At 43.7% G+C, this 72,089-nt stretch overlaps 2 protein-coding genes across 4 annotated transcripts; both read right to left on the bottom strand.

The window, feature by feature from the left end:
- Window positions 1–17,085: 17,085 nt before the first annotated feature.
- On the bottom strand, window positions 17,086–51,741 carry LOC311010049 (scavenger receptor cysteine-rich type 1 protein M130-like; the record flags this gene model as incomplete). The annotated part of the gene is made up of 6 exons (XM_084004527.1): window positions 17,086–17,093; window positions 17,600–17,881; window positions 17,975–18,289; window positions 37,460–37,750; window positions 37,830–37,862; window positions 51,570–51,741. The coding sequence occupies 6 exons, from the start codon at window positions 51,739–51,741 to the stop codon at window positions 17,086–17,088; spliced, it is 1,101 nt and encodes a 366-aa protein (XP_083860653.1).
- A 604-nt stretch (window positions 51,742–52,345) lies between these two features.
- dzip1 (DAZ interacting zinc finger protein 1) lies at window positions 52,346–61,745 on the bottom strand. Of its 3 annotated transcripts, none has more exons than XM_084003978.1 (19): window positions 60,887–61,745; window positions 60,167–60,347; window positions 59,471–60,064; window positions 58,006–58,090; window positions 57,761–57,876; window positions 57,524–57,682; window positions 57,296–57,433; window positions 57,154–57,216; window positions 56,949–57,077; window positions 56,556–56,604; window positions 56,417–56,467; window positions 56,190–56,249; window positions 55,556–55,731; window positions 55,259–55,463; window positions 54,840–55,014; window positions 54,415–54,755; window positions 54,150–54,271; window positions 53,909–54,068; window positions 52,346–53,627 (listed from the first exon to the last, which is right to left on the bottom strand). In XM_084003978.1, exons 3-19 carry the CDS (start codon window positions 59,933–59,935, stop codon window positions 53,518–53,520), a joined length of 2,604 nt encoding a protein of 867 aa, XP_083860104.1. In that variant the 5' UTR covers window positions 59,936–60,064; window positions 60,167–60,347; window positions 60,887–61,745; the 3' UTR covers window positions 52,346–53,517. The 3 variants fall into 3 exon arrangements, with proteins under 3 accessions (XP_083860104.1, XP_083860102.1, XP_083860103.1); XM_084003976.1 differs by having other exon boundaries at window positions 60,209–60,347; XM_084003977.1 differs by lacking the exon at window positions 56,190–56,249 and having other exon boundaries at window positions 60,209–60,347; window positions 60,887–61,743.
- Window positions 61,746–72,089: the final 10,344 nt, after the last annotated feature.

The raw sequence follows: 72,089 nt of genomic DNA, 5'->3' as shown, positions 1-72,089 counted from the left end.
TTTGAAGTTTTGAAGTGACAGACGGGGGCGGGTTTACTGAAGGGACTGTTGTTGTTTGGACCACGTTCGCGGTACGGAGATACCTCAGTGCGCAGAGAGCGCTATTGCAAGAAGATTGTATTCCTCAAGTGTATTTTGTGGAGTACATTGAAGCGAGGATTTATGTTTTTATGAAGAACTGAAGACCTGTTTTTTATTTCTCTCAAGTAAAGCGGCCAATGAGGTACCGTTGCTATCTTGCTACTAAATGTTGATAGACGTTAAAGCTAACGTGACATCATGTAGCCTTAAGGATACTGTTTACGCTACGTATATGGTGTCGATAAGAAAGTAATTGTTTGTTTCTGTATTTCTGTTTTTGTATGTCTAGTTCTCACGGCACACCTTTGCACATTCGTGTGAATAAATGCCAGTAAATATAAAGGAACGACTTGGTTTCGTGATTTCAACTTGAGGGGAGTAACAAGTAGTGAGGACAAAGTCCTGGGAAAACTGTCGTCTCTTACTCGATAATCTCAACCTTATTTCACGGGAAGGCGTCCAAATAGCTGGACATTTTAAGGACACTCATGAAAACACATTTTAAGCTTTTAATGTGTCATTTTGCATCATGGTTGGTCTTCACTTGCAGCATGTAGACTAACTGGAAGGTGCTTCAGTCTGCAGTCTGCAGTAAATAACAACAATAATAATAATAATAGATTTTCTTTGTAGTGTACTTTTCATTCAATGAATAAAAATGAAGCATAGTACATCAGAATGAAGGTGCAATTTAGCAGTCAAAGGACTTTTTTAAAGTCCCAGTCGTAGTGTACTTTAAAAAACACTTTAAAAAAGTCTTGACTTTGAATGAATGAAAAGTACACGACAAAGAAATTCTATTATTATAATTGTTATTTTTTAAACTGCAGACTGAAGCACACACAGAGTCCCTCTTCCCACGGGTCATACCACTATCACAGGGGGGAGGCGGAGGGAAGTAGCAACAATCTTCCAATTCCTCGGTTAAAAACAGAAACGAGGAGGTCCAAAACAACCAAGGAAAAGAAAACACCGGTGGAAAAGGAGGAAAAAAAGAGAGTTTGCGACGGTGCCCGTGATAAAACCAGAGTCAACATCGGACCCGCGTTTCAACGGTGGCGTGATCTAAGGGATTTCAAAGGGCACTAGGCGAATTCGACTTGATGTAGCCGCCTGCAGCGCGCTACCTAACGTGATGTATTGTGGGTTGAAAGCGATGCATGATGGCTAGAATTGTGTCCGACTTAGCAGCCGACTGCAAAGACGTCACAGGGTCGCGACCATATCACGTGACCCAAAACATCGTGGGAACAAGTTTTTAAGAGCCGCTTCTTGCGGCGCTTGGCAGCGCGGTGAACGGTGGCTGCAACCGGCTTGTCCACACCTCCGCTACATCGGAATGGTTCTCATTGGTTAAAAGTTCAATGACGTGTGTTCAGGTCTGCACTCGGCGGCCACCTTGTGGTGAAATTATAGTTTTTATTTTGGTCGCAATGATCTCATGGCTTGATCTTAAGTTCCGTGCATTGTGTTGTGAGTCGGCCTATTATATGTGAGGTCTGGTTAATACAAACATAGAATGATAATACAAATATACTGGAAAAAAGAATGCCTTCCACATGTCGCCTTGCGTGTGTGTATGTATATATATATATAGGCTATATATATATATATATATATATATATATATATATATATATATATATATATATATATATATATATATAAAACATATCCTCTTTGGTTTGCTGCTGTGTTCTATCGCTTGAGCACCATAGTCACGTTGACTTAGTTGTCCGACTTGACGGCGTTTGGCTGCCGTCTCTTTTAGAGCCCGCCCCCTCAGACACCTGCAGCTCTCGTCGGCGTGATAAGTCAAGTCAAGCCAAGCCAAGACCATCCCGAACAAGCCTACTGAGTCGAGGGGGAGGGGCTCGGTGGTCGTGGGGGAGGAGCCTGAGAGTTGTAAACATTCAAATCTGACAGAGTGCCCTCGATCCGTCGGACTTGCCGACTGGGACTTTAATAAAAGACAAACTTCTGTGGTCTCTAACTTTATCTGTGATCACTCATTCCAAATGTTCATGTATTTTTAGGCTTTTAATGTGTCATTTTGCATCATGGTTGGTCTTCACTTGCAGCATGTTGACTAACTGATGCTGGTTCTTCCATTAGTCTCTCACACTGACGATCATATAGTAGATAGTAGATAGCAAACTAAGCCATGTGTTTGTTGTTGCAGGACGCCACACTGAGCCCATCACCAATGCAGTTAGAGAGGAGATTCTTGAAAGGGCCAGCAAGAGGAGCAGGACAAGTCCACGTCCCTCTGAGGGCTGCAGCCTCACATTTAGTGGGCCTTCATCAAGTGGCAGTTCTGGTTCATCGTACACCTGCTCATCTGACAGCTCAGGTGAGATGAGACGGATCATTCTAATTCTTCGCTCAGCTTGAATTTGATCTCCGTGATCTTGAACGTGGTTTCGGACTTCATTGAAATGAAGCCAGCATCGTCCATGCTGATCTTCAGATTGGGTTCGGCCATATTGCCCATTTGCCGGGTGGTGAAGCTCACACCGATTGCCTTCATGAAGTCATCGAAGTTCTCGCTGTCCCCATGTTGTCCCCCACTCTTTGAAACAGGAGACGTGAGACTGAGAGGTGGACAGCGTCAATGTTCATGCATGTTATTTTTATTTTATGTGGTGCTCCAAAAACAAATCATTGTATATTATAACAATACAAATCTATAATTATCTTCCTCCTGCTTCATTCCTTCATTAAAACTTGACAGTGTCAGAAGTCAGGATTCTGACCTGAGTTTGACTTCTGACTCTGCAGCTGAATTGCTGCATTAGTTTTTGCCATATTCTAAAGGAAAAGTCTAATTAGCATTTTGCTGAGGGGTTCTGTGTGACGCTAACTTCTGGGGTTCATCCCTGCAGCTGTTATCATGAAGCATTTGCAGCACAGCGCCACCTCCTGGAGTCTTGAGAGACGTAAATTCATGCTCATTTTTATTGTGCTTGTATTGGTCTATAAACAGGCAATATCATCTACAGTTTACTTTTCTTAAGAAATATCATTTTTATTTAGTTTCACGCTTTTTATTTTTCAGAACAAATTTAACAGAATGCATAAACATCCGAGCTGATTCCCAAATAGTGGACGACATTATTTTAACATTAGATATTTGGATCATATTAAGTATTCAATACATTTGCTACCTGTAAGCAAACTCTGAGGCATGGTACCGGTACCACATTCTGGAGACTGGAGGGGAATCAGCGACACAGATGGAGCTGTGGTGAACTGAAGTCAGATTGTAGGAAGTAAACGTGAGAAGAACTATTATCATTTTGATGACTCGCACACGTTTAATTACACTCCATATCATACGTTAGATCCGTGTTATCATGATGAACTCCAGCAGTGTTTTTGATGCTTTTACTGAGTGATATTTTTTTCATAAACACCTTCTTTTAAAATCCAACTCGTATTTTAAATCAAAATAATTTGAAATATTGAATCAGCGCTGTCACCGCAGGAGGAGGAGGAGGAGGAGACGGCCCGACTGCATGTAATATAGGATACAATAAATACCCTCCATTAGATCACTGCAGAACACAGCAGGAATAACTACATGTTCTCCTTATTTACTGTGCATATGTCATCAACACACATACATACAGCCATTAAGCCATCGTATACTTGTTACCAGTGGCGGTTCTACACGGGGGCCTACAGGGGCCAGTGCCCCTGTAAAAATGTCCCAGGCCCCCCCTGTGGCCCCCCCAGAGCTGACTGAATAAGCTGACTGAATGATAAAATGAAAATGAAATAAATTGATCAAGTTATTACGATTTTATACGCTAGCGCCAAAAGCGGAACTAATGTGACTCAGCGCTCTACACGGAATAATTAGAGCGACGCACCCAAACACTGCCTTGCCGGATGCGAGATGAGAGTGAGAACGGCACTTTCCATTTTTTAATGTGCCCCTCTGATCAAACATTGGCCCCACCTTGGCCCCCCCAGTAAAATTTGTCTAGAACCGCCACTGCTTGTTACACTTTATCCTCGTTTTTAAACCACCAGAGCGCAGAGGAAATGCGCTGTAATGAGTGCCACGCTCGTGCGCGCTCAGTCGTGTAGCGTGGAGAGCGCAACTTTACCAAACTTCATGAGGCAGACTCTACCACCCGGCAAAGGTGGTAGAGTCCCCAGCATGATGACCCCAAGCCACGGACTGCGGTCACGCCAGCCGCCGATTGAAAAAGCCCCGTCAAGCCAGCCGCCGCTGAGTAGGCTATCAGTTGCGCATCTATTACTGCACTTACGGTACGGGTGCCCGACGTGGCCAAAATGGATAGGAAAGCAGTTTTTATACCCGTTGCAACGGTTAAACATGAGAAAAATGATAGGTTTGCTAATATTTTCAATGTATTCTAGTTGTTAATGATACTGAATATTATTTTAGCAAATATCAAGCCATTTTACTGTATGATTTTATCATAAATTGACTTACAATTCTTCCTTAAGAGGTTTGCTAATATTTACAATGGATTCTTGTTCAGAGTGATCCTGACTATCATTATAAAAATATCAAGACATTTTACTGCATGGTTTTTATACTAAATTCAATTCATAATAATCCCAGTATCAAAGTGCATCATGGCGAATGGATAATTTCCTGATTTTCAGAAATGAATTAAACGTCATTATTTTTTATTTAAGATACGAGTTGGATTTTATTCCTTAAGAGGTTTGTTAATATTTTCAATGGATTCTTGTTGAGAGTAACCCTGAATGTTATTATAGAAAATATCAAGACATTCTACTGTATGGTTTTATAATAAATTCAACAAATTTAATTTGTGTCAAATCTCAGTGTCATATTTAAATTTGACACTGGGATTTTATGAATTGAATTTATTATAAAACCATACAGTAAAATTACTTGATATTTTCTATAATAATAGTCAGGGTTACTCTCAACAAGAATTAATTGAAAATATTAATTTTAGCATCACCACTTATTACTGCTTAATATTATATTTATAAATGATAGATACCACTCAAAGTGGTCCAAGACTGATCACATGATGACGTGAAACTACTTGAATTTAAAAACTGGCAAAGTGATTGAGAACAATGATTTGACACGTTGGAGTCAAACATTTCTTTACAACATTAAAGAGACCAATCGGAAACGGAGACAGACTTTGGACTTTCGATTGGAGGAACTGTTTGGTCCCAGAATGCTCTCTGCCAACTCGTCAGCTGTTTGCTCTCAGCTGGAACACAAAAACAAACAATATGACAAAGTTCACTAATATTGCTGTAAATATGGTAAAAAGTGACTTTAAAATACTCACCACTTTTTTAACCGTTAGGAGCTAAATGTGTCAACATGTAGCCGTTCATTTCAGAGTGTGTCACGTGAAAAAACAGACAGATACATCACATGATGTAATATATATGTATTTATTTTCATTGGCACAAAGATTCCAGAGGAGCAGTCGTTGGATGTGAGGATTCCTCCATGTTGGACTTCACCACTAAGAGCCCTGTTCCATGTTATTCTTGTACTATGGGGAGCTTTGTTCCGTTCTATTAACTGGAACACTGTTGATGATGTGAGCCTTACCGTTACACTGAGCCTGCTAGCACTGCTAGTTCACTGGACCATAGATTACCATCCGCATGAACACCTGGGTGATTCATGCATCTGGTTTTAAGTCCAAACACTGGGACTACTATCACTGCCATGCACCAGCATTTTCCAAACACAAACAGTCCTTGAGCTCTTGCTTTGACTTCATGATAGAATTGTGAATAAATAGTGAACGGCAAGTCGTAGTCTGTCTTCTCTTTAGTCTGTCTTCACAAATCTCAAACAAACCAACACGCTGAACAGATCTCAGGCTCCTCCAACAAAACTCCTTAAAAAATAAATCACAGCACTTCAAAACCACAACGTACCACATGAAATAGTCTAGAAATCAAATATAGGCAGAAAATGGAACATGGAAACATGAAATGAGAGCTTTGTGGTCGATTGTAATTCCTAAACAAATATACAAAGTCAAGATTTCAATGTTCTACTTCAACTGCATCGACCTGCTGCATATGTTTCTTATGTTTATTCAGATTGTTTGCTTAGTTTTGACCATATTTCTCATCAAAATCTGTTCAGTACAAAAATGGGCAAACTCCCTGAGACAAATGCTTCATCATTATTCTATATACAGACTTTTTTAAATTTACTTGGATTTACTGATCATCCCATGGCCTCATATTTGTTAGTTTTTTGGTATTTTTGTTTCATTTTGCTTTTTGGTTTCTCTTCTCATCATATAAAACATCGTCATGAATAAAAAGTCACGATAAACAACAACATTCCTTAAACTAAGTCAAATGAGCTCAAAACTTATGAAAAATAGCAAAATCAAGTACAATTGTTATAAAATGAGCAAAAATGATTAAGAGTAAAATCCTGAAATACAAAATCAAATTCTTGTTTATAAAGTACAACATTAAGTCAACACTTTATGTACAAAATGAAGCAAAATTCTTATGAAATATGAATTTTGGTTCATCACAAAAATAAGCTGTTCATTGGGATTCTCTTCAGTTAAATGTGTCCTGCTGCCCAAATCGACTTCACAACAACAATGAGCCATGTGAACCACAAGGGGGCACTGATGTGAAGTCATGATATGTGACTAACAGATGAAGTCAGTGTGAAAACAGTCTCTGGGACCTCCAACAGGACTCTGCAGTCCTGGTGCTGGGAGATTTCAACCACGTCTCCATGAAGAAACCTGTTACCATAGCAACAACAAGCCTCGCTTCAACAAGGAAGTAAGGCGCCTATGCAGTGAGACAAATGCTGCATTTCAATGTGGCGACAAAGACCAATACAAACTCCTTAAATAGCAACTTCAAAAGGCAGCTCAAACAGCTGAAGCCACTTCTAGAGTCACACCTGAAAACAAGCTCCAAGTCCATGACTTTAAGGGGGTTTGGCAGGGCCGGCACACAATCACTAACTACAAGACCAAGCATCATGTGAGCCCCCCTTCCTGAGAGGCTGAAGGATTTCTAATAATAATAATAACACATTCAATTTATATCATGCTTTTCTGAACCCAAAGACGCTTTACAGACAAGAGATAAACAGACCATCGGACAAAACAATGACAGAAAGAAGAGAGGTTGGATTTGTGGATGGAGAGGAGACCGGCTGATGTGGATCTGAGGGCCCGCGAGGGTTGGTAGGGGGGGATGAGGTCAGGGAGATGAGGGGGGGCCAGATGTTGGAGTGCCTTCTAGGTGAGGACCAGGATTTTGGAGGGGGGCCGAGTACAGATCCCTGGGGAACACCCTGTGTGACTGTGGCTGAGGAAGAGGTGTGGTTATGGAGGGAAATAAAGTGGGATCTGTTGGAGCCAGCTGAGTGCGGTACCTTCCATACCGAGGTCTTGGAGCCTGGAGAGCAGAATGTTATGGCTCACGGTATCGAAGGCTACGCTCAGATCGAGGAGGGTGAGGATATTGAGGGAACCTGTGTCAGTAGAGGTGAGGAGGTCATTGAGGACTTTGACGAGGGCTGTTACAGTGCTGTGGAGGGGGCGAACACCAGACTGGAGGGGCTCAAACAGGTTATTAATGTGGAGATGGGATTGTAATTGTGTCATTTCTACTGTAGATTGGAGTCCAGTGAAGCTCAGACCAGCTCTCTCAGTCTCCCCACCCTAGGTTGGCTGGTCCACCCTTTTCAATCTCAGAGCATGACTTCAGAAGGCTGCTCCACCATCAAAACATCAGGAAAGTGGCAGGGTGCTTACCAGGGTGAAGTAGAACAGCTGGTGAGGTGGTGCCAAGACAACAACCTCATCATCAATACATCTACAAGCAAAGAGCTGATGGTTGACCTCAGAAAGAAGGCAGCCCAACACCTCCCCCTCTCCATCTATGGCCATCTTGTTGAGAGGGTCTCCTCCTTCTGCTTCTTAGGTCCCACCATACACCAGCCCCTCTCATGAGACCTGAACATCAGTGTCATTGTCAGCAAAGTCCAGCAGAGACTCCACTTTCTCCATCAGCTGAGGATATTTGGGGTTAGCAACAGAGAGAAAGTAGTGCACAGAACCTCCGAGGTCATTGGCTGCAGTCTGCTTACCATCGCCTCACACTATGACACCAGAATCATCAGGAAGGCTAGAAACATCCCCACTGACCCCTCCCACCCAGCACATCACCTGTTCACTCTTTTACCATCAGGGAAGAGGTACAGAAGCATCACCAGCAGATCCTCACGCTTCAGAGATAGCACCTAGCTCCAACCCCCCCACTTCAACATGGACATCTTTTCATGTCCAGAGTAATAACAATATAGTAGAAATGTGATGAGTCATATTTCCAGAGGAACATGCGTATGAACATGAGCTGGTGTCGGTGTGTTAGAAACCCATGTGGATGTGAGAGGAGCTCCTTGGAGGTGCTACTCTGCTCCCCGAGCTCCTTCCTGTTCAGTCGGCCCGCCTTCAGCTGCACCAACGCCCAGGTTGTAGTAATCCGGCTCCACGTCCTCCCGTCTGCCCGGCTTCTGCCCCCTGCTGGCCTGGAGAGACGTGACAGCACACAGACATGTGACTTCCTGCATGGCTCCTCTCTCCAGGTCAATGAACACAGACTGAGTCAGTGCTCTCAACAACAGACATGTGTCAGTACCTTACAGTAGAAGTAAAGGCCGACCTGCGCCGACAGCAGAATCAGCGGCACGGTGACCAATCTGATGATGACAGGTCTCAGATCTGATGATCAAACACATGGACAGTCATCACATGACTCATCATGACTCCAACAGCTGCCATTCAACACAAACTAGGGACCTGGCATTCTGTCCTCCAGTCCATTGTTTGCTGTCACCATTTACAGACCTGATTTCACTTTGTTCACTAGATCAGGGCTGGATTCCAGAAAGCAGGTTTAGTTAAACTCTGAGTTTGTTAAGCCTGAGAAGAGGGACACTCTGGGTCCTCTGTTCCACAAAGACAGTGAACCTAAACTTCCACCTAATAGATATGGAAGCACATTGATTGGAGCAGCCTGACGTCGGGACACGATGTTCAGAATCAGAATCAGAAAGGAGTTTATTGCCGAGCATGGGCAGACTGGCAATCTGGCATCAGATTAAAACCATATGTCTTAGGCTGCCTGTTTGCACAATATTCTTCTGCTTCATTTTCAGCTGCAGCCACATTCTTTTTGTGTCTGTGGGATTAAACCTAAATCTAAAAGAATATTATTACATTTCACTTCTTTCAGTCATGCTAATCAGGAATTGAACAGTCATCTTACCTACGACAGTGACAGAGAGCAGACGGCTCTCATAGGAGAGGTTATGAGAAAGAACACGGACGTGATAAACACAGCTGTAGCGTCCCTGGTGGGCGGGTTCTGCAGCAGGAAACAGGAAGTGGGCAGTGTGATTGACAGCTGGCTGGGTGTAGTTGTGTGCTGAGTTGGAGGAGGTGAAGGTGAGCTGGAAGGAGCCTCCTGGGTAGTGTGGCTGGACGGAGCAGAAGACGATGAAGGTGGAGCGCCTGAACGCCTGAAACCCCTGCTGCTGGGCCTCGGAGACCCCGTCCATGGAGGAGGACACGGAGATGTTTGGCTGCAGCAGCAGGTCTGTAAAGACAGAGAGATGATGAACGGTCACATGAGGCTCGTTGGAGATGAACTGCTCCTCGCCTGGAAAGTAGACGAGATCAGGCGGCAGCAGCAGGAGGCGGAGCCTAAAAGCTGCCGTCCAGTCCAACACTTTCCAGCAGCCTTCATAGACGTCACAGGAAGTTATAGAAACAGTTACATCCTGTTAGATGCTACCTGTAGTTTGTGAACACGTTCAGATTGATATATTTTTTAAGAATTCATTTGGATTTATTCATATTTGTTCATAAATATCTGGAAATGTGTGTATGTTGCATTTTATTCTCTCCTTTCCTCTTTTGATGTCTGCCTCATAAAGCATGATGTAACTACTTGTTTTGATAAGTGCTATAAATAACCTTTATTATTGTCATTATAATTATGGTTATTATTATTATCAAACACAAAGATATGTTTGAAAACTTTTATTGCACAACATGAGACTTACAGCCCATAATCTAGCGTTAAACATTAGAATGAGATCAAGATACGCTGTGGAAACAGGAAGTGATGTCACAAGTCTGCCAGGTGAAGCTCAGCAGTCTATGGAGGGTCTGAAGCTTCCAGAAACCAGCCCACTTCTCTACATTCTAGGACGTCATTGTCCTGGAGAACTTTACAGTTCAGTCCAGTGGAAACCACTGACTGTCACTGGGACAGAGGAAGGAACATACTGGGAACACTGCTGTCATAGATGATGTCATAGATGATGTCACTGAGGGGCTTACCTGAGCAGGTGAGATCCAGGATGGAGTAAGAGGAATCTGATGTTGCACACTCCCTCAGAGTGGATCCAGAATGAACACAGTCAGACCTGATCCTCCACACAGGTCTGAATGAGGACTCCTCTCTCCGTCCTACAGAAACAGCAGAGCCACAGTCCAGCTCTCTACAGACAACAGCTGCTTCCTTCAGGGTCCAGTAATAGTCATACACTGGTCTCCAGTCTCCCTGTCTCACCTCCAGTGTTCCAGCACAGCGACTGGCTCCTCCCACCAACCTGACATCATCAGGCTCTGAACAGAAAGAAGAGAGTCGTCAGTCAAAGAGCAAAGTGAGTTTGATGAGAACAGAAATGAACCAGATCAAAGCTGCAGCTCCTCTTCTACCTGAGCAGGTGAGTCCAACAGCTTTGCCAGGTGAGCAGGTGTTTCTATCTGAGCCTGAGCTTCTACAGTCCAGGAGAGCAGACTCATGGCCTCCACACTGGAACTCTTTGGTCCACGTTGGAGCCCCCACGTCTCCATAGAGCGCCCCCTGGAGGACTGAAGGAGCCCCACAGCCAAGCTCCCTACAGACCACCTCTGCATCCTGCTGGTCAAAGTCAGCTTCACACACTGAGGACCACCACTGGTTGGACTGGTTGGACTTCACCTCCAGTCTGCCTGAGCACAGACTAGTCCCATTCAGCAGCCTGACAGAGTCTGGAGAGATGATAGAAGATCAAATAGAGAGAGAGAAAAGACACCAGACACCAGAGAAAAAGATGTCATGAAACTATTCAGTGATTCAAACTGGACTCAAAACAATTCCACCATCAGTTCATCATGAACACCAGAACACATGGTTACAACACCACAGCCTGCAGCCATGTTCCATCACATTCCCGTGTCCTCGTGGCTTAAGGGTGAAGCTGATGTGGTCTCTGTCCCACTGTGACACCGAGGTCCACAAGCAGACAACACAACACTTCACTAACTGTGGATGCTCCACGTAATAAGGCAGGGAGACACCAACTGTGCCACGTTAACACCATATCAGCCGTGTGACAAAGAAATGTGTTGCACTCTCTTCACACAGCACTGCTGTTGCAGAATAGTGGGGACGTCCATGTTCTCCCTCATGGTCCTCATGCAGCCGCTAACCTGTGATGATCACATTAGAGCTGCACAGTTTGATGTGTGCACGAGGGCGGAAGTTTGCATCGGGACGATAAGGACAAGTCACAACCAACGTTTGGGAAAGACAGACTTGTTCCAACCAATATTTTGATGTTTTAATATAACAGAATGTTATTTTACATAATGCATTGAATAGAATATTTTTGGGCAAAATTCACCGTTTTCAGTCCAAATATGTCATTCGTGTTGATCCAAAGGTGGGGGGGGGGGGGGTCGTTGGCATCATTTCACATAGACTGGAGTGAGACTATTGGCGTTTCAGAGTGTGATCTCCTTCACAATAAAATATCTTTGGTGGAACATCAAGATAACGGCATCGTCGTCTTCTTCACTTTTCAATGATACTGGCTTTGAGTCTCGTTATCTGCCAACGATATAATACGCTGTTTAATGTTAAATGCTGTTTTGGCTGATCGTTTTTCCCGGAGCGGGACGTTTCCATTCATTGTCTATGTAAGAAGCCCTGTAATGCCATCGCGGCGAGTTTCGAGAGACGGCGCCTCCTGCAAGCTTTTTTTTTTAAACTGAGCATTGTCGATCTAAAATAAAGACAGATTCAGCAACTGCATAGCTTATTTCTCGCCTAAAATGTTTTCAGAAACACGTTTCGGTGAACTATTTTCGTAAAATAAAGTAAGATTGGGAAGGTTGGGTGCATGGTGTGTTTGTGTGCGCATGCGTGGGACACACGTCTCGCAGCCATATATGAGCTGACTGAAGGAGAGCGTTACCTTTGAGAGAATGTTTATATACTTTGTTGAATATGTATCCATGTTAACGTTGTGCAGTTTAGAACAGAAACAGTCTGTTGTTTAATGTGCATCTGACATCAAGCTACTTTCCTCTGCTACTTAATGTTCTGAGGTTGCTGGCAGCTTTTTTTTTTTTTTTGCATTTTCGTTCAGACCTATTATTATTAGTGTGTTGTCTCTGCATACTAGGTGTTGCCTAGTAGCCGAAGACATGCTCATTTTATTTTGTGTAGAAAAAAAACATGGCAGTCTTAAATTACAAATAGAGCATTTTATTTTGATGGCTTTCAGGTTTATTGTTTTCGTAAATTATTAAAATGTGTTGACAAAAGTCATTTAGTGATCTGATTATATCTGTTTCATAATATGTCAGCAAGCAATGCATCAAGACTGTGTTGTAGATGTGGAAGCCTTTCCCCTTGTAAAGTTCACCATATCCACCTTTCATATGATGCAAACATAATGTGGGTGATATGAATGTAAGATGATTGCACAAGAGATTGACACTGATATGTGCTTTTGTTGATTCTTTTTAAAGAAATGGCAGAGACTCAGAAAACCAATCCAGTGTGGCAGCATTTCAGCGAGACGACTCCTGCAGCACTGGCTGACACTTTTTCAGCACTTTACTTGTTCTACCTCACCTGCTGTTAATATTTGTTCAATATTGTTCTACTTGTTCTTGTTCTACCTCACCTTTTTTAAGTTCAATACATATTCCATCTTAAATTGACACTTGTAATATTTGTAATCAGTGTCATTTTTAACATGTAAATTGAGGGAGCAAAAGTAATATTGGCTCCAAATATCGGCTCAAGAAAATTGGCAGGCCGTATCGGTCATCGGCCAAGACTGATGATCAGAAAATCGGTATCGGCATCGGCCCTAAAAAATCCATATCGGTCGATCCTTAATCTGGACAGTTCTTTTCCAGAATGAGAGCTCAAAGAGGAAGACGCTATCTATGTAGCACAGCTAGCGTCAGGGCTGAGGTGCAGATGGAGCTGGGCCTGGCTAAAGGTTCAGGTCAAGAAATTAATTAGAGCCATCCCATGTCTCATTATTACTGAGGATATTTTCTTTGAGCACAGGGTGTCTGTAGGTCCTTGCATAAAAGCACCAGATGTGTTAAATGATTCATGTGAATCAAATTCTTTACAAAGTAGGAGTAAAAATACATGAAAAGAAGCAACCAACTAGTTAGAATCTATAAGACAAGTCAATAAAAAGATAAAGGATAAAGAAAGAATAGTAAAAGCAACAGGTGACATGCAGGTTAAAACCAATAAAAAGAAAGAACACAATAAAAGTAATAATCCAGACCTTCAACCAGACTCCTGGGGCTCGTTCCAGAAAGCAGGTTTTCCTGAAACTCTGAGTTTGTTAACCCTGAGAAGAGGGAAACTCTGAGTTTTCCGTTCCAGAAAGAGAGTGAACTCAACCTTTAGGTCAGTTACCATAGTAACCAACTCTGTGAACCTAACCTGCTCGCTGGCAGGTTTGCTTCAACAAACCCTGAGTTTCTCCTACATGTCTGTCTTTTTCCGAAATCTGAACCAACTGAAAACAATGTCCGTCCTTTCCTCGTCAACCATCGATATGGAAATAAAAGTGATTCTAGCAGCTTTACGTCGGGAGAGGATTTTGATTACTTAGAAGGAAATTACCGTTTTTTCTACCGATCACATATCTAAACAATATTCTCCAACATTTTCAACATTTCATATCGTGGACATAATCCAGATTCTTTGCAGAGCTCTAGATTTTTTGCGAACGGGAGTTTTCTGAAAAAGGACATTTCTTTGTTGAAATAGCCACTTATATTTACTGTTTAATATGTGAAATATGATTAAAATCATATGCCTTAGTCTACATATTTGTGCAATATTCTTATGCTTAATTTTCAGCTGCAGCCACTTCCTTTTTGTGCCTGGGGGGATTACACCGATATGAAAATGATTGTTTGCTCATTGCGCTACTTTGTGAACCACGGGAGTTGAACCTCTGTCGCCTGAACCGTAGGCAGCATTGCTAACTGTTACACCAGTGTCACGCTGTGGGACTGTAAGTAAAGACTTATCACCTTTAGATCAATCGACTGTTTCATTCATTTATACACATTAGGGATCAACCGATATTATCGGCCGATTTTGACGTTTTTTGAACGTATCGGTATCGGCCGATTCGGACTGCTGTTTTGGCCGATCGTTTTTCCCGGCATTTACAATCAGGCGCCGCAGACAGCTGCGTGTTGCTTGGTAGCGCTGACACAAGCCTGGACATTCCCCTCCCTGCAGTTGTCATGTCTCACTCTATGTTGTAGTTTTTGTCTCTGTCTGTTATTTTGGAGTATTCACCTTTCCTCTCGTTTCAGATCCTCTCTCCCTGCCCTTGTGGTTTCTCCTCCCTCAGTGATTGACTTCCCCCGCCCTGATTACCTTCACCTGTTTCCCATTACCTCCCCTCTGTGCATATATAGTCCCTGTGTTTTCCCTGTCCGTTGCCAGTTCGTCTTTTGTCCCCATGCTAAGCGTTCCAGCCTTTTCCTCAGAGTTTCTAGTGTTTGACGGTTTTTAACTTCTGCCTGTTTTCCCTCGACCCTGTCTCTGCCTAACCCCTGCCGGATTTGTTTGCCTCCGCTGACTGACCTCCTGTGTACCGAACCTGTTTTAAGTAAAGACTTACTTCATCCGTGCTGTGTCTAGTCGTGCTTTTGAGTCCATACAACTGTCGTCACCCAGTCGTGATAGCAGTAGTGAGAGCATGGTCTTCAAAACAAAGGTGAGTTTTAAACTTTCTTTAACTGTTTAGCTGAGCTGAAATGTTGCCTTGTGCTTTGAAAGTGGAAACACTCAATGTCAAAAACATTGCTCCGTTTTGCTTGAAACTATGATAAAACCAGGGCTCTCAAGTGTTTTACTGAGTTCAGAGTGGGATTTTGGCTGAGGCTGCGGAGTCAGCGGGGAGGAGGGGAGGGGGGGGTTGGTGAGTGATCGGCGAGTAGTTTAGGATCGGGGACGTACTGCAGTCGGGGTGAGAGAGAAATCCGACCGGCACCTGCTGCATTTACACCGTGCCATCATTCATGGCCGTAATAAACACTATTACTGCTTTGTACATGTTGTGGAAGTCCCGGACACACCGGGAAACTAAACGCCGTCCTGTTTACTTTTACCGGAGCGGGACGTTCCCATTCATTGTCTATGTGAGAAGCCGTGTATGCCGTCGCGGCGAGCTCTCGATAATCTTTTAAACTGAGCGTTGTCGATCTAAAATAAAGACAGATTCAGCAACTGCATAGCTTATTTATTTATTATAAACACGTTTCGGTGACTATTTTCGTAAAATAAGAGGGAGGTGGGAGGCTGCGAGGGGAGAACGATACGAGCTCGGAGGAGCACAGAGGGGAGGGGTGTGTGTCCGTGTCCCACTCGATGACGCGCACGCACACGTCTCAGCCATATATGAGCTGACTGAAGGAGAGCTTTAACTCTGAGAGAATGTTTTTATACTTTGTTGATGGCAGACTTAACTTACAAATCAAGCATTTTATTTCGATGGCTATTTTCAGGTTTATTGTTTTCGTAAATTGTTAAAATGTGTTGACAAAAGTCATTTAGTGATCTGATTATATCTGTTTCATAATATGTCAGCAAGCAATGCATCAAGACTGTGTTGTAGATGTGGAAGCCTTTCCCCTTGTAAAGTTAACCATATCCACCTTTCATATGATGCAAACATAATGTGGGTGATATGAATGTAAGATGACTGCACCAGAGATTGACACTGATATGTGCTTTTGTTGATTCTTTTTAAAGAAATGGCAGAGACTCAGAAAACCAATCCAGTGTGGCAGCATTTCAGCGAGACGACTCCTGCAGCACTGGCTGACACTTTTTCAGCACTTTACTTGTTCTACCTCACCTGCTGTTGATATTTGTTAAATATTGTTATACTTGTTCTTGTTCTACCTCACCTTTTTTAAGTTCAATAAATATTCCTTTTTAAATTGAGATTCGTAATATTTGTTATCAGTGTAATTTTTAACATGTTAATTGAGGGAGCAAAAGTAATATTGGCTCCAAATAACGGCTCAAGAAAATTGGCAGGCCGTATCGGTCATCGGCCAAGACTGATGATCAGAAAATCGGTATCGGCATCGGCCCTAAAAAATCCATATCGGTCGATCCCTAATACACATTAAGTCAGGCAGTGATTATCTGCCACGCCAACTGTCTCCATTTTGATGCCGTTACGTTGCTCCGCTTTCCAAGGATGACCTCGTTTTCTACATAAAAATATCCCTAACTCTCTCCCGGTTGCCATGGTGATTCGTAGTATCGGAGCTCCATTGATGATGGCTTTGTAGAGTCGGCAGGCACGTGCGTAACTCAGAGTTTACATCCTCAGAGTTGACTGAACTAATTCAGAACAGCTGTTCTGGAAACGAAAACTCAGAGTTGGTCGACTCAGGGTTCGGTTCAGAGTTGGTTGAGCCTGCTTTCTGGAACGGGCCCCTGGACGGTGCCGCTAGAAAGGAATGTTTCCAGTTTAGTTTTAAAGGACAACAGCATCGGGGCTCACCCACCATGATGAAAAGCTAAAGGCACTTTCACCAGTTTTCCTGGAGAGCCGGGGAATAACCAGACGGCCTGTTCTAGACCACCTGAGAGGTCTGGCTGCTTGGTACCTCACAAGCCTGTCAGAGAGATACTGGGGTCCAAGACCATGTAGGGTCTTAAAAACACCATTAACATGAACAAATCATGTCTAAAATGGACTGGAAGCCAGTGAAATGACCTGAGCACAGCTGTTATATGGTCCTACTTCCTGTTTGTAGTTCTCTACTGAAAGGAGTTTGGTAAGACTTTAGATGGAAATGAGGGACGAGAGATGAAAGGTCACATTTACCCTCCGTTCAACAAGATGGACCCTCAAAACAGGAAGTGATGTCACAGGTCTGACTGACAGACAGACAGACAGACAGACAGGTGTGTCCTGCCAGGTGAAGCTCAGCAGTCTATGGAGGGTCTGAAGCTTCCAGAAACCAGCCCACTTCTCTACATTCTAGGACGTCATTGTCCTGGAGAACTTTACAGTTCAGTCCAGTGGAAACCACTGACTGTCACTGGGACAGAGGAAGGAACATACTGGGAACACTGCTGTCATAGATGATGTCATAGATGATGTCACTGAGGGGCTTACCTGAGCAGGTGAGATTCAGGATGGAGGAAGAGGAGACTGATCCTGCACACTCCCTCAGAGTGGATCCAGAATGAACACAGTCAGACCTGATCCCCCACACAGGTCTGTCTGAGGACTCCTCTCTCCGTCCTACAGAAACAGCAGAGCCACAGTCCAGCTCTCTACAGGCAACAGCTGCTTCCTTCAGGGTCCAGACATAGTCAAACACTGGTCTCCAGTCTCCCTGTCTCACCTCCAGTGTTCCAGCACAGCGACTGGCTCCTCCCACCAACCTGACAGGCTCTGAACAGAAAGAAGAGAGTCGTCAGTCAAAGAGCAAAGTGAGTTTGATGAGAACAGAAATGAACCAGATCAAAGCTGCAGCTCCTCTTCTACCTGAGCAGGTGAGTCCAACAGCTTTGCCAGGTGAGCAGGTGTTTCTATCTGAGCCTGAGCTTCTACAGTCCAGGAGAGCAGACTCATGGCCTCCACACTGGAACTCTTTGGTCCACGTTGGAGCCCCCACGTCTCCATAGAGCGCCCCCTGGAGGACTGAAGGAGCCCCACAGCCAAGCTCCCTACAGACCACCTCTGCATCCTGCTGGTCAAAGTCAGCTTCACACACTGAGGACCACCACTTGTTGGACTGGTTGGACTTCACCTCCAGTCTGCCTGAGCACAGACTAGTCCCATTCAGCAGCCTGACAGAGTCTGGAGAGATGATAGAAGATCAAATAGAGAGAGAGAAAAGACACCAGACACCAGAGAAAAAGATGTCATGAAACTATTCAGTGATTCAAACTGGACTCAAAACAATTCCACCATCAGTTCATCATTTACAGTTTTTCTCAATTGCTTTGCCACAATTCTCAAAAGATAATGAATATTTTCTAAACAACATGTGTAAACCTCCAAACCACTGGCCACTGCTTCACAACAGATTATCATTTCTCATTCTTTTAGACAAATCGTTAGCCTAATAGCATAATTGCCTAAGTCATTTTTTGGCCAAATTGAGATATCTGCCTAACCTTCCTCTCCTACCACTGCTGCATCACCTTGCCTTATTGGCTATGTCCTCAACCTATCAGAACACTTTTTAGAGTCCAAAATCACTATCTGCCCAAGTCATCTTTTTGACTTAGGCATGTTTGCCGGTATAAACAAACATGGCTGATCGCATAAGAAAGTTTAACAGAAGTGAAGCATTAGATCTTCTCTTCAATTCATTTGGTAAGCTGGTTTATTCCTTCAACTTTCTAGACAGTAAATGTACTCTCAGTCAATCAAGGAGATTAGGAACTGTGTGTTTAAACTTTTAATCACAATTCTGCAACAAGATATGATGTAGTGTAAGAGCTAGCTTATGCTAGCAAAGCTTAATTTGAAGTGTTGATTTTAAGTGTTTTGACAAGAAATACAAGAAGTATTCTTGGTAATATGGTCTTTTTCAAGTCTAAGTCTTTTTCACTTTAAGAATGTGGCTGCATTATTTGATTTAATCATCAATCATCAACTTAGGTGAGTGTAAAAAAAACCTAGTTGAGGTTAAAACAACTTAGTTAAGGTTAAAAGAACTTAGTTAAGGTGAAAACAACTTAGGTAAGGTTAAAACAACTTAGTTAAGGTGAAAACAACTTAGGTAAGGTTAAAACAACTTAGGCAAGGTTAAACTTTAAAACAACTTTGTTAAGATTATACTTTAAAACACCTTAGATAAGGTTAGACTTGGTTATGTTATCATTATTAGGGAGGCAGTGCTAAGCACAGCCACCTACTGTTTGCAGAGACAAACAGTAGGTGGCTGTGCGAAGCACAGCCACCTATTGTTATCCTGCGTGTTTTTTCTTATTAGGGAGGCAGTGCTAAGCACAGCCACCTACTGTTTGCAGAGACAAACAGTAGGTGGCTGTGCGAAGCACAGCCACCTATTGTTATCCGACGCGTTTTTAGGGAGGCAGTGCTAAGCACAGCCACCTACTGTTTGCAGAGACAAACAGTAGGTGGCTGTGCGAAGCACAGCCACCTATTAAAATCCTGCGTGTTTTTTCTTATTATTCTTCCTCTTCTTACCTTTTTTTGATTTCCTACTCCTAAAAAACATAAACGAGCACCTACGCGAATGTAACATCAAAACGTGCGCCTTGATTGGGATCGGTGTGCTACTTAAAAGATGTCCAGAATATTAATTTTTCGCGACGCTAGTCGCGAAAAACCACCGAAATTTTCCCATTGAAATGAATGGGACGAGCGAAAAAAAAGGAACATTCATTGTCGTTTTTCAAACGCCTGCTGCGCAGTCATACTTTCACCTAGAAGCTCCATTTAAACTCTAAAACGTAGACACAAGTCTTGTGTCCTGGTGTGTCAATCCGCGTTTCAATAGCTCATATAGTTTTTGATCAATCGCTGTTCAATGACCATGATCGTTTTGGGAGAAATCCTGAGATTTCAATGGGTGTGTATTGCGCGGAACATTCTGGGCTAGAGTGCGTGACATCATCGCTTAGAGTGTGGGGGCTTCTCAGTAGATTTTTCTTTCCAAACTCCTCCCGGCCACAATCTTCACTCTACAGACGTGATATTTTCCAATTTTGTAGACAAACTTGTTCTGTCTCTCACAATGTGCTCAAAAAGTCTGTGCGATTTACAGAATTTGAACTAGCAACCTCTAAGCGCGGCCAAGTCAGGTTTTCTCGTCATCCGCTCCAATGTTAATTTAGAAGCAGATTTTCAAAGAAACCTGATTTGAACAGCATTTCTAACTCGCCCTAGCGTCCACATTTCTGACACTAGGAAAAAATAAAAGTCATCAGTGTCTTCAGCCGAGTCTTGTGGCGCTAACGGTTCGAAAATTTTGGCGATAGGAGTTTCGGTGTGAGCGTGGCATGCTTTTGTTCGGACCCATGCGCAGAGGGGGAATTGAGCGATAGAGAGAAGCAGAGAGACGCTCCAAAGCAGTCATACACACGCAGCAAGGGCCGTTGCCATGGTGACAGCACTGTGTGGCACTGATCTTCATAACTGACAGCAGGTGTGCTCTGATTGGAGGACAGGAATGTACTAAAACTACATTAGTAGTGGGATATGTAGTTTTTTTAGTCAAACCTCTTCAGCTCAGCCATACTTTCAACTAGACACTCCATTTAAACTTTAAAATGAGACACAAGTACTGGCATACAGTTGAGTGCGAAGCACTCAACTGTTTGCAAGTACATTGTACCTAGTAGTTCTCAGTACTTGAGTCTCAGTAGTACTCGGTAGTACTCGGTAGTACTCGCTAGTACTTGAGTGACAGCTGAGTTCAGTGACCTGTACAGGGAAACAGTTGAGTGCGAAGCACTCAACTGTTTAACAATACATTGTACCTAGTAGTTCTCAGTACTTGAGACTCAGTAGTACTCGGTAGTACTTGGTAGTACTCGGTAGTACTTGAGTGACAGCTGAGTTCAGTGACATGTACTGGGAAACAGTTGAGTGCGAAGCACTCAACTGTTTAACAATACATTGTACCTAGTAGTTCTCAGTACTTGAGACTCAGTAGTACTCGGTAGTACTTGGTAGTACTCGGTTGTACTCGCTAGTACTCGGTAGTACTTGAGTGACAGCTGAGTTCAGTGACATGTACTGGGAAACAGTTGAGTGCGAAGCACTCAACTGTTTGACAATACATTGTACCTAGTAGTTCTCAGTACTTGAGACTCAGTAGTACTCGGTAGTACTTGGTAGTACTCGCTAGTACTCGCTAGTACTCGGTAGTACTTGAGTGACAGCTGAGTTCAGGGCATATTTTCACCTAGAAACTCCATTTAAACTTTAAAATGGAGACACGAGTGGTGTGCTCTGATTGGTGGACAGGAATGTACTAAAAACTACATTTAGTATTGGGAAATGTAGTTTTTTTTAGTCAAACGTCTTCTGCTCGGTCATACTTTCACCTAGAAACTCCATTTAAACTTTAAAATGGAGACACGAGTGGTGTGCTCTGATTGGTGGACAGGAATGTACTTAAAACTACATTTAGTATTGGGAAATGTAGTTTTTTGAGTCAAACGTCGTCTGCTCGGGCATACTTTCACCTAGAAACTCCGTTTAAACTTTAAACCTTTACCCCCGGGCGGCGGCCCACTGCCTCCCTCTCAAAATTTCCCGGCGGGGGAATTTTCTAGTTAGGGAGGCAGTGCTAAGCACAGCCACCTACTGTTTGCAGAGACAAACAGTAGGTGGCTGTGCGAAGCACAGCCACCTATTGAAATCCTACGTGTTTTTAGGGAGGCAGTGCTAAGCACAGCCACCTACTGTTTGCAGAGACAAACAGTAGGTGGCTGTGCGAAGCACAGCCACCTATTAAAATCCTGCGTGTTTTTTCTTATTATTATTTATTATTCCTCTTCTTACTTTTTTTGATTTCCTACTCGTACCGAAAAAAAACGAGCACCTACGCAAATGTAACATCAAAACGTGCGCCTTGATCGACATCGGTGTGCTACTTAAAAAATGTCCAGAATATTAATTTTTCGCGACGCTAGTCGCGAAAAACCAACAAAATTTTCCCATTGACTTGAATGGGACGAGCGAAAAAAAAAAAGCAGAAAATGTAGCTTTTCAAACGCCTGCTGCTCAGTCATACTTTCACCTAGAAACTCCATTTAAACTCTAAAACGTAGACACAAGTCTTCTGTCTTGGTGTGTCAATTCGCGTTTCAATAGCTCATATAGTTTTTGATCAATCACTGTTCAATGACCATGATCGTTTTGGGAGAAATCCTGAGATTTCAATGGGTGTGTATTGCGCGGAACCTTCTGGGCTAGAGTGCGTGACATCATCAGTTAGAGTGTGGGGGCTTCTCAGTAGATTTTTCTTTCCAAACTCCTCCCGGCCACAATCTTCACTCTACAGACGTGATATTTTCCAATTTTGTAGACAAACTTGTCCTGTCGCTCACAATGTGCTCAAAAAGTCTGTGCGATTTACAGAATTTGAACTAGCAACCTCTAAGCGCGGCCAAGTCAGGTTTTCTCGTCATCCGCTCTAATGTTAATTGAGAAGCAGATTTTCAAAGAAACCTGATCTGAACAGCATTTCTAACTCGCCCTAGCGTCCACATTTCTGACACTAGGAAAAAATAAAAGTCATCAGTGTCTTCAGCCGAGTCTCGTGGCGCTAACGGTGCGAAAATTTTGGCGATAGGAGTTTTGGTGTGAGCGTGGCATGCTTTTGTTCGGACCCATGCGCAGAGGGGGAATTGAGCGATAGAGAGAAGCAGAGAGACGCTCCAAAGCAGTCATACACACGCAGCAAGGGCCGTTGCCATGGTGACAGCACTGTGTGGCACTGATCTTCATAACTGACAGCAGGTGTGCTCTGATTGGAGGACAGGAATGTACTAAAACTACATTAGTAGTGGGATATGTAGTTTTTTTAGTCAAACCTCTTCAGCTCAGCCATACTTTCACCTAGAAACTCCATTTAAACTTTAAAATGGAGTACTCGGTAGTACTTGAGTGACAGCTGAGTTCAGTGACCTGTACCTAGTAGTTCTCAGTACTTGAGTCTCAGTAGTACTCGCTAGTACTCGGTAGTACTCGGTAGTACTCGGTAGTGCTCGGTAGTACTTGAGTGACAGCTGAGTTCAGTGACATGTACTGGGAAACAGTTGAGTGCGAAGCACTCAACTGTTTGCAAGTACATAGTACCTACTAGTTCTCAGTACTTGAGTCTCAGTAGTACTCGGTGGTACTTGGTAGTACTCGGTAGTACTTGAGTGACAGCTGAGTTCAGTGACATGTACTGGGAAACAGTTGAGTGCGAAGCACTCAACTGTTTGACAATACATTGTACCTAGTAGTTCTCAGTACTTGAGACTCAGTAGTACTCGGTAGTACTTGGTAGTACTCGGTAGTACTTGAGTGACAGCTGAGTTCAGTGACATGTACTGGGAAACAGTTGAGTGCGAAGCACTCAACTGTTTGACAATACATTGTACCTAGTAGTTCTCAGTACTTGAGTCTCAGTAGTACTCGGTAGTACTCGGTAGTACTTGAGTGACAGCTGAGTTCAGTGACCTTTACAGGGAAACAGTTGAGTGCGAAGCACTGAACTGTTTGACAATACATTGTAGCTAGTAGTTCTCAGTACTTGAGTCTCAGTAGTACTTGGTAGTACTTGGTAGTACTCGGTAGTACTCGCTAGAACTTGAGTGACAGCTGAGTTCAGTGACATGTACAGGGAAACAGTTGAGTGCGAAGCACTCAACTGTTTGACAATACATTGTACCTAGTAGTTCTCAGTACTTGAGACTCAGTAGTACTCGGTAGTACTCGGTAGTACTCGCTAGTACTTGAGTGACAGCTGAGTTCAGGGCATATTTTCACCTAGAAATTCCATTTAAACTTTAAAATGGAGAGACGAGTGGTGTGCTCTGATTGGTGGACAGGAATGTACTAAAAACTACATTTAGTAGTGGGAAATGTAGTTTTTTTAGTCAAACGTCTTCTGCTCGTCCATACTTTCACCTAGAAACTCCGTTCAAACTTTAAAATGGAGAGACGAGTGGTGTGCTCTGATTGGTGGACAGTAATGTACTAAAAACTACATTTAGTAGTGGGAAATGTAGTTTTTTGAGTCAAATGTCGTCTGCTCGTCCATACTTTCACCTAGAAACTCCATTTAAACTTTAAAATGGAGACACGAGTGGTGTGCTCTGATTGGTGGACAGGTATATACTAAAAACTACATTTAGTAATGGGAAATGTAGTTTTTTTAGTCAAACGTCTTCTGCTCGTCCATACTTTCACCTAGAAACTCCGTTCAAACTTTAAAATGGAGAGACGAGTGGTGTGCTCTGATTGGTGGACAGTAATGTACTAAAAACTACATTTAGTAGTGGGAAATGTAGTTTTTTGAGTCAAATGTCGTCTGCTCGTCCATACTTTCACCTAGAAACTCCATTTAAACTTTAAAATGGAGACACGAGTGGTGTGCTCTGATTGGTGGACAGGTATATACTAAAAACTACATTTAGTAATGGGAAATGTAGTTTTTTTAGTCAAACGTCTTCTGCTCGGTCATACTTTCACCTAGAAACTCCGTTTAAACTTTAAAATGGAGACACGAGTGGTGTGCTCTGATTGGTGGACAGGTATATACTAAAAACTACATTTAGTAATGGGAAATGTAGTTTTTTGAGTCAAACGTCGTCTGCTCGGGCATACTTTCACCTAGAAACTCCGTTTAAACTTTAAACTTTTACCCCCGGGCGGCGGCCCACTGCCTCCCTCTCAAAATTTCCCGGCGGGGGAATTTTCTAGTTAGGGAGGCAGTGCTAAGCACAGCCACCTACTGTTTGTAGGTACAAACAGTAGGTGGCTGTGCGAAGCACAGCCACCTATTGTTCTCCTGCGCGTTTTTTCTTATTATTCCTCCTCCCGTTTTTTTGATTCGCTACTCCTACCGAACAAAAACGAGCACCTAGGCGAATGTAACATCAAAACGTGCGGCTTGATCGGGATCGGTGTGCTACTTAAAAGAAGTCCAGAATATTAATTTTTCGCGACGTAAGTCGCGAAAAACCACCTCAAAAAATCCCATAGGAATGAATGGGACGAGCGAAAAAAAAAGCAAAAAAAAAAGCAGAAAAGGTAGCTTTTCAAACGCCTGCTGCTCAGTCATACTTTCACCTAGAAACTCCATTTAAACTCTAAAACGTAGACACAAGTCTTGTGTCCGGGTGTGCCAATCCGCGTTTCAATAGGTCATATAGTTTCTGATCAATCACTGTTCAATGACCATGATCATTTTGGGAGAAATCATGAGTTTATAATGGGTGTGTATTGCGCGGAACCTTCTGGGCTAGAGTGCGTGACATCATCGCTTAGAGTGTGAGGGCTTCTCAGATTTTTTTCCTTTCCAAACTCCTCCCGGCCACAATCTTGACTCTACCGACGTGATATTTTCCAATTTTGTAGAGAAACTTGTCCTGTCTCTCACAATGTGCTCAAAATCTCTGTGACATTTACAGAATTTGAACTAGCAACCTCTAAGCGCGGCCAAGTCCATTTTTTTCGTCATCCGCTCTAATGTTAATTTAGAAGCAGATTTTCAAAGAAACCTGAAACGAACAGCATTTCTAACTCGCCCTAGCGTCCACATTTCTGACACTAGGAAAAAGTAAAAGTCATCAGTGTCTTCATCAGAGTCTTGTGGCGCTAACGGTGTGGAAATTTTGCCGATAGGACTTTCGGTGTGAGTGTGGGAAGCTTTTGTTCGGAGACTGCACAAAACTGAAATTCAGACACAGATAGAGGCTTTCGAGAGTCACAGACACAGACACACACATGCAGAGGGGCGTTGCTATGGTGATGGAGCACCTGTGGCTTTGAGCTTCATAACTCACAGCAGGTGTGCTCTGATTGGTGGACAGAGAGGAGCAGTCCTTGGGAAGTGTAGTCCATCGTCAACTCAGCCATACTTTCACCTAGAAACTACATTTAAACTTTAAAATGGAGACTAACTGTCTCTGTCTCACTCCGAAGTGATAGCAGGTGCGCTCTGACTGGCAGAGTTGTAGTTTTTCAAACAATACATAGTACCTAGTACTTGGTAGTACTTTGTAGTACTTGAGTGACAGCTGACCTCGGTGACATGTACTGGCATACAGTTGAGCGCGAAGCGCTCAACTGTTTGACAATACATAGTACCTAGTAGTTCTCAGTACTTGAGTCTCTGTAGTACTTGGTAGTAATTGGTAGTACTTGAGTGACAGCTGACCTTGGTGACATGTACTGGCATACAGTTGAGCGCGGAGCGCTCAACTGTTTGACAATACATAGTACCTAGTAGTTCTCAGTACTTGAGTCTCAGTAGTACTCTGTAGTAGTTGGTAGTACTTGGTAGTAATTGGTAGTACTTGAGTGACAGCTGACCTCGGTGACATGTACTGGCAAACAGTTGAGCGCGAAGCGCTAAGCTGTTTGACAATACATAGTACCTAGTAGTTCTCAGTACTTGAGTCTCTGTAGTACTTGGTAGTAATTGGTAGTACTTGAGTGACAGCTGACCTTGGTGACATGTACTGGCATACAGTTGAGCGCGGAGCGCTCAACTGTTTGACAATACATAGTACCTAGTATTTCTCAGTACTTGAGTCTCAGTAGTACTCTGTAGTTCTTGGTAGTACTTGGTAGTAATTGGTAGTACTTGAGTGACAGCTGACCTCGTTGACATGTACTGGCAAACAGTTGAGCGTGAAGCGCTCAGCTGTTTGACAATACATAGTACCTAGTAGTTCTCAGTACTTGAGTCTCAGTAGTACTCTGTAGTTCTTGGTAGTACTTGGTAGTAATTGGTAGTACTTGAGTGACAGCTGACCTTGGTGACATGTACTGGCATACAGTTGAGCGCGGAGCGCTCAACTGTTTGACAATACATAGTACCTAGTATTTCTCAGTACTTGAGTCTCAGTAGTACTCTGTAGTTCTTGGTAGTACTTGGTAGTACTCGCTAGTACTCGCTAGTACTCGCTAGTACTTGAGTGACAGCTGAGTTCAGGGCATATTTTCACCTAGAAACTCCATTTAAACTTTAAAATGGAGACACGAGTGGTGTGCTCTGATTGGTGGACAGGAATGTACTAAGAACTACATTTAGTAGTGGGAAATGTAGTTTTTTTAGTCAAACGTCTTCTTCTCGTCCATACTTTCACCCAGAAACTCCATTTAAACTTTAAAATGGAGACACGAGTGGTGTGCTCTGATTGGTGGACAGGAATGTACTAAAAACTACATTTAGTAATGGGAAATGTAGTTTTTTTAGTCAAACGTCTTCTGCTCGGTCATACTTTCACCTAGACACTCCATTTAAACTTTAAAATGGAGACACGAGTGGTGTGCTCTGATTGGTGGACAGGAAGGTACTAAAAACTACATTTAGTAATGGGAAATGTAGTTTTTTTAGTCAAACGTCTTCTGCTCGGTCATTCTTTCACCTAGAAACTCCGTTTAAACTTTAAACTTTTACCCCCGGGCGTCGGCCCACTGCCTCCCTCTCAAAATTTCCCGGCGGGGGAATTTTCTAGTTTCTTATTCTTCCTCTTCCTCTTTTTTTTTGATTCCCTAAAACTGCCAAACAAAAACGAGCACCTACGCGAATGTAACATCAAAACGTGCGCCTTGATCGGGATCGGTGTGCTATTTAAAAGAAGTCCAGAATATTAATTTTTCGCGACGTAAGTCGCGAAAAACCACCGAAATTTCCCCATTGAAATGAATGGGATTAGTAAAAAATGAGCGAAAAAAAAAAAGCAGAAATTGTAGCTTTTCAAAAGCCTGCTGCTCAGTCATACTTTCAGCTAGAAACTCCATTTAAACTCTAAAACGTAGACACAGGTCTTCTGTCTTGGTGTGTCAATTCGCGTTTCAATAGCTCATATAGTTTTTGATCAATCACTGTTCAATGACCATGATCATTTTGGGAGAAATCCTGAGATTTCAATGGGTGTGTATTGCGCGGAACATTCTGGGCTAGAGTGCGTGACATCATCGCTTAGAGTGTGGGGGCTTCTCAGATCTTTTTCCTTTCCAAACTCCTCCCGGCCACAATCTTCACTCTACAGACGTGATATTTTCCACTTTTGTAGACAAACTTGTCCTGTCGCTCACAATGTGCTCAAAAAGTCTGTGCGATTTACAGAATTTGAACTAGCAACCTCTAAGCGCGGCCAAGTCAGGTTTTCTCGTCATCCGCTCTAATGTTAATTTAGAAGCAGATTTTCAAAGAAACCTGATCTGAACAGCATTTCTAACTCGCCCTAGCGTCCACATTTCTGACACTAGGAAAAAATAAAAGTCATCAGTGTCTTCAGCCGAGTCTTGTGGCGCTAACGGTGCGAAAATTTTGGCGATAGGAGTTTCGGTGTGAGCGTGGCATGCTTTTGTTCGGACCCATGCGCAGAGGGGGAATTGAGCGATAATTAGAAGCAGAGAGACGCTCCAAAGCAGTCATACACACGCAGCAAGGGCCGTTGCCATGGTGACAGCACTGTGTGGCACTGATCTTCATAACTGACAGCAGGTGTGCTCTGATTGGAGGACAGGAATGTACTAAAACTACATTAGTAGTGGGATATGTAGTTTTTTTAGTCAAACCTCTTCAGCTCAGCCATACTTTCACCTAGAAACTCCATTTAAACTTTAAAATGGAGTACTCGGTAGTACTTGAGTGACAGCTGAGTTCAGTGACCTGTACCTAGTAGTTCTCAGTACTTGAGTCTCAGTAGTACTCGCTAGTACTCGGTAGTACTTGAGTGACAGCTGAGTTCAGTGACCTGTACAGGGAAACAGTTGAGTGCGAAGCACTCAACTGTTTGACAATACATTGTACCTAGTAGTTCTCAGTACTTGAGTCTCAGTACTACTCGCCAGTACTCGCTAGTACTCGGTAGTACTCGGTAGTACTTGAGTGGCAGCTGAGTTCAGTGACATGTAATGGCTAACAGTTGAGTGCGTAGCACTCAACTGTTTTACAATACATTGTACCTAGTAGTTCTCAGTACTTGAGTCTCAGTAGTACTCGGTAGTACTCGGTAGTGCTCGGTAGTACTTGAGTGACAGCTGAGTTCAGTGACATGTAATGGCTAAAAGTTGAGTGCGAAGCACTCAACTGTTTTACAATACATTGTACCTAGTAGTTCTCAGTACTTGAGTCTCAGTAGTACTCGGTAGTACTTGAGTGACAGCTGAGTTCAGTGACCTGTACAGGGAAACAGTTGAGTGCGAAGCACTCAACTGTTTGACAATACATTGTACCTACTAGTTCTCAGTACTTGAGTCTCAGTAGTACTCGGTGGTACTTGGTAGTACTCGGTAGTACTTGAGTGACAGCTGAGTTCAGTGACATGTACTGGGAAACAGTTGAGTGCGAAGCACTCAACTGTTTGACAATACATTGTACCTAGTAGTTCTCAGTACTTGAGACTCAGTAGTACTCGGTAGTACTTGGTAGTACTCGGTAGTACTTGAGTGACAGCTGAGTTCAGTGACATGTACTGGGAAACAGTTGAGTGCGAAGCACTCAACTGTTTGACAATACATTGTACCTAGTAGTTCTCAGTACTTCAGACTCAGTAGTACTCGGTAGTACTCGGTAGTACTCGCTAGTACTCGGTAGAACTTGAGTGACAGCTGAGTTCAGGGCATATTTTCACCTAGAAACTCCATTTAAACTTTAAAATGGAGACACGAGTGGTGTGCTCTGATTGGTGGACAGGAATGTACTAAAAACTACATTTAGTATTGGGAAATGTAGTTTTTTTAGTCAAACGTCTTCTGCTCGGTCATACTTTCACCTAGAAACTCCATTTAAACTTTAAAATGGAGACACGAGTGGTGTGCTCTGATTGGTGGACAGGAATGTACTAAGAACTACATTTAGTAGTCGGAAATGTAGTTTTTTTAGTCAAACGTCTTCTTCTCGTCCATACTTTCACCTAGAAACTCCATTTAAACTTTAAAATGGAGACACGAGTGGTGTGCTCTGATTGGTGGACAGGAAGGTACTAAAAACTACATTTAGTAATGGGAAATGTAGTTTTTTTAGTCAAACGTCTTCTGCTCGGTCATTCTTTCACCTAGAAACTCCATTTAAACTTTAAAATGGAGTACTCGGTAGTACTTGAGTGACAGCTGAGTTCAGTGACCTGTACCTAGTAGTTCTCAGTACTTGAGTCTCAGTAGTACTCGCTAGTACTCGGTAGTACTCGGTAGTGCTCGGTAGTACTTGAGTGACAGCTGAGTTCAGTGACCTGTACAGGGAAACAGTTGAGTGCGAAGCACTCAACTGTTTGACAATACATTGTACCTAGTAGTTCTCAGTATTTGAGTCTCAGTAGTACTCGGTGGTACTTGGTAGTACTCGGTAGTACTTGAGTGACAGCTGAGTTCAGTGACATGTACTGGGAAACAGTTGAGTGCTTCGCACTCAACTGTTAGACAATACATTGTACCTAGTAGTTCTCAGTACTTGAGACTCAGTAGTACTCGGTAGTACTTGGTAGTACTCGGTAGTACTTGAGTGACAGCTGAGTTCAGTGATATGTACTGGGAAACAGTTGAGTGCGAAGCACTCAACTGTTTGACAATACATTGTACCTAGTAGTTCTCAGTACTTGAGACTCAGTAGTACTCGGTAGTACTTGGTAGTACTCGGTAGTACTCGCTAGTACTCGGTAGTACTTGAGTGACAGCTGAGTTCAGGGCATATTTTCACCTAGAAACTCCATTTAAACTTTAAAATGGAGACACGAGTGGTGTGCTCTGATTGGTGGACAGGAATGTACTAAAAACTACATTTAGTATTGGGAAATGTAGTTTTTTTAGTCAAACGTCTTTTGCTCGGTCATACTTTCACCTAGAAACTCCATTTAAACTTTAAAATGGAGACACGAGTGGTGTGCTCTGATTGCTGGACAGGAATGTACTAAGAACTACATTTAGTAGTGGGATATGTAGTTTTTTTAGTCAAACCTCTTCAGCTCAGCCATACTTTCACCTAGAAACTCCATTTAAACTTTAAAATGGAGACACGAGTGGTGTGCTCTGATTGGTGGACAGGAATGTACTAAAAACTACATTTAGTAGTGGGAAATGTAGTTTTTTTAGTCAAACGTCTTCTGCTCGGTCATTCTTTCACCTAGAAACTCCGTTTAAACTTTAAACTTTTACCCCCGGGCGGCGGCCCACTGCCTCCCTCTCAAAATTTCCCGGCGGGGGAATTTTCTAGTTTCTTCTTATTCCTCTTCCTCTTTTTTTTTGATTCCCTAAAACTGCCAAACAAAAACGAGCACCTACGCGAATGTTACATCAAAACGTGCGCCTTGATCGGGATCGGTGTGCTATTTAAAAGAAGTCCAGAATATTAATTTTTCGCGACGTAAGTCGCGAAAAACCACTGAAATTTCCCCATTGAAATGAATGGGATTAGTAAAAAATGAGCGAAAAAAGAAAAGCAGAAATTGTAGCTTTTCAAAAGCCTGCTGCTCAGTCATACTTTCACCTAGAAACTCCATTTAAACTCTAAAACGTAGACACAAGTCTTGTGTCCTGGTGTGTCAATCCGCGTTTCAATAGCTCATATAGTTTTTGATCAATCACTGTTCAATGACCATGATCGTTTTGGGAGAAATCCTGAGATTACAATGGGTGTGTATTGCGCGGAACCTTCTGGGCTAGAGTGCGTGACATCATCAGTTAGAGTGTGGGGGCTTCTCAGATCTTTTTCCTTTCCAAACTCCTCCCGGCCACAATCTTCACTCTACAGACGTGATATTTTCCAATTTTGTAGACAAACTTGTCCTGTCTCTCACAATGTGCTCAAAAAGTCTGTGCGATTTACAGAATTTGAACTAGCAACCTCTAAGCGCGGCCAAGTCAGGTTTTCTCGTCATCCGCTCCAATGTTAATTTAGAAGCAGATTTTCAAAGAAACCTGATCTGAACAGCATTTCTAACTCGCCCTAGCGTCCACATTTCTGACACTAGGAAAAAATAAAAGTCATCCGTGTCTTCAGCCGAGTCTCGTGGCGCTAACGGTGCGAAAATTGTGGCGATAGGAGTTTCGGTTTGAGCGTGGCATGCTTTTGTTCGGACCCATGCGCAGAGGGGGAATTGAGCGATAGAGAGAAGCAGAGAGACGCTCTAAAGCAGTCATACACACGCAGCAAGGGCCGTTGCCATGGTGACAGCACTGTGTGGCACTGATCTTCATAACTGACAGCAGGTGTGCTCTGATTGGAGGACAGGAATGTACTAAAACTACATTAGTAGTGGGATATGTAGTTTTTTTAGTCAAACCTCTTCAGCTCAGCCATACTTTCACCTAGAAACTCCATTTAAACTTTAAAATGGAGTACTCGGTAGTACTTGAGTGACAGCTGAGTTCAGTGACCTGTACCTAGTAGTTCTCAGTACTTGAGTCTCAGTAGTACTCGGAAGTACTCGGTAGTACTCGGTAGTACTTGAGTGACAGCTGAGTTCAGTGACATGTACTGGGAAACAGTTGAGTGCAAAGCACTCAACTGTTTGACAATACATTGTACCTAGTAGTTCTCAGTACTTGAGACTCAGTAGTACTCGGTAGTACTTGGTAGTACTCGGTAGTACTTGAGTGACAGCTGAGTTCAGTGACATGTACTGGGAAACAGTTGAGTGCGAAGCACTCAACTGTTTGACAATACATTGTACCTAGTAGTTCTCAGTACTTGAGACTCAGTAGTACTCGGTAGTACTTGGTAGTACTCGCTAGTACTCGCTAGTACTCGCTAGTACTCGGTAGTACTTGAGTGACAGCTGAGTTCAGTGACCTGTACAGGGAAACAGTTGAGTGCGAAGCACTCAACTGTTTGACAATACATTGTACCTAGTAGTTCTCAGTACTTGAGACTCAGTAGTACTCGGTAGTACTTGGTAGTACTCGGTAGTACTCGCTAGTACTCGCTAGTACTCGCTAGTACTCGGTAGTACTTGAGTGACAGCTGAGTTCAGGGCATATTTTCACCTAGAAACTCCGTTTAAACTTTAAAATGGAGACACGAGTGGTGTGCTCTGATTGGTGGACAGGAATGTACTAAAAACTACATTTAGTATTGGGAAATGTAGTTTTTTTAGTCAAACGTCTTCTGCTCGGTCATACTTTCACCTAGACACTCCATTTAAACTTTAAAATGGAGACACGAGTGGTGTGCTCTGATTGGTGGACAGGAATGTACTAAGAACTACATTTAGTAGTGGGAAATGTAGTTTTTTTAGTCAAACGTCTTCTTCTCGTCCATACTTTCACCCAGAAACTCCATTTAAACTTTAAAATGGAGACACGAGTGGTGTGCTCTGATTGGTGGACAGGAATGTACTAAAAACTACATTTAGTAATGGGAAATGTAGTTTTTTTAGTCAAACGTCTTCTGCTCGGTCATACTTTCACCTAGAAACTCCATTTAAACTTTAAAATGGAGACACGAGTGGTGTGCTCTGATTGGTGGACAGGAATGTACTAAAAACTACATTTAGTATTGGGAAATGTAGTTTTTTTAGTCAAACGTCTTCTGCTCGGTCATACTTTCACCTAGAAACTCCGTTTAAACTTTAAACTTTTACAGACACACCCCCGGGCGGCGGCCCACTGCCTCCCTCTCAAAATTTCCCGGCGGGGGAATTTTCTAGTTATTCTTCCTCTTACCCGCTTTTTTTGATTCGCTAAAGCTACCAAACAAAAACGAGCACCTACGCGAATGTAACATCAAAACGTGCGCCTTGATCACGATCGGTGTGCTACTTCAAAAAAGTCCAGAATATTAATTTTTCGCGACGTGAGTCGCGAAAAACCAACGAAATTTTCCCATTGAAATGAATGGGACGAGCGAAAAAAAAAAAGCAGAAAATGTAGCTTTTCAAAAGCCTGCTGCTCAGTCATACTTTCACCTAGAAACTCCATTTAAACTCTAAAACGTAGACACAAGTCTTGTGTGCTGGTGTGCCAATCCGCGTTTCAATAGCTCATATAGTTTTTGATCAATCACTGTTCAATGACCATGATCGTTTTGGGAGAAATCCTGAGATTTCAATGGGTGTGTATTGCGCGGAACATTCTGGGCTAGAGTGCGTGACATCATCGCTTAGAGTGTGGGGGCTTCTCAGATCTTTTTCCTTTCCAAACTCCTCCCGGCCACAATCTTCACTCTACAGACGTGATATTTTCCAATTCTGTAGACAAACTTGTCCTGTCGCTCACAATGTGCTCAAAAAGTCTGTGCGATTTACAGAATTTGAACTAGCAACCTCTAAGCGCGGCCAAGTCAGGTTTTCTCGTCATCCGCTCCAATGTTAATTTAGAAGCAGATTTTCAAAGAAACCTGATCTGAACAGCATTTCTAACTCGCCCTAGCGTCCACATTTCTGACACTAGGAAAAAATAAAAGTCATCAGTGTCTTCAGCCGAGTCTCGTGGCGCTAACGGTGCGAAAATTTTGGCGATAGGAGTTTCGGTGTGAGCGTGGCATGCTTTTGTTCGGACCCATGCGCAGAGGGGGAATTGAGCGATAGAGAGAAGCAGAGAGACGCTCCAAAGCAGTCATACACACGCAGCAAGGGCCGTTGCCATGGTGACAGCACTGTGTGGCACTGATCTTCATAACTGACAGCAGGTGTGCTCTGATTGGAGGACAGGAATGTACTAAAACTACATTAGTAGTGGGATATGTAGTTTTTTTAGTCAAACCTCTTCAGCTCAGCCATACTTTCACCTAGACACTCCATTTAAACTTTAAAATGAGACACAAGTACTGGCATACAGTTGAGTGCGAAGCACTCAACTGTTTGACAATACATTGTACCTAGTAGTTCTCAGTACTTGAGGCTCAGTAGTACTCGGTAGTACTTGGTAGTACTCGGTAGTACTTGAGTGACAGCTGAGTTCAGTGACATGTACTGGGAAACAGTTGAGTGCGAAGCACTCAACTGTTTGACAATACATTGTACCTAGTAGTTCTCAGTACTTGAGACTCAGTAGTACTCGGGAGTACTCGGTAGTACTCGGTAGTACTCGCTAGTACTTGAGTGACAGCTGAGTTCAGTGACCTGTACAGGGAAACAGTTGAGTGCGAAGCACTCAACTGTTTGACAATACATTGTACCTACTAGTTCTCAGTACTTGAGTCTCAGTAGTACTCGGTAGTACTTGGTAGTACTCGGTAGTACTCGGTAGTACTTGAGTGACAGCTGAGTTCAGTGACATGTACTGGGAAACAGTTGAGTGCGAAGCACTCAACTGTTTGACAATACATTGTACCTAGTAGTTCTCAGTACTTGAGACTCAGTAGTACTCGGTAGTACTTGGTAGTACTCGGTAGTACTCGCTAGTACTCGGTAGTACTTGAGTGACAGCTGAGTTCAGGGCATATTTTCACCTAGAAACTCCATTTAAACTTTAAAATGGAGACACGAGTGGTGTGCTCTGATTGGTGGACAGGAATGTACTAAAAACTACATTACGTAGTGGGAAATGTAGTTTTTTCAGTCAAACGTCTTCTTCTCGTCCATACTTTCACCTAGAAACTCCATTTAAACTTCAAAATGGAGACACGAGTGGTGTGCTCTGATTGTTGGACAGGAATGTACTAAAAACTACATTTAGTAGTGGGAAATGTAGTTTTTTTAGTCAAACGTCTTCTGCTCGGTCATTCTTTCACCTAGAAACTCCGTTTAAACTTTAAAATGGAGACACGAGTGGTGTGCTCTGATTGGTGGACAGGAAGGTACTAAAAACTACATTTATTAATGGGAAATGTAGTTTTTTTAGTCAAACGTCGTCTGCTCGGGCATACTTTCACCTAGAAACTCCATTTAAACTTTAAAATGGAGACACGAGTGGTGTGCTCTGATTGGTGGACAGGAAGGTACTAAAAACTACATTTATTAATGGGAAATGTAGTTTTTTTAGTCAAACGTCGTCTGCTCGGGCATACTTTCACCTAGAAACTCCGTTTAAACTTTAAACTTTTACCCCCGGGCGGCGGCCCACTGCCTCCCTCTCAGAATTTCCCGGCGGGGGAATTTTCTAGTATACATATACTGTAAGAGAAAAAAATGCCTAAGTCATGACATATTCTGCCTAAGTCACTTTTATTTGTTATGGAGTTGATGTTGTGTCTTTTTTTTTTTTTTCAAACTTGTTCACAGGTCTGGTTGAACTTGCTGTTACATTATCAATAAAAAATACCAATCTGCTTGCTAGAAATTGTGTTTTTTCTCTTTTTCCGAAAACGTTCAAATATGACTTAGGCAATTATGCTATTAGGCTAACGAAATTGCAAATATTTTAGCACATATATGCAAATTAGTACAATTATCTACAATTAATGATTGAACATATCTTGCTGATCAAAACTGATTATGTTGCTTCTCAGTTGAATAGTTGTTCTCTTCAAAACATGTATGAATTCTTTCATGGTGTGAGTCATCACATGTACAATAGTCCGTTCAACTGTCTAAATGTGTCAGCATATATACCATGAATATCATTATGTACTATGGAGTATTTTCTAACGTCCACTAAACTGGTAAATTGTCTGTCAGGAGAAACTTGAACTTCACTAACCAATGAGGAGTTTGTCCCATCTTACATCAACCAATCACACGTCATCTCCAGTCAGCTGACAGGTGCTATTCATGAGTACGGCTGTTACCAAACATATTTATAGAGCTGGACTACAACAGAATAACCACAATGTCTGAACATGGAGGAACCTGCTCAGGTACATCATGAACAGGGCAACTGTAACCGTTTCCATGGAAACGTGAGTGCAGTGTGTAATACTGTAAAAGAAACTTGTACTGATGAATCAGCATGTGGATAGTATTCAGTTTAGTGTTCAGTTCACTGGACAAACAGAACATTCTAGTAGAGGAAACATTCAGGGTCAACTAAAGAAATAGGACAAACCTGAAATGTGGATATAAGGAACATTTCCAGGCTCCACTGCCGTCCTGAAAAACATCTCAACATTCTGACCACCATTGTTTCCATGAGGTCGAAGGGACTTTTCATTTGGAGGGCAGAGACTTTTTATATGAGACACTAACTTTGTTTTGAAGCACGACTTCAATGTTTTGAGTGAGTTCTGACCTTTTGCAGGTGAGTTATGGTGTTGTGTTGGAACATGGAAGCTATTTAGACAAATCAGGTTCTGAGAATATTAACAAAGTTTCAAGAGATGAGCCAAAGATATTTAAATAAACTGTAACACCAGAACATGTTTAGAACACCACAGCCTGCAGCAGTGACACACAGCAACATTACTGATGATGTCATAGATGATGTCACTGAGGGGCTTACCTGAGCAGGTGAGTTTCAGGATGGAGGAAGAGGAATCTGATGCTGCACACTCCCTCAGAGTGGATCCAGAATGAACACAGTCAGACCTGATCCACCACACAGGTCTGTATGAGGACTCCTTTCTCAGTCCTACAGAAACAGCAGAGCCACAGTCCAGCTCTCTACAGACAACAGCTGCTTCCTTCAGGGTCCAGTCATAGTCATACACTGGTCTCCAGTCTCCCTGACGTCTCATCTCCAGTGTTCCAGCACAGCGACTGGCTCCTCCCACCAACCTGACATCATCAGGCTCTGAACAGAAAGAAGAGAGTCGTCAGTGAAAGAAGTGAAGATTCTGCTTTCTTTCTCTCTTGTTAATTTCTCTATTTACCTGTTGAGTTGTGATTTCCTTCAACCTGGAGTCCTGGAGAAACACAAACATATATATTGTTTTCATTCAATGAAATAAAATCAACAAACATGTTTTCAAATGATGTTGAAGAGAGCGAATATCTGGTCGATGTGACCACTGCTCTTTGAAAGTCCTGTTTGTGTCCACTCCTGCATCCATCCTTCTGAGGACAAGCAGATGATGGAGGGAGACAGGAGAGAGACAGACAGCAGATGATGGAGGGAGACAGGAGAGAGACAGACAGCAGATGATGGAGGGAGACAAGAGAGACAGACAGCAGGTGATGGAGGGAGACAGGAAAGAGACAGACAGCAGATGATGGAGGGAGACAAGAGAGACAGACAGCAGATGATGGAGGGAGACAAGAGAGACAGACAGCAGATGATGGAGGGAGACAAGAGAGAGACAGACAGCAGATGATGGAGGGAGACAGGAGAGAGACAGACAGCAGATGATAAAGGGAGACAGGAGAGAGACAGACAGCAGATGATAGAGGGAGACAGGAGAGAGACAGACAGCAGATGATGGAGGGAGACAGGAGAGAGACAGACAGCAGATGATGGACGGAGACAGGAGAGAGACAGACAGCAGATGATGGAGGGAGACAAGAGAGACAGACAGCAGATGATGGAGGGAGACAAGAGAGACAGATAGCAGATGATGGAGGGAGACAAGAGAGACAGACAGCAGATGATGGAGGGAGACAAGAGAGACAGACAGCAGGTGATGGAGGGAGACAAGAGAGACAGACAGCAGATGATGGAGGGAGACAAGAGAGACAGACAGCAGATGATGGAGGGAGACAAGAGAGACAGACAGCAGGTGATGGAGGGAGACAGGAGAGAGACAGACAGCAGATGATGGAGAGAGAGACAGACAGCAGATGATGGAGGGAGACAGGAGAGAGACAGACAGCAGATGATGGAGGGAGACAAGAGAGACAGACAGCAGATGATGGAGGGAGACAGGAGAGAGACAGACAGCAGATGATAGAGGGAGACAGGAGAGAGACAGACAGCAGATGATAGAGGGAGACAGGAGAGAGACAGACAGCAGATGATGGAGGGAGACAAGAGAGACAGACAGCAGGTGATGGAGGGAGACAGGAAAGAGACAGACAGCAGATGATGGAGGGAGACAAGAGAGACAGACAGCAGATGATGGAGGGAGACAAGAGAGACAGACAGCAGATGATGGAGGGAGACAAGAGAGAGACAGACAGCAGATGATGGAGGGAGACAGGAGAGAGACAGACAGCAGATGATAAAGGGAGACAGGAGAGAGACAGACAGCAGATGATAGAGGGAGACAGGAGAGAGACAGACAGCAGATGATGGAGGGAGACAGGAGAGAGACAGACAGCAGATGATGGAGGGAGACAAGAGAGACAGACAGCAGATGATGGAGGGAGACAAGAGAGACAGATAGCAGATGATGGAGGGAGACAGGAAAGAGACAGACAGCAGATGATGGAGGGAGACAGGAGAGAGACAGACAGCAGATGATGGAGAGAGAGACAGACAGCAGATGATGGAGGGAGACAGGAGAGAGACAGACAGCAGATGATGGAGGGAGACAGGAGAGAGACAGACAGCAGATGATGGAGGGAGACAGGAGAGAGACAGACAGCAGATGATGGAGAGAGAGACAGACAGCTTAGCCTCTTTTTAAGTTGTGATTTAGAGAAAATGGGCCTGCAGCCATATAAACTACATTAACTAGCTAAAGTTAACATTAATGTTATCTTAACCCATTTAATCCCACATTTTTCCCAGACATGGAAATATCCAAATCATATGTCATTACTAACCCTTTTCAATAATCAATCATTACTTTTGAAAATCTTCATGGAAAATTAGGTGAAAAGTGTGTTTTATGGTCACAAAGGTGACCGGTGGGATAATGTCTATGTTAGCATATTTCTCCTTCACAGTCTTATAAAATACTTCTAAAATGTAAAACTCTGTTTCTGGCAGCATCTCCATCATCGCCACTAAAATACTTCATCACATGCTAGTGTGACTATTTTACATATCAAAAGTCCTCATACATCACCGATATGAATACAGAAAGCAAACTAAAACATCTCCTTTATTGTAACATTGTGACTTTTGTAAAATGTATTGAAACCTTCATGTTCTAACTTTGTTCTAACATTTTATCTTGTACTTTAGTTCAATATTACTTTAGTGCATTCATTGTAACTTTCTAATATTTAATCTGTAGACCAGTCACATGATTCATTTACAATATAGGGGTTATTCAGGATAAAGGTATTCTGCATTCAAGAAGAGGAAAGCATCAAACTAAACTTTGATATATACATGTATATATGTATGTGTGTGTGTGTGTGTGTGTGTGTGTGTGTGTGTGTGTGTGTGTGTGTGTGTGTGTGTGTGTCTCCCCCTCATAGTCCATATCTGACCCATCACTATCACCATCACTGAGGACAGCATCTTTCTCATGTTGAGGGCTAGCTGTAATATTGCATGCCTTGTGTGGGCGGGCCCCTCGGTCCAACATAATGCAGCATGTTAGTGTGTGTAAGTTCAACTAGAAGACAGAAGAGAAAGTTAGGTAGAACAACAACTCTGTATGTGTACAAGTTGAAGAATGCCCTGTCTTCTCATGATAGGATTACTTGTTCATGTCCTTAACACAATCATGTCTGATCACTAATGTCACTTATTAATCATCTAGTTTCTTTGATCGTCTGTTATACTTCTCTATGAGTCGTATCTTCCCATCTTTTTTTTCTTATTTAATTAATGACATGTTTCTGTTTGTGTCCGTGTGTTTCTGTTCAATGTTTTGTCTAAATTGTGTTTTCATTGTATTCATGTTGTTCGGGACCCCCTGGAAAACGAGATGGTACATCCCAAGGGCTTATTCCTAATAAAGAACTCCAAACAAGTACATGTACATCTAGATACTGTACATTGTGTTATCCCACTGGTCACAACATGTTTCTTCATTCTGTGACTTCAGTGAACAGAGTTGAGTGATTGTAAATACATATATCAATACTAAACATCTTAAAGATTATGTGAACCAGAAATATTAGTCTTATCTTCATATTAACATACTTTACTAAGCTTTTTTTGTCGGAGCTTTCATGCAGCCATCCTCCTCTACAGGTGCAACCAGGAAGTAATCAGCTCTGGTCATGTGACATTTACACTAAACATGCAACACTGCACATATGTCATTGAGAGGTTTTATTACTTCAATACTTTCTGGAAATGGATCGATACAATATTCAGTAATGTTTTTAGGACCTGTTAACTGAAAATGATTTCATGGTCACTATAGTGACCGATGGGATTAAATTTAAAGTGCACAGCTTAACCAATGTTAATGTTATTTAATTTACCAGATAATGTTCCTCTCTCAGCCTGAACCATCATAATATCAAATAAAAAGGATACAAATTATGATCTCTGGCTCCATTTTAATCAGATCAGTTAGTTACGGCTTCTTTGTGCTTTAGGGTCAACAGCAACTGGTTGCTAAGCAACGGGAGTGGCAAAGTGTGAGGGCGGGAACAGCTGGTGACTCAAACAGGAAGTCCTCTGTAGATCAGACCGTCTTGGCCTTCACGTTCTACGTCAGCTGTGTTCTCTGAAGGATGCGGCCGCTGAATTTAGACACAACTATTGTGTTTCCTGTGACCCCTCCACAATAAAAGTGTATCTAGTTGAGGTGTTTTAATGTGAAGCAGCAGCATTTAAATGCAGCTCTGACACAGAGTGAACAGGAAACAGTGAGGATGATCAATCAGATGGACTTACACACAGTAACACTGATCACATGCTGCATCGTTTGTCACAAGTCTGAATATATGGCGGACTAACAACACCAACCGCTGCACAGAGAGATGCTTACTGAATATACATACAGTGATTGTAGAAATAATACATGTAACCACTTCAAAACATTCATTTCACAAATACTTATTTACAACAATGATAACTGCAGCTTAGAAAAACATAAGTAGACACTGGCTGCAGCCCAACCCTCCCACAGTAGAAGAATGGACAGATATGATTAATGATAGATACTGAATGGGAAGAAAATCACCTTTTCACTTCATATACAAATGGATAAATCCACAAAAATATGGTCAAAATGGGTTTCCTTCATGAAAAGACACAGACGGATCTAAGGGAAGTAACGGATTAAATATGAAAGTGTCCTCAGCTAATTGAACGGCCATTTTAAAAGCTGATAGATAATCTCCCTACAAAGGTGTTTTCTCTTTTCATGTATTATTTTCCCACACACCCCTGCTCTATTTCACTTGTTCTAATGTTGGGAAAAACCTGATTCTTATCCCCTCCTCTCCAATGTTTTATTTTTATAGTTATATATAATTATCCATGTACATGTGTACACAATCTGTGTCCATTTATAAAAATGAATATATTATTGGTTTCACAGTCGTTGTCATTTGAACCCCAGCTGTAATTCATTCTGTCAGCCGCTAGAGGGAGCTAGAGGGCCATCAATCCGACCGTCCGAATACACGGAAGTACATCTCTCATGTGAAGAGATGCACAAAGATGCTCCTGAAGTACAAAGCTGAAATCTAAAAACTGCAGTTTAAGAGCAGCAGAGAACTTTACAGAGGATAACATGTTTGAGAAATATAATTTAAAAATGTTATGGAATGTAAGGGCAGAGAAGAAAATACAAAGAGATATGTTTGCACTGAAATAATATATGACTCAGGAATGTTTGTTTCTGTGTGAAGTTCACAACATTTTTCTTATGAAAATAGAAAAGTAGTTGTTGAAATATGGATTTTTCTGAAAAATAGATATGTAAATAGTAAAATGTTGATTTTTCTCATGAAAATTAGAAATGTTAAAAATGTTGGCCCACTAGGGAGCCTTGTCTGGGTCATGTGTTCTTGAGAGCCAAATCATCTGTATTTTTTTTAAATTGGTATAATAAACTTAGATTGCTAGTATATATGTTGTTGTATTTATTAGATGAGTGAGCTATAGTAGGCCAATGAAGTGACAAGGTTATAATGGTGGAAGTGTATGGTGATATATCTGGCCCTCTGGTCGTGAGGTGAACATTTGTGTGTCCCTCCCTTTCATCAAAGCTGCCCTCCCTGTTCTGGATGAACTGCTTTTTACTTCCCTGTGATCAAAAGCAAGGAAAACATGATTGATGTATGAAATACTCTGAAAAAACAAATAAACAAGAAATAATAAATGACTGGAATAGAATGAAAACCTCTGATTGGATGAAAATCCCGTGGAGTGGAGCCTGGCGGTGTTGATGTATGTGAGCAGTTTACTTCCCTGTAGGGCTGTCAAAATTACTCTAAAATGACGTTCAAATATTCCCTTTAAAAAAACACATATATTCAAACATATTCATATTTCTGGTTGTGCATTAGGCACATCAATAAAAGGACAAATTAATACAACAAGACATAACTACTTGTATTGGTAATTTATTTAAGTTTAAACATATTCAACAACATATTACCTACAAAAATAAGGAAATGAACTGATGGACAAGCAGCCCTCTCTCTCTCTCTCTCTCACGTTCTCTTTCTCTCTCTTCCTCTCTCTCTCTCTCTCTCTCCCTCCCTCCCTCCCTCCCTCGCTCACCCCCTCCCTCTCTCTCCCTCTCACGCTCTCTCTCTCTCTCCCTCCCTCCCTCCCTCCCTCCCTCCCTCCCTCACTCTCTCACCCCCTCCCTCTCTCTCCCTCTCACGCTCTCTCTCTCTCTCTCTCTCTCCCCCTCCCTCCTTCCACATATCGGTTTAAATGAACGACAACAAGAAACAAATGCTGATCAAGAGTTTAGGGCAATTTAAGGTCGTGATTCTTGTCCTAAATATGTCAGGCTTCATTCAGTGGTTGAAACAAATATTATTAACATTAATTGAAGTTGCCACTGTTTTTTAACGTATGATTCAAAATAATTTTCACATTCGAAATTCTGTTTTTAACAACTATTCGAATATATATTCGAATTTAGAATATTTGTCGACAGCCCTAATTCCCTGTGATCAAAAGCAAGGAAAACATGATTGATGTATGTAATACATACTAAAAAAGAAAAAATAAATGACGGAAATGGAATGAAAACCTCTGATTGCAGAGTCCTACCTGAGTTCCACAGCAACAGCACCAGCACCAACAGGGGGTCCATGATGTGCAGGTAGACCGTCTGTCTGCCCGCCTGTCTGTCTCTGCTCTGATAAAGACCTGCGCTGTCCTCAATGTAGATCTGTGTACAGGAAGAGGTGGAGCTTTACTCTTTACTTAGAAACATTTCTCAGAACTGCATTTCTGGGAAACTAAAAAACTTTTAATCGGACAAGAATCTGCCTACTGAGGACATATTATATGACTGTTACTATGACAACCAGGAAACCAGGAGATGTTCCTATGAGATTAATGCTGTCAGTGTCGTCTTATCACTTTGATCGATGTTTCAACACCAAGTCTTTCAGAGGAGACTGGATGACAGCTTATATTAACTGTTGATGGATCAATTGAATGTTTTAGTAATCAATCATTGAGTCTATAAAACACCAGTAAACGGTATAAAATGTGCAGCCCAGTCTGTCAGAATCCGAGGTGAAGTCTTTAAATGTCTTGTTTTGTCCGACCAACAGTCCAAAAGCCAAAGAGATTCAGTGGATGTGGATCTCTGCAGGAAGCTCCGAGCTGTCCATTCCTGTTGGATTCCTTCTAACTTCTGAATTCAAACATCGTCCCTCAAACTCGTAGCAGAAAAATGATGATGAGAAACGGTGCAGGATGATATTTGAGTGTTTCAGTGTGTCGTCTCCTTGTTGACTGCAGTCTGTGTGGAACTGCTGCTGTAACTGACTGTGTCTCAGTCAGTTCACTGACATCATGTTTCAGTCTGACTTTGACTTTCATTCGTCCTTCATAAAGCAGCAGGATGTTTTCAGCTCTGCTGCTTTCTTTATTCAGAACACCTCATATTTTATTGCTCTGGAGGCTCATTTTATTCTGAACCTGTAAATCTGTTTGTGTTGTTTTAGCTGCATTCGGCCTCCAGAGGGGTTCCACCTTTGTCACGGCCTCCTGCACCGCTTTAATCTGGCATTCAAATACTCTAGAAAACAACTTTGACAGGTACGGTGGCTGAGGAGGAACATACAGGGTGAACTTTACAATAGTGATCCAGCGCTTTATCAATACATTACAACCAGAATCAAAGAGAGGGAGTGAGGGGGGCTCACAGTCTGGTTATGGGACCAGCCGGTCATAAACTGATGCACGGTGAACCTTTGCTGAACAACATGAACAGCTTCATGAACACAATTCAATAACATTCATGAATATAGGCCAGAGATCTTCAACATGGGGTCCGGGACCCATAGGGGGTCCACGGATTTCCAGCAGGGGGTCCCCAACAGTATTTGATCCCAAACCTTTTTTTCTTACAAAATTAAAAATATGTTCAAAAATACACATTAACATTAATACAACATCTAATAAGCAAATATAAATGTTAATTGTTGTGTAAATGTGAAATTGTGATGTAGAAATGCCAATATAGATTTACAATATGTTCTGTAAATATATATTTCTGTCAACAATTATTATTTTAATGGCTAAGCATTGCATACATACATCATTACAAAGTACCTGTATACATGGCACTATAGGCTGCACTACACATTATTATTGGCCCTGCTTAATAAGGAACATGATTAATATGATATGTAATAGGGGGCCCTCCACCGTGTCACTATCAGCCAAGGGGCCCTTGGCCTGGAAAACGTTGAAGACCTCTGATATGAATGAATGTTAAATAATATGGTCACACTGTTTAAATAATGACAGTAGGCTACTTCACTGGATGGAAACTTGGAATGAGATCCGCAAAGAATCTGGTCTGAGATTACGATATGAAATAAAGAAATGTAAGGCCGGAGAATATTGTTCAGATGTGTGATGGATGGTGAGGTAAAACTGAAGAGTTCTACTAAGTAATCAACATCCTCTCCAGACGCGAGGCTGCTAGAATCACTTGTGCTTCCATATCGATGGTTGACGAGGAAAGGACTCTGCAAGTTTCCACAGCTGGTTCAGGATCAGCAAAATGGAGGAGACAGATTGGGAGAAACTCAGTTTGTTGAAGAAAACCTGCCAGCGAGCAGGTTAGCTTCACAGAGTCAGTTACCATGGTAACAGTTTACTGATAAGGAAACGTCAGCCTGTTAAAGCCTGAACGTATTAAGTGTATGTTGCAATAACAGCTGAGTGGAAGGAGAGGCGGTTTGAGGGGGAAGGGGGTGGAGCTGCTGATACAGCTGATAACGACACACACGTGCACGCGCTAGTGCTCGAGACGGCAGAGTGTGTGCAATCAGGAAGTCAGCATCGACATACAGGCACGCCGTCCAAGTTTACCTCCGGCCCGACTTTTATGATTGACGGGGTTTTTAACCTTTAACGACAACTTTAATCTGCAGAATCAAGATCACTTTAGGTATTTACAAATCAGGGACTTTGTCTGCAAAATATTTAAAAAATGATACTACAATGGGAGAGGAGATCCTAGACATTTTTCAAAAAGCCTGTAAAAGAAGCTACTTACCAAAACCAGAATATCTAAATGATATTGAAAAGAGACCATTCTCTGAATATTAAAGCAAGATGGAAAGCCGAGCTTCACAAGCTCTCCCTCCTGGAGAGAACGGGACTCCATTATTCTGAACTCAGCACAAAATACTCACTTCTCTAATCACTCTGCTTGCTGGAGGTCCTGTTGAAGCATCTTCACATTTCCTGGAATCGCCCTTCTGTGGCTCCATTTTGGTGTCCATGGTGTCCTGGAAGCAGTTTTTAAGATGAAAGTCTATTTTAGTGTTTAAATCTTGTACCTGGGTGATCTAGAAGGACTTTCGACTAACATGTAGAAGTTAACTTGACTGACAATTATTGCAGTGTATCTGTTCAAAGATTGGGTTGTAAAGCGGCAGAACATTTCCAGTACATTTTCTGAAGACTTTCCATGGGAAGTTACGCTGGGGAATTTTGGAAATATTCATATATTATATTTGCACTTTACAATATGCAGCTGCAGTTTTGTGGCATTCTTCACGTATGTCTTTTCACAATATTTACACACAAAGACTTTCCTTGAACATTAGCTTGTGTGAAATCGGATGGTGCACGTGGCATTTCTCGGTAGAATAAGATAACAGTATTCATACTCTCAAGTGTACTTGCATGAAATCTGTCCGTTTTAGTCAAAATGATGCTTAAGTATATTTTCCACAACTATATTAAAAATCCCTGTTCAGGACCAACCTTCAATTTTGTAAATTGCAGGTTTATTCCCATGAATTCCTGATAATTCCCATGGAAAGTTTCCAACTGAAACTTGCATTAAGCAGCCCTGTGACGTCACTGCTCCTCTCCTGTCAGCCTCTCTGCTGCTGTGAAGACACACAGCGGTGGTAGGGAGGACGGGCTGGTTGTCTCAACCTCAGAGTAACAACAAGTTCACCTGTTTCCAGACGCTTGACGTGAAATTAGGACTCAACTGTTTTACCTTCAAACTGACGTTCGTGTTGTTTAATCCGACGTTCCGTTTGTCGTGTAAAACATAACGGAGGACACGAAAAACCCATTCTAACGTTCGGTTTAAATGAATCATTTCACTGTACGACTCCAGTAAACCTGAACCCAAAGTCCGTCTCATTCTCTCCGTGGTCTCTCCGCTTCGCTGTCCGCTCTTCCAGCGCGTCATCCAGCCCGCTGTTCCCCCACAAACACGCAGCAGAGACGGCAGAGACACACGGAGCAGTGAGGGGGGGCGACGCGGCCAAATGTCCGTTCAGAACAGAGTTTTGAGTTCATAGTCTGCAGCATGCTCCACGTTATCACAAGTAATTAGTGGCATTATATTCATTACCAAAGCATTGGTTCATTAATTATCAAACTTCCTGGACAATAGAATGATTAAGAGAGCGAAGCTGGGAAGTGACCATGGCGGTGACTCAGTCGTGAAACCCGCAGCCACAGTAACATATTAGTACGACGCTGAAGTTGGCTTCCGATTCGCCAGCCTCCGATTCTGTAAAACTTTTATTTAATTTGTGAAAATGCTAAAGGAGAGATTTTGCCGTTTTTGTTTTATACCAAGACCTCATTAGACCAGGTCCAGATCCAAACCACTGTGCCTAGACTTCTCAGATCTACGCACATTCTGGAGACTGGAGGGGAATCAGCAACACAGATGGAGCTGTGGTGAACTGAAGTCAGATTGTAGGAAGTAAACGTGAGAAGAACTATTATAATTTTGATGACTCGCACACATTTAATTACACTCTATATCATACGTTAGATCCGTGTTATCATGATGAACTCCAGCAGTGTTTTTGATGCCTTTTCATGCAATTTTTTTCCTTAACACCTTCTTAACACCAACTTCTTTTAAAATCCAACTCGTATCTTAAATCAAAATAATTTAGAAATATTGAATCAGCGCTGTCACCGCAGGAGGAGGAGGAGGAGACGGCCCGACTGCATGTAATACAGGATACAATAAATACCCTCCATTAGATCCAGTGGCGTGGCGTGGGGAACATTTCCGAGGAAGCCAAGTGAGACACAACCTCGAAGCTGTGTATGTTTTTTACGGGGTGGGAGCAGAAAAACGGATGTTGCAGTTTATATGTTGCTATTTCCCGTGGTCGGATGAACTATTAGAGCGCCCAGCATCATTTTACCAGGACTTACACACGCTGAGCTCTCTCTCTCTCTCTCTCTCTCTCTCTCTCTCTCTCTCTCTCTCTCTCTCTCTCTCTCTCTCTCTCTCTTATTATTATATGATTATTCAGGGAGCAGGAATCCTTGTCAAAAAGGAGACAGGGCCAGCAGAATAGCCGCTGTAGCTTGGTGCTACCAGCTAGCCACTCAGTGCGGACGTAATTCTCCTCATTAAAGGTCCGAAAACCTTTCTTTTTTTCCACCAAGGGAGTTCAGCGCAGCTTGGCCTCCTCACAGACAACAGGGTGCAGTAACATGTTTTCAACACTCATTCACCCCGTAACATTTAGAGGGGCGCTGTTTAACACATCATGAAACGCTCAATAATTACTGAAGGGAGACGAGGAGGAGACGACAGACACATCACAGAGGGATTACGTAAACTGTTAAAAAAGTGATTTTATTAAATGATGGTTATATTCTGAAAAAACGGAGGAAGCCTGGCTTCCCTTGGCCTCTGCAAGGAAACACCACTGATTAGATTAGAAAATCAGGAAATGATCCATTCGCCAGTGTGCACTTTGATACTGGGAGTGATTTTGATATGAATTTATTATACAACCATACAGTAGAATGTCTTGATATTTTCTATAATAACATTCAGGATCACTCAACAAGAATCCATTGAAAATATTTGCAAACCTCTTAAGGAATAAGTTTAATTAATTTATGAATGTGAGGAAATTATCTGATTGTCAGTATGCACTTGAGAGAGATTTGGAGGTGACTTTATTATAAAACCATCCAGTAAAATGACTTGATATTTGCTATATAACTGCTAGTCACAGTCACTCTGAACAAAGATCTATTGAAGAAATTAGCAAACCCATCATTTTCCTCATGTTTAACCGTTGCACCTGATATAAAAACTGCTTTCAACACCATTTTGGTAACTTCGGGCACCCGTACCGTAAGTACAGGAATAGATGCGCAACAGATTTCAAGCGGCGGCTGGCTTGACGGGGCTTTTTCAATCAGCGGCTGGCGTGACCGCAGTGAGCCACGGCCCCCAGCCCGACTGGAGGGGTATCAACATCCGTGAGGATGTCATGCGGGGTTTGTAAGATAAGGAAGACAACAATCATTGTTCATTTTAACGAATTCACTTATTAATATGGCAATTTCTTGCATCACAGAGCGTGTTTGCTGTAGCTCATCTGCAACGTTGTTGATGGCGGTGATTGTGTCTCAATTGTGTCTCGCTGAAGTTGCAGGACGGCATCAGTGAGCACCCGACCGCTTGATGTGCCATGCGCCCAGGGTGCACTGCTGCTTTGCACTGAGCTGGAAGCTGTGCCGTCCTCACGTCACCCTCCTCACGGTCACCCTCCTCACTGTCACCCTCCTCACCATCACCCTCCTCACTGTCACCCTCCTCACTGTCACCCTCCTCACCATCACCCTCCTCACCATCACCCTCCTCACCATCACCCTCCTCACGTCACCCTCCTCACGGTCACCCTCCTCACTGTCACCCTCCTCACCATCACCCTCCTCACTGTCACCCTCCTCACCATCACCCTCCTCACCGTCACCCTCCTCACTGTCACCCTCCTCACCGTCACCCTCCTCACTGTCACCCTCCTCACCATCACCCTCCTCACCGTCACCCTCCTCTACACCCAACACTGCAGACTCTGGAAGGACAGAAAGTTTAAAATCTGTTTACCTTTATCCCTCTGGTCTCAGTCGCGTCTGTGTCTCCCTACTTTTCGGACACAATCCCCGTCAAAGTCACATCAAAGTCAAAGTTCCTCAAATACTCAAGCAATACATTAAATCCATGTTGGTCTCTTTCTCCGTTTCTGAAAAGTTACGTTTCTTTGCTTTTTCCTGACCTGTCGCCGTGATTCACCACGAAAAGGGAACATTGCGTACAGCTTGTCTGTGCACAGTTTTATAAATCTGATTTTTTTTTTGGCGCACGCAAACTTTGGCTTTTGGGCGTACGTACACTTTTAGTAAGGATCCTACTGACAGTTTTATAAATGAGGCCCCTGGTCTGTGCCACGGTCAAGTCCTGAAGTGCAGGAGGGCTCACTCACGGACATTTTGAGCCCACTACTTTTGATGCTGACTTTACCTGAGGGAATTACCCACAGTTCATAGCGTTGCGACATGAAACGTGGGGTTACCAGGGGAAGTCAGAGGAATTACAATGTGTGTACATATTACATGACGCACACACATTTGTTTCTTTATTGTATGTTTAGGGGTGAAGGAAAGGTAATGGTACATGCCAATTAGGGAAAGGAGGTGCTGGGGGGATTTAAGCGGGTCATTTGGGGGAAGATGGTGTTGAGTGAGGATGTGTGGGAAACCTGTTGTGTTGAAGGTAGTGATGGTGAGATGAAGCCTCATGAAACATCAGAGCCTCTCAGCCAGATGAACCACCCAAAGCTTCAAATAAGTACGCTAGGGACCCCTAGTGGTGAATGAAATAATGAAGAAAGTCAAAGAGTTTCCAGTCAACCTAACATGAGATGTTTGCTTCATGTGCCGATCCAACATCAAATCATTTGAGAATTAAAGTCATCTTGGTGATACATGTGTGTGAGTGTGCCTTTCATAAATAGTTCTGAACTCAAGGTAGAAAATAAGTCATTCGGTAAAATTCAAACCTGGATTTGAACCATCAACACTTTGATAATGTGTCTTATTCCTTAGCCACTACACCACCATTGTCTATTTGTAACATGAGATAGTAGTAATACTTATAATAATGATGTATAATAATAATCATTTGGCGCTGGCATTCCTCTCTGCTTGCTGGCTGGTGTTCAGAGGGGTTACCTGGGGTTGCAAGTGTTGCTGCTGTCGGTAAGATAGAGCTCAGTCTGCTGCTCACCAGGATTTGGACTGAAAAAGTATATATACATACATTTCTAAATGTTCAGTTAGAATATATGTGCTTCCTGACCTCAGCGTGGACCTCTGGAGCCAGGCATGAGCTTTCTGAACCAAGACTTCTTCTTCTTGGGGCTCTGGCTCTGAAGGTGGTCCAGCTGGGACCTCAAGGAGCTCTCGGTGGTCTCCCACTGCTCCTCCTTTTCCTGGAGAGTCTGCTTGAAGCTCTCCGTGGCCTTTGATCCAACCTGTTCCATGTGACATAGGCGTATTCTATTGTTGCTATTGGATACCGGTTTGAATTGTTTAACCGGTTCAAACAATTTTTAAAAAAAATATACAAGTACACTTTAAAAACGGATAAAATAAAGCAATAAAATATACAATTGTATCATTTGGAAATGAATCAACATGACAAATGCAAGGACAAGGCATTCATCAACATTTAACATTTACATACTCGTTACACTGCCACCTATAGGTTCAGCATGGTTGTGACGGCACTAAAGGCGATGCGTTCAAAGTCAAAGTCTCTGGTTTTCCCAAATAACCTACTCTGCCTTTAAGTACCAAGTATTTTAATTCTACATATAGTGTTAATATAATACATTGCTAATGCTAATCGCTAACATTATGTCACTATTAGAGAACTTAACTGTAATCGTAACAATAGCCAACATGCTAGCAGTTAGCTCACTAGCTTAAATGGGTAAAACTGAGCTTAATGCTTCATTTACGCTACAGATTTCACGATGTTCCCAGAATTAGCATGTTGTGCGACATCATGCGACAGAGTAAATCCAGCAGACCAGATGGAAGGTTCCGGGCTCCGTGGACTCAAATCAGGATCACGAGTCGATACGAGTTGGAAAAAGCTGTCATCTTTATTTCGCATGTTTTCACAACACTGAATACGTGTAGACCTTCATCAGTTTCAATCTTTCAGAATGCAACCGTCGGGAGTCGAACCCATGGATGAAAACGCCTTTCCTTGCCAGGATGGGGTTGACCTTTTGACCTTCCCTAGAGCTCTGTCACATGTCCAAGTGAGCAGCATGTTCGGCATTACAAAACGGAGGTACAGAGTCATGTTAAAAGAGACCCGGGCTCACTAACGGCTGAAAGTAATCCTCCAGCATCACTTTGCCCAGGTCCGTCTGTAACCATGACGACGGGAAAATGAAGAGCAACGGAACAGAAAGAACGGCTCAGGTTTGTGGCGCGCCGTCGGGACCCCGTTGTGGTCTTAGCGAAAAACAAAACCACATAGTTAGGTTGAGACAACAAAGCCACAGATATGTTTAGATAACTAAACTACATTGGTAAGTTTAGATAACTTAAACTTTAACTACTGTTGGGTAGTTCTTTAATAAGGTGATCACATTCATAGATCATTTCATAGATCATATACTTATATATCCTGAATTTTGTACAGCAATACAACAGATACATGTCTTTATTCCTATTTTGCTTTTTACATCAATTATAATTTTTAACGTGGCTGAAAAAAAATCATCTATTAAACCAAAAATGAGAATGTGACATATAAGTAATGAATCAGTTTGTGGTTATTGTGCTTGGTTGAAGAAAAAAACAGAATCTCGACGGCGTGTGTCGTGTGTGTAGCCCACAGAAATCGTTTATTGCTGGTATAATTATTTTCTATACAAAAAGCACATCTCGTTTCTTAATGTAACACATGAAGGCATTATAAAAATGTGATTTACAAAACGTTACACAAACTACATTAGGCATCTCATCTGGTGTGGGTGTGGGTTGGATTTTCAGTGAATATACAGGGGTTGAAATGGTCTAAGGCAAGTAAAGGATTTGCACAAGGCATAAGGTGAGTCAGGAATATCTCATTTCTCGTATTTATAAAATGCTCTTTTATGCCCAGATGTCCCTTTGTTTCATATTGCTCTCTCTCTCTGTATCACAGCTTCCATATAAGAAGAGTAGGATGGACTGGAGGTGTCTGAAGAGTGGAGGTCTTTGTGTCTGTGCTTGACGTAGAGCTGCATCACCTGTACTCAGCTGTAGTGTTTATTGTATTTACTGCTAATGTCCTCAGAGTCGCTGAAGTCGCTGAGGGAGCACAGGCTGCTCTTCAGGGTGCTTCCTGTTCCGGCTTCGGTCAGACCTGCCGGGCACAACACAGCGGGGTTACAGCACCAAGTGTTGCCGCGGTAACCGGCATCCCTGTCAGTACCCAAATGCGCCATGTTTTTGTTTCAATATACAGCCCATGAAATAAAGAAGACAAGACTGACATAATTCATCAACATGATAATTAAGAGTTAGACAAAGTGCTGGTACTTGTATTTCAGTACTTGCTGATACAGAGTACCGATAGGAGGATTTAATACTACCATTACAGTAACAAACAAAAAATCAGATCATTAAGTTATGACTGGGGCTGACCTGATTTGGCTCCCTTTCCTGTGGAGGTTCCCCAGACACTGGTGCTGGGGGAGTCCAGGCTCTTCCTCATTGGTCCAGAGCCCGGGGCTGGTTTGGACACTTCCTGTCTGTCCTCTAAGGAGGACACCATCCACTCACTGCTCTCCTCTAGATCTGTGCACTGTCACCACAGAAACGTCATTCATACACGGCCGACACGGCTTTTCCACCACATCACAATGACACCACTTGTGAATCTCACCGTGAGTTCCTGGACCTCGTCCTGCCTCTCTGGAAACACGCTGATGCCCCCTGCTGGTTTCTTTATTGCTCTCTCTGCAAACTGCTTCTCCATTTTTCGAGCCAGGTCACTGATTTTGTTCTCTAAAAGAATTCATAAAATACATTCTCATTAATGCAAGTTGACATTTCTAAATACTATCCTTGATTTCTCAGGTTTTCAGAGTTTTGTTTACCATGAATGAAAAACTAAACTAAAAAACCTGGACTCAGAACAGAACACTTGCCTTTGCCAGAGTTCCTCTTATCCACGTTGCCGTTCTGGTCTTTGTAACTCTGGAGACGTTTTGGGTCAATCTCCAGAAGCTCACTGAGCTCCGACCACTCGTCCTCCTCGTCGCTGCCCATCTTCGTCACCGCGGTCTTGGTCCCACCACCGAGCGACCCCCTGGCCAGCTGGGGGCTGGAGGAGTGTCTGGCTGGAGCCGGCCTGGCTTTGCTTGGTCTGATTTGGACCTGGTTTAGTCTCGACTGTGGCGATTTACCCCTCTGGTGTTTTGGGGGTTTTTCCTCCTCAATATCCGTGTCCTCTTCTTCTGATTCCTCATCTGAACTGAAAGGAGGGGTCCTCGAGAATCACAGAAACCGTTTTTAACCCATCGTTCAACTTCAACCTACAGAAAGCATGTTATTTTATCCAGTTTCTCTTTACTTGGATGTGAAGGTCCTCAGAGCGGACTTGACGTTGGGCGTAGAGGTCTTGGGTTGGACGGCGGTCCTGATCCTGGGTGCCGGCTGGGGCGTCTTGGCCTGTTTGACTGCAGGTCCAGACATCACCTGGGTGGCTCTGGACGGCAGGCTGCTGGATCGAGGGCGGATCTGCAACACTGCACGCAGACAAAAACACTATTAGAGGATCAGACACAGACTGTGTGTCAGAGCTTATGTTAGTTTATGTGGCAGCAAACGAGCTTTCCCAGATTAGACCGATAGTGATGTGTGCACACAGTCAAAACCAATTACAAGCCGCTAATGCATGGATGACAAGCTAGTCGTACAAAGTAGTACAGTGTGGTTCCTAGAACTTAGGGGAGATGATCTCACAAGCTAAGAGGCTTTTTGATGACTCGCCTTGAACCGATTGCCTGGATCTGGACTGAGACTCGGGAGCAGGGTCGCTGCCTCTCCTCTCGCCGCCCAGCTTCTGCTCCACAGTGCTGGCTATCTCCTCCCGGTGGCGCCAGTATTCAGGCATCGCCTTGGCGACGCTCTCCCGCTTTGAATGCACCTTGGCCAGGATGGAAGTGAGCACTCTGTCCTTCAGACCGCTCTGATCCTGAGAGGAGGGTCGAGGGAAGTTCTGATTATGATGGGCATTCTTCATCTGAACAAGTTCAACGGAGGCAACAAACGGCTGCAGGTACTTACAGGTTTGACTCCCAGGCTCTCCAGCTTCTCCATAACAGCCTGCTCCAGATCCGGCCGCATCTCTTTCTTGATGTTGGGGTTCCTTTTCAGAGCACTGCTGGTCAGCCTCGGCTTCTTCTCTGGCACGGGCTCGGCCTTCTTCTCCGCTGGCCGCCTCTCAGAGAAGCTGCTCGAGTCTACAAAAGAGGTCTCCTTTAATCTGGACCATCAGGCTACGGCTACAGGCGGCAAATAGGGGGAAACGATACGCATGCATTTGTCAACTTTCACAGCAAGCTCGATGCCAAAGGCAAGGTCGGGTTAATGGATGTGGCTGCAGCGGGGCAGGCAGAAGAGGAGAACGTCTACAAGTTGATTTGCAGCAAACAAGGCAACCAGATGACGGATGGATGGAATGATCGGCAACGTCGACGAATGTCAGACAAGGAGCTCCCTTTCTGAAAAGTGGATCGTTTGGATTGTTTGTAGTGGGGATGTATGAGGGTCCACTGTAGCAGAGGGAGTACCTTATACATCCCAGCACAACAAAACACAACCCGTCCCTTTAAGGAAAAAGGCTGCCCACAACAGACTGATGCATCCATGCAGACATCATGCAGTCGGTCGGCTCCGGTGGTTTCGTTGCCTGTTTTACCTTTCTCCTCTTCTGACAGCTCCTGTATAGGATCCAGCTTAGGAGCACAGACTGGCTCCTCTAATTGGACAGCACATGAGGTCAAAGGGCGTTGATAAAAGTCAGGTCAAATGTTTTTTTTAAAGGGGGGCTGTCTATGTAAATCCTTCATGCATGGAAGCGCATGCTCAGCCTCTCTGGGAGTGACAGTTTCTTATTTCCTGATAAGACGACAGCCACTCACTTACCGAGCACAACTCTCTTTGGTTTAGACTCCGGAGCTGGTGCACTGACGATGACTGGAAGACAGAGAAGACATGCATGCGTTGAGATCGTACATGACGTTTCCTTCAATAAAACAAAAAGGAACTGAAATGGTCTCCATACCTGGTAATTCCACTAGTTTGGTGGGTGGATTTGAGGAAATATTCCGCATCTGGAAGTTGGGAAAAGGAGCATTTATGATTGGTGGTTTTGTCAGTGCCATCTGCTTTAATGACTAGTAATAATTGTTATCAAAAGTAATAATAAGTAATAATCAACTTTTTTATTAAAACTATGCAAGTTTGTGAACTCTGGCTGCTCAGCTGTTAGCGAGTAATGGGAAACTGTGGTGCCATTCCAGGAAAAGTATCCGTTTCCTGTGCACTATGGTTCCTGTCAAATATACAGTATCATCATGTCTCAATACAACACAATCCGAGGCCAAATACAGGATATCCTGAACAAGGGCTGACCCCCCGCCTCACTTCCTGGCTGTGCGAGTGTAAGTGTTATAACCTGCTCTCTCTGGGCCTTGATGGTGCGCTCCTTCTCCTGCAGCCTCCTGCCCATCTCCTGCTGCAGCCGCCGGCCGCTCTCTTGCTGCTCCGCCACGGACGACTGCATCCTGCTCAGCTCGTTCAGCAACTGGGAGGCGACGTTTCACGGCTTCAAATTACACGTAAACGACATAATAATGATGAGGTTTGATAAGAACACATACCTGGTTCTTTTCAGACTCGTGTTGGCCCTTTATTTCCTGCAGCCTGGATTCCCACTTTTGATCCTAGAGGAGAATATTTGTGTCCTCAAAAGGATTTCATTCTCTTGTAATTATGGAAAGAACATCTGGCCTCGACACGGACCTGTTTCTTCAGTTGGTGTTCCAGCTTCTGCATGGCTTGGATCTGCATCTCTTTGTAGTTGTCCAGATCTCTCTCTGGCTGCGAGTGAACAGGGACGGACGATTTCTCAAGCTTGGCGGTCTGATTCTGATTTGCTTCCTATGAATAAAAATAGTAAAAAAAAAAAAAGGTATGAATGAAATATATGCTGGAGAACCAAAATGGATTATCCAAGTATTCTTTTCGTACATTGAGAGCCTGAATGTTCCGGGTGTAAAGATACTCCATCTCTCTACGCATGCCGTCCCTGCTGTCTTCTATCTTTCTGTCCATGCGCGCCATCTCCTCCGCCTTAAAACGGTCCAATTCTCTCAGCAGGTCTTTTTGCAGGGACTGCTGCTCTTTTTCCTGGAATCACGACGGAAATCAAACGAGCAGGAACCAGAAGTTTGCCATTTTTGCTTTAAAAGTAGTCGTTTTTCCTACCTGAGCTGTTTTGGCTTGCAGGTCCTGTTGCTGCTGAACAATCTGCTCCTTCAGACCGCTGATCTCCGATTTGAGGCTGTCGATCTGAGATTTCTTCTCACTGTCTGACCGAAACTCTGGAAGGACGTAGAAGAACAAAGAAAACAAGATGTTTGTGTCACGACACAATGTGAGGAAGCGTATCATATTTCAGCTGCAAATACATCTTCACAAGACATCCTTAAATGATTTAATGCGCGACGTACCGGTCTCGTACTCATCAGGGTGCCGCCGCTGGATGTGATTCTGGAGGAACGAGGAATTGAGGAAGGACTTTCCACAATGTGGACACTAAAAGAAAGAAACACAAAATACAGGTATCAATATATCACCTTGTGAGTTTTCTTTTACAAAGAAAGCAAAGCTCAAGCCATATTTTTGGATATTCAATTGTTCTTTGACATTTGTTCTAAATGACAATATTTTTTCAGTATCCCTCATCTTTAGTCCCCAAAAAACAGGGGGATCAGGGGGGATTTCAGGGCCCCTGGTCCCATAGCTTTCTGGAAATGTGGCCCCTGAACAATGCAGTTGAATAGTCCTGGTCTAGGCGGTAGTCGTAACATCAAGATGCTGATTCTGCTCCAGCAGCATCCACTGAGTTGATTTGCTCCCTGCGACAGGCGTCACCACACTCCAGCAACACACACGCACACACACACACACAAAACACAATCATACGCTACATTTAACCGTGCCTGCGACTCCATTCAGTGTCAAACATGCTGCAACTGATATCTTATCGCACCATACGGCTGTCATAAGGAAGCAGCCACATCACACACAGAAGCGTGCCGCCCCAGTTGAGTCGCTCTGTAAGTGACACAATTGCATTCGGGGTTTGGAATAACTGTGGAGAGTAGAATCAAGGAAGTCCTCAGACGGAGCCCTGCGGACCCACGTCAAGCAACAAACGCCAAAGGTCCTCACAGGACACAAACACATGGCCTCTCTATCAATTATTGAGCCACCTCTGTTAGCCGAGCTGGAAGAGCACACGCAGCAAACACATGCTGTCAAGACACTAGATCTGTTGCCCTGGCAACCGCTTGGCTAGGTCAGCGGCAGCTGTACACTTGTAGGACAGAGGGGGATTTTTTTATTTGTGCTATAAATAACCTCATGGGTGAGCGACGCCACCTAACAATGTTTACAGGGAAATGGATCCAACACATGAACCAACAGTGTCTGATAGAAGCTATATGCTCGACAAGGACATGTATAGAAAGGGTGGGGGAGGTGGGAGGCACCCAGTTGCCTTGATTGCTGCTCGCCAACCTTTTTTAAGTGGATTATAAAAAACTAATTGCCACCAAATGACACCATCTGTTCAGCAGGTCCAAATCCTATTCTTCCTGCCGGAAAACTAAGCCTATTATAACCATAACAAACCAAGGCAGCTTTTACAGTACACAACCGTTTTAGAACCAATATATTGTCACGTTCTGATTCAAACATCTCTGTTTTTTGCCTCCGAACGGCGATAGGAAAGGAACAAAGCCGGAGCTGTGAATAGACCTTGGGAACAATGACAGACAGGGGGCCCTGAGGAGGAGGAGGAGGAGGAGCGACGGGGGTGATGGAGCTAGCTGTCTGCTGGCCAAACATATGTGAAATGTAAATGGTAAGCGATACCCCCCGGACGGAGAGCGTTTAGCGTGTCAGCGGTACCTTCTGGCTGCTCATGATCCGCGGCGCGAGCAGGGACTGCTGGGTGCGGATGACCTTCTTCCTCTGCCTGAGCTCGTCGGTCAGCATCTTCACCTTCTCCTCCTGCTTCTTCTGCTGCGCCAGCAGCTGCTCGCGTTCCCTGACGCCGGCCGCCATCCTCTCCTCCACCGCGCGCAGGTTGAGGGTGAGAAACTCCTGGCAGTGGAGCAGCCACTCCACGGTGAGCTGGCCCAGCCGCAGCAGCTTGACCAGAGCCGGGTCCACGGGGCTCTGGCACCGCTGACATCGCTCCCCTTCCAAGCTGCAGAAGGTGACGCCGCTGATGTGCTCCTGGAGGGCGTCCACGTCCACCTGGCTCACCACCAGGTCGATGTCCACTGCGTTGATGCGCCGCCAGTCCACGCTCTCCCGGCGCGGGCGAAACTTGAAAGGGAGGACGACGGAGGCGCCGCTGGATGGAGTCATGCCGGCTGCAGAGTGGCTGTTTACAGAGGGCTGGCTGAGCGGGGAATTCAGGAGGGAGGGGATCCCTGCTGATGAGTGGGTCCCCTGGGTGTCACTGGTGTACGGGTAGTATGCTCCGTCGTGAAATGGCTGGGGGGAAAAAATAGACTTAAATATTCTATATATGCAACACAGCATGCAGACACAGGAAAGGAAGGAAAAACAGATTCCACCACTGCAGACTCCATCTACCTACGATGCCGCCGCCGTCCTGACGGAGCCGGCCTCTCTTACCATCTCCGACTGGTGTCGCCTTCACGGGGGAGAAAGGAATCGTCACACTCCGGTTCCGCCCCCCTCCGCAGGCTGCACAACGCGACGACGCCGAGGCTGGGCGTCCAACACGTTACCATGGAGACGGAGACGAGCGTCCCTGGGGAGAGGAATGTTATCAAAACACCACCGGCAATCAGCTAATGTTTCCCTACAGCGTTTCCTCTGGGAGAGACCGCACCGCGTCTTAAAGCCCCGCACCCGTGTGTAAAACGAGCGTACCTGCCGACGAGCGCGAGGAGGTGTAGCGAAGAATGGTTTCCTTGCCAACACAGAAGACCGCTAATCTCTTCACGTGTCCACACAAACAGTGGTTTCATGTCGGGGCAGGCTTTTTGTGTCGTCTTACCCCCAGCTTAAACAACGGCACACACGCTTGAACTTGTCTGGCTAACGGATAACATGTCTTCCTTTTTTTTTGTTTTGTTTGAAGAGGAAAAGCATTTCAGTCACGTAACGTTACTAGCTTGTTGGTTGGCTCGCGCATTTCAAACCTCTTCTCCTGGCTGAGTAGCTAACGGACATGTTTTTATCCATGGACGAAACTTTAACCTACCTGGCTAACTCAAACTGACGTAATACATCACCAACAAACGTTAATATTGAATGTTCAGTTACATACATAAAAAAACAACTTACCGGGAGGTTTGTGTTCCTAAATCACAGCCTTCGGTAAAAGTTTTCTTTAACGGGACCCCAGGCGATTTGAGGGTGACGTAGCTGCTGGTCTCCACATTCCTAAATCCCTAAAAAAAAAAAAAAAAAAAAAAGACCGCCAATAAGCTGGCGGCAATAAAAAACGAACTTCCGGTTGTTTCCTTCAAAGTAAAACGTTAACAATGATGGGCAGTGGAAATAAAAACCATATTTTTGGGTAGTTTCCTTTCAAAATCAAACAACGTCCGCAGATGAAAATGTGTGAATTCATCTGGTAAATGTACGCACAGATGTGCACAGTTCCTTTTCATTTTCACAGCTGAATTCGCAGGCATAGACATTTACAAAGTAGGTTTTCTCCCTTTTAATCAACGGTTTTCGGTTGAAATTGCCATATCAAGTAGAATTGAAGAAAATCATGTTTGAAAAAGAAATCTCAATTCCATCGAGGCACTTTGAGGGCAACGCCGTGACTTCCGGTGGCGTTGTGGTACTTGACGCAGCCCGCAGTGAGAAGGGGGAAGGGAGAAGAAGACCGCTGGGCTTTGAAATGGAGAAATGGGGAGTCTGCATAAAAGGGACGGGGGGTTGTAAACGACCCCCAGTTCGCTTCACGGACACCGAATGAAACATCAAACCGTTGGTCGCAGAGTTCATTACGAGTTAAAGTACTGAAATAACCATCTATATCTCGAGGGACGCAAGGGAAGATCTGGAGACTTTGCGATGCAGCGTCTCTGGTCTTGTGTAAGGGCTCCCCCTTGTGGTAGAAATGAGCATCGACACCTTTTCAGGGTGCAGCGTTTCTAGCCATTCTTTATTCTCTCTTTTCTGTTTCTAATGTATCTGTTTTACCTCTTGTTGTTGCCCTATTCTATTGGGTGCTGTAAATGCATTATCTTATCTCACCGAACCCTTGATGGGAATGTAAGAAATAAATACTCCATCACTGAGTCTCTTTTGCTCATCTGTGTTTATTGGGAACCATTTCTGACTTAAATTCCAGGTATAATAGATTTGTCTTTTTTTAAGATTTGTGCTCCTTATTTGGGGCCCTGGTCATGTTTTGAAATTGGGAGACAACATATTTCATGTTGAACTCATTCTACTTTTATTTATGGAGTCACATTTCCCACAAATGTTGGGAACCTTGATACCTTGGATTTCATAACAGTGTTTTTGTCTTTATGTAAAATCCTCTCTCAGGAGAGCAGATTAATGGAGTGGAGTAAAAAGCACAATTTTTCCATACAGCCAGCCTGGCTTGTACATGATTTCACCGATGGAGGTCAGTAGAGATCTGATCTCAGATCTGCAGACACAGTGATGGCGATCCGTCCCTCCCGTCTCCCCTCTCCGTCAGAGGAGATGCGGCTGCTGCTGCTGTGATGGAGAGCGGCTGCAGGAGGCGACACCGTCCCCGCGTTAATAAGGAGCGACGCTCAGCGGGGTGGATCCGCGTACACCGTCTTAAAACGTGGATGTTTCTTTTGAGCATAAAATTAAAGGTTGATTCACATTCAGGACAGTGCGGAGAAGATCCCAGCGCGTTGAACCGAAGAGGCCGACTGTGGGCCATTTCCTCGTCCGGTCCCCAGACACCGTCCGTCAAGTCCTGATAAATAGGCAGTGTAATTCCTCCGGACAGGGCCTGGGACTCTCAGGATAGCCTGAGGCGGGCGGTGTCGACTCGACAGCCAGTGGCATCACAACGAGGTGGTGAAGTTCAGCTGTAGGACGAGATGCTAATGTGCTAATGCCCCCCTCCCTCCACTCCCTCTGTGTTCCCTCACTGCAGCCTCCAGGCCAGTTAGGATGTTTACTTGAAAATGAAATCCACTTTTCTCGTTTTTTTTTCATTTTTTATAAGAGTTCACAGGAATGAGAGACACGGGCTCGGGCAGAGAAGTTGCGGCGTCGCATTAGTCATTTCAGGAGAAAGGAGGATGTGTGGAGGAAGAGGAGCGGCCCTCTGGAGATGAGTAAGCGCGGCCCTACACTCAATTTACTGCTTGATTTATGAGTTCATTTCCTGCACAAAGTTCTCAGCGGGGTGAGGTGGTATATCTTTCCCACTATAGGTAGCGGTGGCTCCACTTCCAAATCCCCCGTGAGGCCCACTCTCACCACTCCGGGCCTTAGTGGGACTATAAATAATGGCCGCTGTAACAAGTACAACATTGAACAGCGGGAGGAGAGGACGGCGAAGCATCTTTATTCATGAGGGAGGTTCTTATCTTCCCCTGCAGAGGACGGGATGGATTCAGACCACGATCCGTATCCTGGGCTGCTGTTACACTTCTCTCTGATAAACATCTGGAGATATTTTCATGATCAAAAAGGGGAAACCTTTGAAACAGGGTTTTTTTTCTGTCTGCACATGCAATTTATAAATCAGGAAGTCAGTCAAACAGAGATGTGACGACAGGAACCACAGCTTTCTTGGAAAAACTATAGAAGGTTTCAAATGCCTAAATTCGGCCTAGATGAGCTAATAGATAATAATAATAATTCTGCCAGGAAGGAAGATGTGCCTCAAACCACAGGATACGTTGATTGTCGACATTGTTAGATTTCCCTCATAAATAACAATTCAGTTGAAACTAAGTAATTGCCCTTAAAGACACGTTTTTCACTCCATCATCATTTCATGTTTTAATAGATCTTGGATCTTCCATGAAGAAAAGCTGGCCGCTGCCTTCAACCCCACTAGAATCCAGACAAACAGAAGCGAGAGCTGCTGCCCGGGCCAACTCGGAGACGTGCGGCAAACTAGCCTACACATGCCCACTGGTTTTAATCTCAGACACTTTGTTTATTTCCAACGAGACGGCCACAGGGGTCACGAGTGGTGAATCAGCCTTGTGGGAAGCAGAGATGAAAGAGGTGGAGAGGGGAGAGAGAGAGAGAGAAGCATCCCACCGCTTCCTTTCATTGTCCCCTATGAATGTTGCTCGGGTCAGAAAAGGTACCGGCACCCGAGGATTATATATAGCAGACAAATGACGAGGCTCGCACCAATATTTTTTCTGTCCTCCCACTGAGCTACGAGGTCGGCGCTCCGCAGGGCAAATCAGCAGCAGAGGATCCTTTGGAGGGAACGCAGGTAATGGAGATCGAACGGACAAGAAATGATTAATGTGCTCATGGGCAGAAAGCTCAGACTGTACCCACATTTCCTCCACGCACCCTGCGGATTCATGTTTGTAGATCTTAAGGAGTCAAACTTTTTTTTAGCCATTTTGGACCCTGAAGACTGGTTCGTTCAAAGAAGAACAAGCAGCAACCTCCAGTTCTAAGTGAAGCCAATTCTGAAGTGCCTTAAACGTTCTCTCTGCTGGCCACCAGGGGGCGACTCTTCTCTGAGAAAATGGTCCTACTTCTCTCTTGATGTATTATCTCAGTAAACATTGTAAACATTGTAAACATGAGTTTATGGTCTCAATCTCTAGTTTCAAGTCTTCTTCAATCCAGCATGATGTTCATTTAGTACATTATGTTCCATTTAGAGTCCACCAGACCAGAAAGCAGGGGATGCTTTAGGGGGCGGGGCTACCTTGTGGTTGACAGGTCACTACCTTTATTAGCAGCTTCACACTACTGTAGAATCAAGGTGGATCCAGAACAAGTAAGGTTGCAGCCCGGGGTGCAGATCCACCCGTCGCTCCTCCACAGTCCAAATATGGTCACTTCCTTTCACTTGTTGCAAATAAATCCAACCAAATGCACAACTCAAGGCTTCAACAAACCAATGGGTGACGTCACCATGACGATGTCAACGTCTTATATCCAACTTTTACAATGTTGTTACGTCTTCTATGCTCTTTCTTGTCAACCACAGCTGGTTGCTAGGCGACGGGAGGGGCAAAGGGTGGGGGCGGGGACAACTGGTGACACAAACAGGAAATCCTCTGTGGACCGTCTAGGTGCATGGTCTATAGAGGAGCGAAACAACCATTTCACGAGTTAATGGACACATGACCTGCCACTGGTCTCCTAAAGGGGGGGAAAGCCATGTGACAGATACAGGAAGTGGAACCCAAGTGGGGCGTCTCTGCTCTGAACCGCCTCCGGTAAAAAAGAAATTGAATAAACTCAAAGAGGTTAAACTTTCCCTCCGGCAGCACATTTGCATTAAACGTGTGGAAACGCAAACGCACCTCTAATTGATGATTAAAAAAAAACAATGTGGAAGCTGTTATGAACAGGAAACCGACACGGAGGGATCTAATTTCTGTCTCACACTTGCTGCTCCATGCAGCTCCAACAGCACCTTGTTACGACATTAGCATTTAGAAAGGAGGCAGAAGTTATACACCACTTCGCTGCTGATTTCTAACCTGAAGGATCCAATTACATTTTCCTCTTGGTATCCATCTTTTATCCGAGGAACTGTTTTTTTCTGGTGCAGTCATCAGTAAAGGACTGGCAGGAAGTTAGTCAAAACAAAGATGGAGTGTTGCTCAGTCGGTCTGCGTGCTGCAATAAAAATGACTGAAGGGTTGTTTTTTGGGTCTTTTTCTGATCAGGCATCTCACAAATATCTTGTTACATCGGTTTGTTTTCGAGGGAAGATGATTGAATTAAATATTGAAATATGAATGTTTTGATTTATATTTAGGGTTAATTAATCGTTATAATAAACAGGAATCGCTAAATCAGTTATCAATTAAGAAAAACACATTGTTAGGTGCAGACTTACTGCATTGGTAGCATGGTAGCGACCTTTGTTTACAATGTTTACTGAGATAATACATCAAGAGAGAAGTAGGACCATTTTCTCATAGACTTCTATACAACCAGAGAGGAGTCGCCCCCTGGTGGCCAGCAGAGAGAATGACAGTTTAAGGCACTTCGGCCCAATGAAAAAAGGTAATAAATCACAATATATTTGATTATTACGAAGCATATCGCAAAAATCTCATTAAGATGGAATTGTGACGGAAGTATGGGGAGTATATCGTATCGTGGGGTCTTGCCGCCCCTCGTAGTCACCTGAGTTAATGGGAGAGTGGAAGCCTTTGCCTCCCCCTATTAGAGACTAAACGTTACTTCTGACAGTTTGAACAAATGAGGGAGCGAGCCGGAAACGGGAGCAGATAACTGTCGCTCCGGCCAGGACGGGCCCTCTTTGTATTCAGAGACAACCTCCTTTTGGTATCACAAGAGAAGCACTTAACGTGACATTTAGAGATGCTCGGAGATTCTCTCTGGAGGCCGGCGCCGGGGAGAAAAGAGCCCATGATGTTATCGCCGACATGCGTTTTAAATGCCAGGAGGGCTGCTTTGCCCGAGAGCTTTGGTCACAAAGATAAGAGAAGCACCCGCCCTCTGGTCTTGCGCCCCTTGCATCGGTTCTGGGGCTCACGTCAAGCTTTCCTCTGAAAGGGTCTCATCTCGTTTCTATCAGATACGATCTATTAAGGCTTACAGGACAATCTTCTTAGATTGAACATTAGGGCTTATCCCGAGGAGAAATCCACAAATGCAGGGTGCATTTTAAATAGTCGGATGCACAGCTTCATGAGTGGGCGACGCGAGCATTCTGGGATTCTGAATCTCCACCAGATGGTCTTAATACACATCTTAACGGTGGATCACAGCCATTTTTAAAGACTCTCCGTCCCCTGAATAATGCCCAAAACCTCCATGCCATTAATACCCGACTCAACATTACTTATGCAGGTTTATCCTGAAGGGACCTCCACAACAAGGCAGCATGAATATTTAACAGGTAAAGAAAGGTCAGTGTTCTGGAATGGACGCTGGGATTGAACTAATCAATCATCATTTCCGTGGGAAACGTGTGTAATTACAGCGGAAACCTGTACGGATGCAAGGAGACCCTATAAAATATGTTGTGTGAGGAATTTGCGAAATCAAAAGTGGCATCAAAAACAAAACGCGGCAGGTTTGACGCGAGGTCGGGCGACTCCGATAAATCAGGCGGGGGGAGTTCGATGTATGAAGATAGAGCCGCATCGTGATGAAGCAGAGTTGAGGAAACAAGGTTAGCTATTCATCACAGGAACACGTCCTACCGGTAGATCCGGTGAACCTCCGCCGACTCGTCCCCCCCCCCCCACCCATCCGTCTCCGACGTGGCGACGCTTCATCACAGCCTCGCCGCACGGGTTTGTCTGACGCCGCATCTACTGTAGGAGGGGTGCAATCGCAATATCAATACGGTCACACGGCTGGATATTGTGGGCGAGTGGCGAGAAAGGCGTTGGACCTGCGATAACCTCGATCATATTTCACCAACAAATGTGCCAGAGCCGTTCCCTCTCTCTGCACACGCTTATATTCTATCCCTGTTTACCCGAGGAGGAATAATCCATTTGTACATTCCTCGCCATCTGAGGGCCCCTTGCATATTTTAGGCTTTGATGTTTGGTTGTTTAATGCAGTTACCTAAGCAGCTTGCCATAGCCGGCCTCCCAGATACCCCCCCCCCCCCCCCTCCCCTATTTTGTGCAATGTGTCTGGATTGGGAAAATAAAGCATCCCTTTGAAGCCTCTCCTCGCTTTCCTCCCGGGAAGGTGTTTTCTGGAGATAATGACTTCTCTCTATCACACCTCACCCGACGAGCGCCGCACAAATCTTCCATTTACATGCTTAAGTCTCGAGCACCTTGTGACATGAATTCGACCGCGGCGTGGGCACACGTGGCGTCAATCATTCCATGTGTGGCGAATACAACAAAGGGGTTCCCGGATACCTGGGAGTTGGCGTGGGGGCAATTTGGGGGGAAAGTGGGAGCATAAACCAGTGTGCCTGGAATGTGTGATGGCTGGATTCACGCAGCGTGCAGTCTCAAGCAACGTTGCTGTAAATTGTCAATTAAAGCAGTGAAGTGAAGGCCAGGGTTATTGGGCTCAGACGGTCCCTGACTCAGCTCGAAGGGCCGGTTCACCTGGCAGGGACGGACACCAGCTGGACGCTGGGTCAAGTGCTGTAATCACTGAACTGAGCAACAGTGACGTGATCCTGTCTGCATCCTTCACTGTATATTTTTTATAATCCTTCAGGGGCCTGCGGTAGTTTTCCATCGTGGATGGGGCTTTTTTCCCCCAGAGTCATCACCATTCTTATCTAAACAGCCCAAGTGTTGGCTGATTGAAGTGTTTACTAGCCCAGCAGCGTTCATCTTGCCTGAGTTTTATTCCCATGTTTTTCACATCACAATATAATCGCAAAAATTTAAATGGCAGGTTTTTTTTTTTTTTGTTGCTATATCACAGGATCCAATAGAAGCCATGGGACAATATGAACATTTTATCTCACGACTATCCTGATCAAAATAATTGCAATTTGCGATATTATCCCAGATACGTATTTTTATTATGTCAAAACAGTCAAATAATCCTACACAAGATGATCATAATTAAAGGATAAATACATTCAAAATTTGTATTTTTTGTATCGATTTTCCCGAGAATGGAAATATACCACGACCGACTTATTACATTTGTTTAATGGTGATCCACGTTAAAATCCTGTATCGTCCCGTCTCTATTCATAAACAATTAAAGGTCACGCACACTATATTTAACTTACCATAGAGAGATGTATTATCACAATGAGTATGAATACATTTTTGTCCATCATAAGAAGACGAAAAAGAGTGCACAATTAAATTAGAAGAGGAACACACTGACCTAATTAAACTATTTGATCGAGTATTACACGACTGCTTTGGTAGATATGAGAGTTTCTGCTAACACCGGCAGGAAGATTAAAACCTGAGAAAGCCTTGGTGTCAAACACTCTGTTTACTTTATTTGCCTTACAAATCAATGATGACAGTTTAATTCAAGGTTTCACCAACACTATATATCTCTGGGCATGAGAAATGTGTTTTAAATGTTCTGCCAAGAATGACGGAATGTTAATTCAAATATATCTGAATTCTTGCCCTTAATGTCTTGCTGTTCCTTTTTTTTAAAAAAGCTTTCCTTGTTTGTTCCCTCATTCGCTGCATTAAATGGAAAGCAGCACATTAAGTCTGTCCTTGGAGCGATCAGCCTTGAAACAGCCAGTTAACATTTAGTGAACAAGTAATCTCTTGCTCTTTCATTAAAGGAAGGGGGCGCATAAAAGATGTTTTTGAATTTTCTGCATCTGACCTTAAAATGTGTCACGGCCAACGTTTTGGACACTTCAAAATACCGTTGTGGAAATGCAGCATTAGTTTCCCCGCCTTCCCCACAACTCTGCCATGTTCCTGACTGCAAACACAACTATTACGGTTATCAGGTTTGAAAGACCCACGTTGGCACCATATTCTGATATGTTTAGGAGTAAAATTGCACCTTTATATGGGAGTGCATGCTTTAATAAGAGCTTGATTAGAGATATTACAGTCATTTTGCCCTGATGGCTTGAATCTGCATCTGCTTGAAGCGACATCAGTGCTGCGCTGACTGGGGGGGGGGGGGGCTGATCAGGGCATGGAGGGACACATCACCATAAGTAAATGCAGATTGTTCTTCCATCCTCCCAGAGAACAATCTAGGTTATTCTTTGTCAAGCCGCCACAGCGTGGGCCAACAGCTTCCTTTTCACGCCGGCCCGAGCCGAGAGTGTCCCTTTTGATTAAGCGTTTTGGACGGGGCTGTGATGGAGCCCGGCACGGGTTGGCGTGGTGCCGCCGCTGCACTGCAGGTCTGCCGGCGGATCCCTGTGGCGGAAGGTTCGCAAATCTTCAGTCACTGGCGCCGCGTGGCGCCGAGGCAAGCGGCTCGCGTTGTCAGCTCACTGAAACCAAAGACGCTCGGCCCCGTCTACTAATATGATTTCCAATCCTGCACATTAAATCCTGCAATCGAAGACGGGACATTTCTAGCGACGCAGAGCAAAATGGAGTTCTGGCTGCTGAGATGTTACATTTTAATGTGCTCAATTATGAGATGGAGGTTAATAAAGGGCAACGTGTCTGTGAAGCACTTTCTAAAATACTGGGAAGGGAACAGCAGACTACTGAACTTGAAAGTGCCCACATACAGAATTTGTTTAATTAGGTCTTTATTTGAGCTACAAACCTACATCGTCACAAAATCCAATAGGAACACAATTATATGTGTGGGGTTATAGTTTTTTCTTGATGTAAAATGAGTGTCAAAGCCTAACGTTTGTTTAAAAGCAAAATCAGCATGTGTATTTATTCAGTATAGCTAGCATAGCATAGCATAGAAGTGTTGATGTGCTGGGATGTTAGCTCCTCTGCTAATTTTAGCTCCACTGCTAATGTTAGCTCCACTGCTAATGTTCACTCCACTACTAATGTTAGCTCCACTGCTAATGTTCACTCCACTGCTAATGTTAGCTCCACTGCTAATGTTCACTCCACTGCTAATGTTAGCTCCACTGCTAATGTTCACTCCACTGCTAATGTTCACTCCACTGCTAATGTTAGCTCCACTGCTAATGTTAGTTTCACAGGTTTTTAGGTAGAAACGTAACGTTTTAGAGCCGTAGATCTCCTTCCAACCTCTCCAATTATCACTATTACCCACGTTGTAACCATGACTACCTCCACATAAACAAAACCGGGCTGAAAATGAAGAAAATCTGAAACGATTGCATGAATCTGTGGAGCAGAGTCGGATAGTAGGACAGTAGTCGTATCCTAGCCAGAGCTGGCTGACGCTGTTTTTTGATTGGTCAGTTTGCGTCCGAGGGGCGAGACTTAGCAAATATTATCGCACATCATAAATCTGAGTCATCACTCTTCAACCACGATGGCCAAATTCTCAACTAGAAAGCTTCGCCAGAGTGAAAATCATCGCCGATGAGGAATAAGTATGGTTGATCAGCATTCCACACATCATAACCTAAATGATGCTGATTTATCGCAGAGTTCACTTAAAAAGAGTTGTGAGCAGAGACAAGGCGAGGGCGCCATCACTCATACACAGACCCGAGCCCCCTTCCTACTTCAGCTCGCTAAATGGCCATCTGGAGAATATTGTCAATCAGCAAAGTTCCCTCTTTTCACTCAAACGCGTCTCTGTGCTAAGTTACTCATTCCATTTGGTGGTTTATGGCTCTTTTCCATCATTTCTGTTTAACAGCTTCTATTCGATGAGATGGATTCCTGAGGTGGCACATGTTGTTATTACTGCCGGAGGAGCAGAAACATGCATTTGCAAACATCAATAATCAGGTAATATTTAGTCAATTGTTGACAGCAACGATAAACATCACGCAGATGTTGTCTCCTTTGCACTGGTGACTCTCTTTACAGCCATCTGAAGGAAGCAGCAATCTTAATGTGGAAGATCCCATATTGATTCATATAATCCTGAATTGGATCTTTTAAATACCAAATATCACAAAACCATTGAAGCACATTCCTACAATAGTAGCTCACATTAGTCCATAGACCAGACCAGACCATGTTGAGAAACCAGAGACTGACTGTGGTCCCCCAGAGGTCTAGATAGTAGCTCACATTAGTCCAGAGACCAGACCAGACCATGTGGAGAAATCAGAGACTGATTATGGTCCCCCAGAGGTCTACCATAGTAGCTCATATTAGTCCAGAGACCAGACCAGACCATGTGGAGAAACCAGAGACTGTCTGTGGTCCAAACAACAAGGTCTCTGTCGTATGTCTAGATGTCCTTATTTGGAGTGTTGATGGAGCAGCTACAATGTTAGCGTAGCCTAGCACCCATCAACCAGACTCCATTCAGAAAACAAGCGTTTTAAAAGTTGTTAGCTTCTGTCTTGCAGACAGACCTAACAAAGCATGACTTCAGACTTGACTACCATCATTATGGAGTTATTTCAGCACCCTTTCATCCGTTTACTCATATTAAATCACAGATAAATAGTTTATTTTTGGACTTACCACTAGTTGAAGTCTGTTTTGCTCTTTCCTGGGTGCTTGAGGGATGAAGCTTCACGCGCGCGGAAAAACGAACTGGAGCTGTGCTAGCATGCGCTAGCATGTTCTAGCATGTTCTTCCATCATTCCCTTTGCTGCTTACATCCACACCGCCACGAAACAACGGGCAAAGAGCCCGGGAATCATCCCGTCTGCGTTTTGTAATACAAACATGCTCCTTCCGTCGTTCAGAACTAAACGAAGTCTTCGGTTTCGGCATTTTCTTTACTTAATCAACCTATAGCTACTAGCTAGACAAGCTACTACAAACTAGCAAGGACACACGCAAC

The sequence above is a fragment of the Eutrigla gurnardus genome, assembly GCF_963514095.1.
Source record: "Eutrigla gurnardus genome assembly, chromosome: 24".
NCBI classification, from domain to species: domain Eukaryota; kingdom Metazoa; phylum Chordata; class Actinopteri; order Perciformes; family Triglidae; genus Eutrigla; species Eutrigla gurnardus.
This window is presented reverse-complemented; position numbering and strand designations above follow the sequence as displayed.

Bases quoted from the DNA above. Each gene is read 5' to 3' on its own strand.
- dzip1 (XM_084003976.1), bottom strand. The intron at 56,468-56,555 runs GTATGGAGACCA...TCTGTCTTCCAG, and splicing joins CAAACTAGTGGAATTACCAG to TCATCGTCAGTGCACCAGCT. The intron at 54,272-54,414 runs GCAAGTGTTCTG...GAATTCTTTTAG, and splicing joins TAAGAGGAACTCTGGCAAAG to AGAACAAAATCAGTGACCTG.